The sequence below is a fragment of the Humulus lupulus genome, unplaced genomic scaffold, assembly GCF_963169125.1.
Source record: "Humulus lupulus unplaced genomic scaffold, drHumLupu1.1 SCAFFOLD_43, whole genome shotgun sequence".
In the NCBI taxonomy this organism is placed as follows: domain Eukaryota; kingdom Viridiplantae; phylum Streptophyta; class Magnoliopsida; order Rosales; family Cannabaceae; genus Humulus; species Humulus lupulus.
In genome coordinates, this window is record NW_026908654.1 from 1 (window position 1) to 63,693 (window position 63,693).

Below are 63,693 nucleotides of genomic sequence, written 5' to 3' on the forward strand. Positions count from 1 at the left end.
ATGAGCTGCCTAAATTTTTTTATAAATGGTCTTGAATACTAAAATAAAAAAAATAATACACTTCAAAACAAAACATCAATTTTCTCCTCTATCTCTCTTAAATATACTTTGTCTTATTTATATATATATATTTGGATCATGGATCACCCTAAATAGTGGTAGTAATTAGTTTTTTTAAAAAAAATATTTATTACAAAAAAAAAAAACAATAATAACAACAACCGGGTCGGGTCGGGTCGGGTTGTGATCCGACCCGCTTCAATTGCTAGCGAGTCGGGTCGGATCTCGACCCACCCCGTTATTGCCTCAGTTATATTCGAATCAAGTGCACCCTATCGGGTTGGGGCTCCAACTCGCCCCGATCCGCCGAGTTTTTTTGCCATCCCTAATTCAAATACTATAAAATATTATTATAACTATATTAATATAAGACTACATATATAATAACTATATTAATATAAACTCAAATTCAAATGTTATAAAATATCATTATTATAATAATAATATAAAATAAAAGAATAGATATTTAATACTTATATAATATAAATTTAAATATTATAAAATATATCATTATAATAATATATAATAAAATATTTTCACATTACAAAATCAGCTGAAAATATTGATAATAAAACCGAAAATCAATATGGAGATATGCTACTAATTTTTCTTTAAACAATTAAAATATTTTGTCTAAATTAAAGTTTAGCCAAAAAAGGATTTTACAAAAATGTCATTGAATTTAACGAAATTAATATGTTGGTTTTTAGTCATTTGTCTAATAAATGATTAAATAATTAACACCCAAAAAATTTAGAAATTATATTCATTAAAAAAGAAGTTACAAGATTTGTTTCCATATTACAAGTCATCATCCTTATCATCATCATCAACTACAACATGATCATCATCGCTATCACTCTCAACAAGTAAATGTTCTTCTTCATCATCTCCACTTTCAGATAAACCATTTCATCAGATTCATCATCATCAACAACAAAGTTATTAGAGGTTGTCCCACCTAACTCATTAAAATCTCGTACTTCAGTTGGATTGACATCATCACGGTTATATTGAACATTTCCTAATATTGGAAGCTCTACCTACAACTGAAATCTGGAAGAATTATCTTCTTGCAATATTGGTATATCATTGGCAATATCAATCTCATCGACATCTATGTTTGACAAATCCCACACATTCCTTGGAATATAAGTGTTTACCAGTCTCCAATCATCCCCGTTATTATCATCTTTTAGATAATATACCAATTTTTCTTGAGATGCAAGTATGAAAGGATCATCCTTGTAAGATTCATCATTTACGTACATGCTTGTGAAAATTGGATCTTCTATTGTTCGGCTTATGTCAAACCATTTACACTTAAGAAGTATGACGCTGCAACCCATCATGTACGAAAATTCAATTATTTCATCCAACATCTCATAGTAAGTGACATCATCCACACTTGGGACCATAATACCACTATTCTGTGTTTTCAGCTTTAGATCCCGACTATGAACAATATATTTCACCCCATTCACAATTATACCTGGATAGGAAAAGGCAGTAGAACTTGCTTTGGTTGCAAGAGCGTATATTTCAATTTGTTGAAATACTAACCCGAGTTTTGAACCACTCAAGAAACTCAACTTCTTGTTTATGTTGCAGATTCAAACCACCTTCTCTTTCCAGCTCATATATATGCTCATTCATATAATTCTTGATTTCTATATAATTGTTCAAGATGTACCATTTGACTTTTCTCTTCAACCATGACTCCATCAAAGTAACTGTTCTTTTGCCAAAAGGATGACCAATGACCTTAAACATGACAATCGTGTGATTTGAGCCCTTAAATCTTACCATCAAGAATGTTCACATTCTTCGATAAGTTTGCCACAAAACTATTCAGAAATTTAAGTGATTTCACAAAATGACAAAATTGACGCTGCTCCCCGACACTAAGTGTGAAAGACGTAGGGGGTTTCTTCCAGTTGTTCCCATCATTATAAAAATGAAGATTACTCCTAATTTTCATATCAGCTAGATCAAGTCTTGCCTTATCAGTATCTTTCGATTTTTCATCGATACTTAACAAAGTATCCAAAACACTATCACATACATTCTTCTCAATATGCATTACCCCACTTACCGACTCTCCGTGGTAATACCATACTAAGTAGGATGGTTGGATGCCAGTGTTGATAAATGCATTCTGATTGCATTAGTGGTGTGGAAACGAGCATTCTCACATTTCTTGCACGGACAACGACTTAGGCCCCGATAATCAACGTGATTCTTAGCTACTTCAACAAACTAAGTGACACCATTTTTATATTCAGCTGATAGTCAATTCCGTGTACTTAACCAGCTTCAGTCAAGTGGCATCCTCTATACAAACAATTTCCAAAGTATCACTTAATACTAACTTAAGTTTTAATTTATAATTTATTCAACAATTAATTAGTAATTTTATACATGACAATTTAAATTAATAATTATTAAAAATTTAATTAATGATTTTATAAATAATTGATAATTATTTAATAATTACTAATTTATTTAAAATTGGTCTCTAGTTCATAATTTAATAAATCAAAAATTATATTCTCTATGCCGATATCCCTATTATTGATGGTTGTGGTCAACAACCATCAATCATAAGGATATCGGGACAAAGATAACAAAGTAATTTATAATAAACTACTAATTTATTTGATTAATAATTTAATTAATGATTTTATAAATAATTAATAATTATTTAATTAAATTTCATGAAAAATTCGACAGCATAACGATTAAAAATGATCATTTCCAAAATTTTAAAATTCTGCACTCAGAAATTAATTAAAATAATTTAAAAAACAAATTTTTTATTTTAGTTTAATTTAATAATTTTCAAAATTAAGAATTTAGTAGTCATATTGAATTTTTTGTTGACCGAAATTGACTTTAGGGCCTATTTTTAACTCTTTCAAAAATAAGGAGTCTAAAAATTAATTATCTAATATATAAAATCCAAAACACACGTTATAAAATAACATAAAACCTTATATATAATGAAAATAATAAATTAAATACATGATTGATAGAAGAGGCCATCATTTATCTTCTTAAAATTATGGTTGACTATCATTGACGACTAATAAATATGGATGTCCAAATTAATATTAAACTATAACAGTACAAGTCAAAATGGTGTTATCACTATTTTATCTCATATTTATGCATCACATTCATATATGATGTCCAAGAAACCGAGGTTTGTTGCAAAAATAAATTACCATGGAATTTTGATTTCGACTTTACATATAACAATGTTCCAACGAACTTGAACATACATATTATAATCATACAATTCATTAAAAAAAAAAAAAACACCTTCCAAATTAACTAACTCAAGACCTAGCGTGCGCATTGCATTTGCTTGATAATTAAAATCTCCATGATAACACATCATATAGCTAGTAATTTAACAGATGCTTTTAATGTATTTTTCTGCCAAACCAACGGTTCCCTTGCGAAATGACCAGATCGTCTCAAAAGTTGAAATTATTGTGAAAATGAGTACAAAAACTCCTACGACAGTAGAACTGCCCGTCCAAATATCCTTAAAGTAAACCCTTTTGAGTGTTGCCTTCGCACGGTTGTACCATCGGTTATAAAATTGGTTAAGTTGAATATATTCATCGTAGTAGATGAAATTGTGAAGTGGCATATTCTGGCAAAGCTTGTTGATCATGTGAGCTGCGTCCTTATTACTACCAAGAAAGTTTCTAATGACTTGCTTTGAAACCAAAAGCTCAACATCCTCCTCACAGTCTATGAGATCATCCATGAACGAAATGTAGTTGCAGATGGGAGTCATGCAATCAGGATCGGGCTGGCACTGCTCCATTGCGATTACGTTTCGCAAAATGCACTCTGTGTTATCATGTATGGTGAACACCGGAAGTTGAAGCTTGAGAGAACTAAAACATGGTATGATATTACACCAGCCTTGGTACAAAATCTCAACCTTATCTAGTGATGTTAAGTCTTTTTCCAGTGGTGGGGCAAAATCAACGCCGGCGCTTTCTAGCTTCTTTGCATTAATGAGATCTAGGAGAGGTTTGTTCTCATTCTTAAAAACATGTTTCGGGAGCCAAGACCTTCTGTACAAGTCAGTGAAGTGTTTTATGTAATTTTGATCCTCTAAGTTTTTAAGAGATATCTCAAAGAATATTGTGGAAAGCTCAAGACAAGTCTTTTCGATATTAGGGTTTGAAAAAGCATATAACTTTTCAAGAAAAGAGAATGGAATTTGATTCTCAAGCATTATCAGGTCTAGATTTATCGTATAAGAAATTAATGGACCTCTGAGTATGTAATCTTCGGATTTTTGTTTTTGATAGCTTAAGATGAAGAGCTCAATTATAAAGCAGGCATCTATGAGGATAATATTTACAAACTTATCGAAACCAAGTTCCATGGCACCAGCATATTGAGATTGTATATCTTCAAAATTCTTTCCAATGAAGTTTAAGAGGTCCTCTTTGCTCCTTCTTGTACGTATAAGAAACTTCTTGAAATAGTGATCCTCCTTGTGAGATTGCATTCCCTTCAAGCAATTTTGGTTATAGTGAAAAGGGCCAATGGAAACTAATTGAGGAGTGTAAGCTTTTACATCTAAGTCACGGAGCATTTTTGGGACTCTAAAGATTACAGAATCATTGGACCAGTTGTCAAATTCTTGAACATTAACTACCAACTCCTGTCAATTTAGTTTAAGGGGAAGATAATAGAATTATTAGTATATAAAAATTATTTTTATTTTATTTATTCATATATGTGAGAATTCTAATTTTGGAGTCCAATTTTTGTTCATGTGGCTTATAAGGCCTTGCCTCAGCTGGACATCCCCAAATGTGAAAGTGTTTTAGACTAGGCTTTCGACCTGTCCAAAGCTCATAAGGTGTTTGGTACTATATTCAAAATATAAGCTGCTGTCTTTAATGCTTCTCCCCAGAGGGACTCAGGTAAGGTAGAATGAGCAATCATACTTCTTACCATATCCTTATGAGTCCTATTGCGTCTTTCAGCAACACCATTCATGCTAGGTGATCCTGGCATGGTGTACTGTGGGACAATACCGCATTCCTCTAGGAATTTAGCAAACGGTCCTGGACGTTGTTCGCTTGAGCCATCATATCTACTGTAGTACTCACCACCACGATCAGATCTGACATTTTTAATCCTTTTGTTGAGTTAATTCTCAACTTCAGCTTTATAAGCTTTAAACACATCCAGAGACTGGGACTTTTCATGAATGAGATATAGGTACCCATAACGTGAGTAATCGTTTATGAATGATATGAAATATTGTTGACCATTCCATGATGCTGTAGGGAATGGCCCACAAATATCTGTATGAATATATTCTAAGACGTCTGAAGATCTGTTGGCACCTAATCTCTTAGTTTTGGTCTGTTTTCCCTTGATACAATCGACATAAACATCAAAGTCTGTAAAGTCAAGAGATTCTAAAATGCCATCAGACATAAGGCGCTCAACTCTACCTTTTGAGATATGACCTAAGCGCTTATGTCATAATGACGCTGAATTGTCCTTATTTAATTTGTGTTTAGTACCACGTGATTCCACATGCAAGGTTTCATTATAGGATGCAATTGTTTCTAGCAAATAAATGTTGTCATAAGTATTCAAGTAACCAGTTCCAACAACATTTGAATTTAAAGACAAATTAAACTGATTGTTTCCAAAAGAACAAGAATATCCAAATTTGTCCAACAAAGAAATAGAAATTAAATTCTGTCTAAAAGACGGTACAACAAAAGTATTTTTCAAATCCAAATAAAAAACAGTTCCTAACAACAACCTAAAATGCCCAATTGCTTCCACTTCCACCGATTTTCCATCTCCCACGAAGATGTGTCTTTCACCATCACTTGGCTTTCGGGAGCTCAGGCAACCCTGCATAGAAACACTTATGCGAGTAGTAGCACCAGAATCTATCCACCAAGTGTTCCTAGGTACTGAAGCTAAATTAATCTCAGAACAGACCAAAGGAAGAATCATACATTTCTTTGCATGCCATGCGTGATACTTGGCACAATCTTTCTTCACATGTCCAGGCTTGTTGCAAAAGTAACAACCTTCTGAAGTGAGGGTCGGAGTGTAAGAGAAGACCGAGGAATATACAATACGCTCTCGTGCTTCGTCGATCGTCGGGACAAGAGGCCCAATCGGCATCCGTATAACATCGAAGATGAAAGTGAGGGTCGGAGTGCAAGAGAAGACCGAGATGAGCCGTACCTTTGAGATAGCGAAGAATACGTTTGGCAGCTTGAAGATGAGTATCGGTGGGAGCGTGCATGAATTGACAAAGCTTGTTAACTGAGTATGCAATGTCAGGTCGAGAAAATGTACAATATTGAAGAGCACCAACAAGGCTGCGAAACTCAGTACCGTTTGAGAGAGGAGTACCATCATAGAGAGAAAGAGGACCAAGGGTAAGTGGAGTGGCCACAGGTTTCGAATCCAGCAAACCTGTTTTGGTGAGAAGATCTTGAATGTATTTAGCTTGGGAGAGATGAAGGCTGGACGAGGACCGGGACACTTGAATGCCGAGAAAAAAATGCAGGGGACCGAGATCTTTGACATCAAACTGAGTGTGGAGAGAGGCCATGAGACGAGAAATAATGTATGAACAAGAGCCCGTAACAATGATGTCGTCAACATAGACCAAAACTATAAGCATGGCAGTAGCCAATGCGTAGAGAAACATAAAACAGTCGGCCTTAGATGCAATGAAATCCCAAGCAAGAAGAGCAGTACTGAGTTTGAGAAACCATGCCCGAGGTGATTGTTTGAGCCCATATATGGATTTAGAAAGTTTACACACATGTGTGGGAGCAGTGGCATCGATATAACCTTGGGGTTGTTGCATGTAAACAGTCTCAGTCAAGTCCCCATGTAGAAAAGCATTTTGAATGTCCAATATTTGAATAGGCCAAGAAAGAGATACCGCAATGGAGAGAACCAGCCGAATGGTAGTGGGTTTGATGATAGGACTAAAGGTCTCATGAAAGTCAAGTCCCGGAGTTTGATCATATCCTTTGGCAACCAAACGAGCCTTGTAACGACTAACCGAACCATTAGGATTGAGCTTGATACGATAAACCCACTTACAACCAATTATCTTACAATGCGGAGGGGGAGGAACTAAGATCCAAGTGCCTTGAGAACGAAGAGCATACATTTCAGTGTCCATGGCATTGTTCCAATTAGGATCACGGCTAGCCTCACGAAAATTAGATGGCTCAACAGGGGTACCTGAAATAACACCAAAATATAACCGCGATTTAAGCGTGTCAGACTTGGCACGGGTAACCATCGGGTGTAAGTTAGACTTAGCAACAGTAGGCTCACGAGGGCCTTGCAACATTACCTGCAATAGAATGTTTGGGGGTGAAGAAGAGGTAGATGAAGAAGAGACAGAAGCGGGAGAGATAGGGGAAGATGAGGAACAAATTGGTTGAGGTGAGAAATCAGGAGGTCGAGTAGGTGAAGGAGTTGGGGCCGAAGGAGATGGAGGTGTGGGAGAGGGGTTGGGGAAGGAAGGGTGTGAACTAGGAAAGGGAAGGCAATGTACAACATGATATGGGCGAGTAGGAGGAGAGACAGAGGGTGTGGGAGTGGCAAAAGGGAAGTGGTCTTCATTGAAGACGACATGACGATCAATATAGAGACGACCGGAAGTAGGATTAAGATATAGATAGCCTTTGTGTTGGCTGCTATACCCAAGAAAAATGCAGGAGGCAGAACAAAGTTCCAATTTGTGGCGATTATAAGGCCGAAGAAAGGGAAAACATTGACAACCAAAGACCCAGAAGTGAGCTTGAATCGGCGTGACAAAAGAATTGTAAGCTGGACCCAAACCATTGAGCAAGTAGATGAGGTGATCTTGGTAAGAAGCGGGGTCACCAGCGGAGGCTAAGATGTTGCAGAGAGAGGTTATGTTCTGCAAATAAGCAAATGCAATCAGACCATCTTTCTTGATGTTCTACAGTGTGGTGCAATGCTCTGAAACACGAGCAAAAGAAGCTGCTGTGTAGATCCGTTCGAGTGAGGACCAGATCTTGGCGGCGGTGGAGAAGGCTACAATCTGACCCAGCATCCCGTCGGAAAGAGAAGCATAGATCCATCTCATGATCAATCGATTATAACGGTGCCAAGACGCAAATTCAGGGTTGGGTTTGGATGGGTCGTCGGGTAGGTGTGAGGGCGGACAAACGGAGCTGCCGTCAATGAAGCTTTCCAAACCATTGGCAATGGTGATATTGAGCATTTGCATTTTCTAGATCTGGTAATTTGTTTCATCAAGCTTGATTGTTATTGTTTGGCTCACGGAAGGAAAATTGTGTGGCAACTGTGAGGAAGGAAAAGAAAAAGGGGTATTGTTTTGTGGTGGTACAGTTTGTTGTGGATGTTCAGGCATGTGAGTAGAGCCTGTACTAATTTCTGAGGCCATTGGAGGAGCCGTTACGGCTCTGATACCATGTCAGAAGTTGTAGGGCCAAAATGTGTATATTCCTCACAAAATAGTACTGAGACCATTACAATGTATATATAGGTACAAAGGACCACAAGGACAGCTGTCCAAAGGTAAAAATAGCAGAATATTAAGTATATAGTGTATTATGGTTTATTAACTTGAGTACTGGACACGTGGAATGCCGTGATTGGCGTCTGTTTAGGTTTCGAGGATTGCATTAATGGCCTGGCCAACTTTTTGCCACCGTTTCGTCTTTCGAAACACTATCCTCGGATCTTGCACTAGCTTGATCGGGCAGTCCACGTTGATTTATGCCTTTTACGTATAAATAAGGTTGGAAATTTGTAGGATTCACCACCTTTCATTCGAAATCTTTCCACCTTTTCTATCTTCTGTACTTCCAACCCTTCTTCTTTCTCAGAGGAATCCAAAAACTGTCTGTTGCAAAAAAAAAAAACCTCAGAAACCCAGTCGCTCAGGAGTCTTCTAGGAACTCTCCCCTGCAAAGTTTACCTCCCTTAACTGAAAAACATACTGTAAGTCTTTTGGGTTTTTTCGAAACTTTTCTTTTACTGGTTTCTGTTTGTTTATATATATATATATATGCATACCATGCATATCTGCACTTCTTCGTAGTCCATATTAGATTATTCCCCAAATTTTTTTGGCACACAGGCTTCGGCTTAGTTTTTACTGAGTAGGTCTTAAAAATACCTTTAGAACTGTGATATCCATAAAACTGGGTAACTTCTGGGCAATTTACGGGGGATTTTAGGAAATACCCATTCAGGATATAGAAGATGAAATATTTCTAAGGCCAACATATGATTCTGACTATGGGGCCAGCCATGAGACAATCTTTAAATAAATATTGTGTCTTTTAGCATTTGGCAAAGGAATCTTATCCCTTATCTTTATGTTTTACTTTATGCTTTTGTCATTCAGCCATTATGCTTTTGTGAGGGAATCTTATCCCCTATCTTGTTTAAATGAATCTTATCTCTTATCCCGTCCCAACCATGGTTGGTTTTGACTAGGGTGGGTTAAATTTGTATGCATGGCTATATAAGGTCATCATCTCTCTTTGTAGAAGGCAGAGAATTACAAAGCAATAAAAATATTAGAGTGTTTATTGTCAAAAATGTTCTTCTAAATCATTCCTTCAGAGATTTCTGAAGTAGAGATAGTATGCAATATGGATCATATCTGAAGACAATTACTGTTATAAGTTTTTAGATTTAATTGATCTAGCAATCTATCATTTATGATCGTAAGTCACGCAATTTGGAGTGTATAAGTCGTGCAGATCCGTGTGAGAAATTGCTAGGTTTATATTTTTGACTATGGTACAGCAACCCCTTATCAAATTAAAACATCAAATACTTTTAATTCAAGCTTTTAAAAAATTTATTGAACAGGAAATAACTAGCGCAATGTATAGAGATAACTCCATTAAGGAAAAATTATTGTATTGATACTATAGCGCAAAGCCTCATTAAAAACCCTTACCGGGAAAAAAGAGTACAATGCATTACATATATATATATATAATTATCTAAAACAGAATATAGTATTAGGACAATTCTTCTATAGGGACTTCACTTTAAGCCCAATTGGTAGGGCTCTCAGTGTTCTCGACCTTCGAACAGTTTTTGATGCGATTTTTTTTTATGATCGTGTATATTGTAGCTATTTAGAGCATCATCGCGATTTTTAGAAAATTATGAATAATTTACAATACAAAAAACTAGGTTCAAACATGTTGTTGCACGTGTGACTAATTTTTTTTATGCGCGTGGAAAGCAACATGTTTGAACCTAGTTTTCAGTATTGTAAACTATTCGGAATTTTTTGAAAATTTGCAGGATGCTCTAACCAACTACAATATACATGGTCATAAAAAAATTGCGTCGAAAACCGTTCACGAGTCGAGAACAGTGATGAGCCTCACCGGTAGGACTTAAGTGAAGCCCCTATAGGAGAATTCTTGATACAATGCTACTCATTAACTAGCTAATAACTTATTGGAAAAAACTAATGCATAATTATTTACACACAAAAAGATATAAAATTATGGTTGAGTGTAGGGGTTGATGATGAGAGAATCAATCAAATCTTTGAGCAAGGTCCCATGTGTAAAACCATCTCCTTCTCTATACATCTCATGGTGCGCACGTACAAAGCTAAAAACTCTCATTAGGAGTGGCATTGGTATAGTGGTCGGATTGAGAAGCTCTTCATTGAGATCCTTCCATGAATCATTAACTTGTTGGTTAAGTTTCTCTATAGCTTCTTCTCCAGTTACACTATATTGTTTCATGTAACACTCCACAGCTGAAGCCACTATATGTCCTGATTTCCTTTGTTCCGACTATATATAACATATATATAAATACAATAATTATAATTATAGATAATTAACATTAATTAATTTGTGTGTGTTATTATATATATATATATATATATATATATAAGGTAAGACTTCGGTGCAGCAGCCAGGGCACAATTCGAGCACTTAAATAATTTTTTTTTATGACAGTGTACATTGTTGTCATTTAAGATAACCTGCAAATTTTCAAAAAAATTATAACAGTTTACAGTACTGAAAACAATTTTCAAACAGTTAAATTTTATACGCGCATACAAAAAACAGATATGGGTGCAATAATCTTGTTTTCGAAATTTTTTGAAAATTTGTAAGATGTCTTAAATGACAATAATGTACACGGTTATAAAAAAAATATTGTTTAAGTGTACGAACTATGCCCTGGCTGCACCGAAGTGCAGCCTTATATATATATATATATATACATGTGTTATACCTTGTGATAGGCGATATCATTCATAACTCTTCCAACTATTGACATAGTCCGTACAATCTTAGGCAGAGGATCAGAAAATATCCAATCCATAGAATCTTTTGTTACAGCATCTCCTGTTCCGATAAAGGCCATTACTATGAGCACAAAAGATCCGGCACTGTTAAACCCAACTGGAATATATTCGTCTAACGTTGGTATGTGTTTCTGGTGTAACCATTTGGCTTCGTGAAAATAAGCTCTAACTTGAATTTGCAACTGAAAAATATAAAAGAAAAAATCACTAAATTATTCCACAAATAAAGCAAGCAAACTATTAATAAGTTAATTTCTACGTTAATCAGGTTTTTACCCCCTTCTTAGCATAGCTCAAGCAATATGATCTGTCCTTAGTAAATTCTTCAACTTCACTGTAAAACCCCAAAAGTTTCTTGTAACATAGTTTCATGTACTCTGGCAGTTGGTCAATGACACATATATCCCACCTGATCATATTGTAGGAATTGATAAAGCACTAGTTTTAATGTATATAATTATCACGTAATTAAATAAAGCTCATTAATTTATATATGTATAAACACATATACCTTTCTATTGCTTCAGTAAAAAGCTCTAGTTCTTCAAGTGTACCAAAGCTATCATAAATATCATCAATTATTGTGAGTAAAGCAATTAACTTGCTCGTCATCAACCTGATTTGCGAAGTTTCAGCCTCAAAAAACACTCCCAAAGTCCAAATGTAGCTCTCCACTATTCTATCTCTTGAAAAAGATTGCTTACTTTTATAATCAAACTCATTCCACCACCTTATAATCAATCAAACTATTAGGTAAAGTCAAACATGTATATATATATATGACAATTATTTTATAGGGAATTTCACTTTAAGACCTACTGCTGGCGCGATTTTTTTTTATGACTGTGTATATATTGTAGCTATTTAGAGCATCTTCTAAATTTTCAGAAAATTCCGAATAGTTTACAATACCGAAAATTAGATTCAAACATGTTGCTTTCCACGCGCATAAAAAAATTAGTCACGTGTGCAGCAACATATTTGAACTTAGTATTCGGTACTGCAAACTATTCAAAATTTTCTGAAAATTTGCAGGATGCTCTAAATAGCTACAATATACACGATCATAAAAAAAATCGTGTTGAAAACTGTTCATGGGTCAAGAACACTGAGAGCCCCATCGGTAGGGTTTAAAATGAAGTCCCTATAGGAGAATTCCCTTATATATATATATCGTAGGAATCGATAATAATAGAAAAAATAAAAACAAAAAAAACAAAACCTAACCTCGTAATAAAACTTAATTCCTTCTGATACAGATTTTGGAGCAAGTTAAAATCTAGTATTCCTAGTGTTAAAAGATGCTCATTATGAGAAGCTTGTTGATGGTAAACTGAGATGAAATGTCTTGCCTCTCTTCTTTCTAAGCTCTTTCTAATAGGGTGTTTTAAGGCATAATTCACTTGGTCTAAGAGAGGAGAGCTTAATTGGGAGGTTTTAGCAATGGATCCAAGATGAGTAGTTGTGAAGATCAGTGCTTCATCTAGTATTTCCTCTCCATGAACTCTCAGTTGTGCAGCTTCATACAAGCTTAACAATCCTCGAATATCACTCGAAAGTGACTCCTTAAATTTCTCGTTCTTGTACTTGTTGAATACGTCTGCTTGTTTATTGAACACCAAATAATAACCAAATAATTTTCGTTAAAATTAACATAAAAAAAATAAAAAACCGTTAAAATCAAGAATTTATGTTTTCTACCACTTATTATATAGAAGAGATATATGTGTATGGATGTAGTATGTACTTGTATACTTATGTATACTTACCGCATGGAATATTATAACCTTGTTGTCTAAGCAACCGAAAGCGCAGAGCATCAACATAAAGGTTATCATCATGATGATGGTCGTGAAGATTGTTATGCAATCGTTCCAAAACTTCATCAATTTCTTTTTCAAAATAGTAAGACAATCCCAATCGTTGAATAGCATCAATAAATTCGAGTTTCTCCAAAGGATTTTCAAATGGATCAAGATGAATGATATTATTCTTCACTTGTTTCTTCAGTTCAATAATCTTCTCACTTTCTTTGCTATTTTCCATAATTTCCTGGAAATAAAAAAAATTAAAAAAAAACAACAGTTGAAGAAATAGATATAAATCACCGAAGACTATATAATCAATCTAAACTAAACAACTTATTTGTAAAAATAATAATAATAAATACCATTAGGGAGTCATTTGAAGCACATGACATGAAATAATCTCCCCAAATGCTTGGGCTAAATTTGGCTGAATTAGGGCGTTTTTCATCCCTTGTAGTGTCGTGGAAAGACATTTTTTTTTAATTTCTTCAATATTAAGAAATAATTAGTCTTAAGAAATAATTAGTGTATCTAATTTCAAGGACTAGCTAGAGCGCTCAAGCTGAGGATGGAGTGAGGCTGAGAGCCATTGCGCACGCGCTGAGATGTAAAGAAAGCTATAAAGTTGTAAGAAAGAAACAAGAGAGTTTGCCGAGTGAATCGAGATGAGAAAGATGTGATATAATCCAAAGGAATTTATATAGCTGTGGGACTAGCTTATTAATTAGTACCTAGCTTGGCTCTTAATCTGACGTAACTTGAGCTGACGTTGGATGGACCTCTTCTACCAATATTGGTAGTTTTAAAGATATAATCTCGACCTCTTCCTGTGGCTGGTCATATAATAAGTTTTGTGTAGGTCTAGGTGTTAATTACTATATTCATATTTGGATTTAGGGATTTAATTTTTTTTTTTTTATTTAGTATTTCAATATCTGAGTTTGGGCCCATGCATTTATCGAAGTCCTTTTCTTATCAATAAATAATTATAGCCGACTAACTACCTGTAAATATGTGACCCCACTATCCATGCAAAACACTTGTTCACTTGGAGACAAAAAACCTCGTTAAATATAAGATTTAACCCTAAATCTTTGATCATGGTACTCTAAAGCAAGTAATATATAAGAGCGTTTCTTCTAAAATTAATGAACGTAATCGTTTTATATAATTAATTGAATATAATTTAACTAGTTGTTGTGTAATATATCTCTTCTATATAAAAAGTGTTTAGATGACGAAAATTATTATTTTTAATAGTTTGTTTTGTTAATTTTAATTAAATATTCTAAATATTTAATGGAATATACACTACAACATTAAAAAGTATTAGCGGCAGTAAAGTCTACCGCTAATACTATTGGGGTCCACCGCTAATTTGAATTAGCGGTGGGGTTCCGCCGCTACTACCTCACCACTAATTGTTGGACGCTAATAATACTTATTCGTTACTGACTGACACACCCGCCGCTAATAATATTATTAGCGGTGAATATTAGCGGCGAAGCCCGACACTAATAAATGTGTTAGGGGCGCGATTATTAGCCGCGGGGTCCGCCGCTAATAATTTTTTTATTATACTATTTATTATTAATTTAAAATAAATTATTATTTATTAAATTTAAATATTTTTAAAACTAATTCATACTAATTTTTTATAAAATAATCAATTGATTAATTTAAACATAACTAACATTAAAATTAATATCGTTATTGTCATTACAAATAAATGCATCGTTAATTTAATCAAAATACATAAACTAATAACTAAATATAATCATTAAGGTCAATTTGGTAATTATCCTCATCTTCAACATTTTGCTGTGGCGGTGGCTATGTCTGCAGTGAAGGAATATAAGGTTGCTGTGAAGATCGTCCAAGTGTGAGGTCCCCAAACTGATCCCGAGACTGTGGCTATATCGAGGTGGATAAAAAAGGTTGCTCCTGTTGCTGCGACTTGCCCCCAAACTCACCATATCTAAGAAATGGTTGCTGCTGCGAGGAACCTCCAAGTTCACCATACTGAGAAAATGGTTGTTGTTGCAACGAACCTCCAACCTCACCATACCTAACATTCAGTTGCATCGATCCTCCTTGAAAGTCTGTAACATTAAAATATAGTGGAGGAGACTGGGAATAGCGTCCAAACATGTACTGCTTTTGATACTGCGGAGGTTGTTGCGACAACAGATATGATGGATACTATGGAGGAGGTTGGAACTGTTACTTTGACAGTGTATAAAGGTTGTCACGACCGGAGCCCTAGGCCGTGGCAGATTTGTAATGTCCATAACTTGGGTGGTCAAAGGTCAAACTTTGACCCTCGTTGAAAAATAATCTTTATAAATGATCATTTAAGTTATATTAAATCATACTATAATTATAAGTTAAAATAATGAAATAACTCATATAATTATATATAAAAATATTAGTGATAAAAGTATGATAATTTATCATTATACATAAAACAATAATATTCCCACAGTTATGCAATCACCAAATAGTTAAATTTAATAAGTCATAAACACCCAAAATAAGACTTAGCATCCACCATTCCTCATCCCTAACTATTTCATAGCTCATTTAGATATACCGATCATTAGATTCGAAGTCGAATACATACAATGTTCAAAAGATAAGAGAATGACACGAAATAGAAATAGGCTAAACACATTGGTTCCACCGGTAATTCATCTTTTCCACGTTCGCGTCACTAGGTTCCTGGAATGGGAGAGATATGGGTGAGCTTATAAAGCCCAGTAGGAAAACAACTAATAACATAGGACCCAAAAGTTTAATACAACTCCTGCATGGTTAGCTTTAAAAACAAAACATACATCATCATGTATAAACCAAAATAGAGAAACCACAAATAATCATAAGAGCATAGCTACAAGTGCACATCACACTGTCCACTAGATCCCTAGTTCCCGTTACCCACCATAGAAAATCTGACATCCTAAACCGGGTAGCCGGACCTGATAACCACCATAAGGGGGAGGCTCAGAACACTTCCTGTATACAGATGCTAGGTCTTTACACCTACATGTGAGTGGACACCTGATCTACCTATGATGACACAGAGACTAGGTCGTGAAACAACAACGTGCACCAATCATGATCACTATGCCTCTCATTGGTATAACCAAATGCAGGTAAGCATGAAAAGAAAGAAACATATTCCCTTTATATTTTAGAAAATTGGGTAGCATAACAGCTGCATTTGAATAAAACCCAAAAATCATAATCTGCATAAATAAGTGAACAAAAATATATTTGGCACCCAGTGCCCTCAGAACAGATCAGAAAACATGCAGATTAAGTTTTCAATTTTTCAAACATTTATAAATATCAAAATTGGAATATGGTTAATGCAATTCAATACGAGTAAAATAAGTCCAATAGTCTAGTTGAGTCCCTACCTCTTTAGAATTTATTCCGAGCCCAAAGCGACGCTCCAAAGCTTAACGATGATCATAGAATGATTTAGTCCGATCTTAATATCACGTTTTTCCTACGTGCACCAAATGAGCAAACGATTATCATCATATCATTCCTTATTCAAAATCGTGTCCAATGATATATAATATGACCATATTTAAAATTTCAAGTTCCGAACCTCACCCAAGCGGTGCACAATAGCGGTTGGTGGCGGTACCGGAAACGTCGATGAATATATACTTGACATATATCAAAACGATCCTCTCGATGAGTATATCACGAAAGTACAGCTCCTTTTCCCAAATGACCTCCGGTGTCGCCGGAAAATGCTTCCAAAGGGCAGAGATACCCAAAATCTTGTCGGAGAAAAACGGCGAGTTGACCGGAATGACTTAGTGGGTTTTGTTCCTCTCTTCATGCTAGTTCTAAAGGTACCAACCACTTGCTGAGTGGTGGTCGGAGTTGGCCGGAAAACACAGTCAAAGTTTACGCACTACAACAAAATAGATGTTTTATGACTTTAATTGGGAGACATTGGAAGTCTACAATGTCTCTCACTTAGTGAGACGTTGTTGCTAGGGTCATTGTAGGTATATATCCCACGTCTCCCATTGGGAGACGTGCCTCACTTCCCACGTCTCCCACTGGGAGAGGTGGAAAGTCAAACGTTGACTTTCCACCTCTCCCATTGGGAGACGTGGGAAGTGACTCACCTCTCCCAATGGGAGACGTGGGAAGTCCCTAGGAGACATCCCACGTCTCCCATTGGGAGAGGTGAGTGACTTCCCACGTCTCCCAATGGGAGACATTGAAAGTCTCCCACCTCTCCCAATGGGAGACATTGAAAGTCTCTCACATTTAAAAAAAATAAATTAAATAAATTTATAATTAATATTATTTTAATTTGATTTAATAATTAATTAAATTGAAATAATATTAATTTAAATTTAAATTATTTTAATCTAAATTTAAATTAATTTAATAATCAATTAAATTGAAAGAAAAAAATATATTTGTTAGATATATACAAGAAATACAATATTTGTTAGAAATATTCAAAATGAACAAATATTGCATTATGTATGAAGAAAGAGTTAAAAAATTTAAAAAAAAAAACCTATCAACGAGGTCGGTAACTTTGGATTATCGGCAACATATATGTCGCCCATTCTTGTCGCAACTCATCAATTTGTGCCTCTGTATATGATGTGCTTGTTAGCTGCAAGAAATATAAAGTAAAATATATTAATTAATTATTTGATTACATTTATAGTTTAAAAAATAATTTGTAAATTTTAATTAATAATACCGTTCTCAAGTAATGCCCAGGACTCGCATGCTCAATCAAATCCTTCAACATCCTCATTAAGTAGTATCCACATGCCACATTGTCCGGTTGGTGTGGACACTAATTATTTAAAAATATGAGTAATTTATTATTAAATTGAAACTTTTTAAAAAAATGCATACATATTATTCTACTTAATTATTATAAATGTTCAAACATTTATGCTAAAGTTACTTACCTGAGGTTGCTTAATGCATAGAGTATAAGGGATCTCGACATCAGGAAGATTCATAGAGAAAAAAAGATTGAAAGCGCTGACGATCACTGATACAATCTCCTCACGGTTATTTAGCTCTAAATTCACCGGATCACAACAATAAACATGATATGCATATGGTGCCAAAATAAGCAACATCCAATGTTCATTGTATAAGAAAAACAAAAAAATTATAGCTCAAATGTTAAACAAAGAAATTATTGATATGGGTCGGAAAAATGACAAGTTTTTAAACTTACCCATGGTTCCAAGGGACAAGCATAACTTGTTCTTTTGATTTTACGTCATTGCAACGTCTGAACAGATTCTGAACACGATCGTCGAATGAACTCCCTTGAGTGGCGACGATATTAGGATTGACAAATAAAAACTTACTTTGGCGACCTTGTTGTACCACATATCTGTAAATGAACCTAATACAAAAATATGAAAAATTGTTATATGAATGAATAAATCAAATTAGAAAATTAAATGAACAAACTTATTTGTCAGATATATACCTCATGTAGCTGACGAGTACTGCTTGTCCAATCTTCTCCTCTCGAGCAAACTGAAGTATGTCATCCTTAAATATATAACAGTGAGACATATCCTGATCAAAAACTTCAGACTCTATGCCTAGATTGACACACTCGCCATCATCCCAATGAGATACGATATTCTGTAATCGTTCCAATGGAGTTTGGGCCAATTGTGTTGGAGGAGTTTGTTGTCGTCTTCTTTCTCGAGGTTGTTGTGTTGATGGAGCTCTTGGTCGTTGTGATCTGGTCCTACTTGTAGAGGGAGTCTGTATACAATTATATCAACAATTAAAAAAATTACAAACAAATATAGAATTGTAAAGATAATTATGTAAAAACATGGCATCACCTCATGAGTTACATCTTCAGATATAATGACAAAATCCTTAGGCCACGCTATTGGCGTCCCAATGGCCTGAGCAACTATGTACATGTCCAAATCAGGATATGCAAAAGGGAGAGGACAAGTTGGCTTAAGAACACTCGTAATCATAACTTGGAAGTTGTTGCCTGCCTCTCTTTCAATGAGTGTACCTGATGCAACAATGTTTGAAACCGAACCAATTGCTAATTGGCATGCTCGGCCCTGCATAAGAAACATATTATATACAAATAATCATGTTGAAGCAGTAAAGAAATTTATTTGGTTTCAGAATATTCAAGAAAGTTTAATTACCTCTTGCAAAAGCGGTTGTAGTGCAACAATGTGGTGTTCTGCTTGAGGCACTACTGGGTCCGGAGTATAGTAGGACGCCTGCGCTGGTGGCACTGGTGGGTCGGGCACATAGTATGATGATGGCGCTGGTGGGACTCCAACGTTAGATCCTGACCCGCTCTGTTGGGCCAATAATTTTCTCAAGAGCTCATCTTGTTGTTGAAGGCGCTCTTCTAGGCGTTGTGCTTGTTGACGATGCTCTTCTTCTTGTTTTCGAAATCTTTCTTCAAATTCCTTTCTAATGTCGTCATTCGAAGAAGAGGCTTTTGATTTATTTTTCGTTGAGGTAGGTGTTGGAGTATTCCAATATACTGAGCGGGACACACCGTGTCCTCCAGCCCTAACACGTCCTCGAGGCTCAGGAGTGCCCAACGCCCTCGTCAGCACATCATCAGGGCCATCAGGTGCCCATTTACCCTCAGCTTGGAGTTGCCGGTAATGATCCTATGAAATAATATTCACAGAAAGTTATATATATAAGCTAATAATTTGACATATCAACATTATTAAATATGAGCACTTACAATATTTTTTTGAATCTCAGAGGCCTCTCCAATTAGCTCTCCTTTTGCATTCCGACGACCCATGCTCCATAAGTCTGCCCTATCAAGTTCAGTCAGACTTTTCCCACTTTGTTCCATTAACATCTCTTCAATACGCACATAGCCTCCTCTAGAGAGGTTGTGATTGTATTTATTCAGTGCTCGATAATTTTGCATCTCCTCTCTCTTTCTTTGCCACTCGGGAGTTAATCTTGAGTTCACAAACGTTAACCATTCATCCGGAGTTATGACATTCTCAAATCCAAATGGCAAAGCTGGCGGGAACTCATTTGAGTATTTTTTCAAAGCGTCGTAAACGTGTACCCTAGTAAGATTAGTCTTCCAATTTCGGAAGTACTTTCCCGCATCCTTCAACATCTGTTGCTTTTGTTTGGGGTCCAAATCATAAGTTTTCTGCAAGTTTGAAAGTAATAAGAAGCATATTATCAAAATAATATATATTTTAAAAACATTAAATGAAATATAATTAATAAAAATATACCTTCATTGTGTCCCATATTTTATTTTTATCCACCACACTAACATCTTTCCAACTGTTAATGTTGATGGACACAGTTGCTCGAACAACTGATCCAAGCTGTGATGAAACATTACTTCTAGATCCACCCACTAGTTGACCATACTCATTGTATTCAACAGGAGTAAGATGTCCTTCACTCCTTTTTTTGGTGTTTCTAGACATCCATGTACGTCCTCTCACAGATTTATTTTCTTGCTCCACTGACTGAGAATTAGGGCGTTGCTCTCCCTCATCAGAACTACCACCAAAAGGATCAGCCTCCATCTGTGAAACATAAATATCATTATTATAACAATTTTGGACACTCATAATCAAAAGATGAAACACATTGTGATAACAACTAAGAATTTCACATATCATAAACATATGAAACCTATTAAATGGTACCTCAAGACCCATTATCATCAACCCACAATCCTTCACCATTTTCACGGAAACAAATACAATCATCATCAACTTCGTCATTATCTTCTATTGCGGTGAATGTGACAAGTTCTTCTCCGAGAGGTATATCATGTAAATCACCATCTTTAATGTTCCATTCTCTTGTTTGCGTTGGAAGAACAATTGACCATTGGTTGTCTGAAGGATCATTCACATAAAATACTTGTTTCGCTTGTGAAGCTAATATAAATCGATCAGATTTGTGCCCAATTCGATTTAGATTAACTAATGTGAAACCAAAATCTTCATATATTATGCCGCTGTCACTTTTCACCCAATCACAAAAGAAAACAGGTACTCGAGTTGTGATATAATCTAACTCCCAAATTTCATTAACTACTCCATAAAAAGTCATATCACATTCAACTGGATTTTTATCTTTTGCACTAGAGACTTGCACAGTTTTAGCAACAAGGCTAACACCACTGTTTTGTGTGTTTCTGTTGTTATCGCGCTCCCTAGTGTTAAATAGAGTACCGTTAATCATGTATGATGAAAACTTGATGACATTAACTGAAGGTCCTCGAGAAATCCACTTAACAATGTCTGAAACCTTATTTGATGTGTTTTGTAATTCTGACACAACTTATCAAATCAACATACCAAAAACAACAAAAAATGTCACCTTGTAATTTAGTACTAATTAATGACAACTTTCAATAATCAACACAATTTACCTTTTGTTCTATCCAACTACTAAAAGTTCGATAATGTTCGTCTTGTAACCATTTTGAGTTCCTTGACTTGGATGGAAATTTGGTCTTTATCCAATTAAAATGTTCCCTTCAATTATAAATATGTTGTTAAACAATTGAATATACGAAATTACACAACTTAAACTTAATGTATTATATGAATATAACTCACTCGATATAAGGTTGAATTTCATTTATATTCTGCAACACAAGACGATGCGCTTCATCTAGAAGATCTCGACTTACTGTGCATACAACGCTACCACGACGACTCTGAATCTCAACATTTTCAACATCATTTAACCCAATTTTCTATACACCAGTCATGTATTCAGAACAAAATTCAACTGCCTCTTCTGCAATATAACATTTGACGATGCATCCTTCCGGCCGACTTTTATTCCTAACATACCCCTTAAGAATCTTCATATATCACTCAAATGGATACATCCATCTTAAATAAACTGGACCACAATATCTTAGTTCTCTAACCAAGTGAGCTGTCAAATGGATCATTATATCAAAAAATGCCGGCGGGAAATATTTCTCCAACTCACACAATACCTCAACAATTTCATCTCTTAACTTAGGTAACTTTAGCGGATCAATCACCTTACAACACAGTGACTTGAAAAACAAGCATAACCTTGTGATTACATCTCGAACTCTCCTAGGCAACACAGATCGAATGGCCACTGGTAGCAAATGTTGCATTAGAATATGACAATCGTGAGATTTCATGCCAGTCAGAATACAACTTTTCATGTCTACCAATGACCTTATATTTGAGGAATATCCGTCTGGAACTTTTATATTAAACAAACATCTGCAAATTTCCATTCTTTCCTCTTTAGTAAGAGTGTAAGCTGCAGGAGGTAAATATGTTCGTCTCTTATCTGGTTTTGGAGTCAATTCATCCCTTATACCCATTGCAACCAAGTCTTGTCTAGCCTTAATTCCATCCTTAGTTTTCCTAGGAATATTCAACAAAGTGCCAATCAAACTATCACATACATTTTTCTCTATGTGCATAACATCTAAATTATGACGTATAAGTAAGAAAGGCCAATATTCAAGTTCAAAGAAAACAGATTTCTTTTTATAACACCCTTTTGGCTCTTCCACAACCTTGGCCTTGCGACTACGTTTCATCTTTGTAGGTGTACGAACTTTCGGCTTCCCTAACTTGAACACAATTTTAGACATCTTCTCAAGTACTTGGATCCCATTCAATGGCTCAGGAGCCTCTTCAAACTCTTGTTTACCATTGAATGCCTTCTTCCAAGTCCGAAGTTTATGCGTATTAGGCAAGAACTTCCTATGTCCCATATAACATATTTTCCGAGAGTGTTTCAAGTATTCAGAACATGTTTTTTCTTGACAAACGGGGCAAGCTTTATATCCTTTCACACTAAACCCAGATAAATTTCCATAAGCAGGAAAGTCATTAATTGTCCACAATAAGATCGCTCTAAGATTATATTCTTCCTGCCTATATGCATCATAAACCTTAACCCCTTCATCCCACAAAGTTTTCAAGTCATCTATAAGAGGAGCTAGATAGACGTCAATATCATTACCAGGTTGTTTAGGTCCTGATATCAACAAGGTCAAAATCGTAAACTTTCTCTTCATACACAACCATGGGGGTAGATTGTAAATAACAAGCATAACATGCCAACAACTATACTTACTGCTAAGGGATGCGTGTGGATTAAACCCATCAGTCGAAAGACCTAGACGAATATTACGAGATTCATTTCCAAAAGAATGCCACTTCAAATCAACTCTCTTCCAAGCAAGGGTGTCAGCTGGATGTCTTAATTTACCATCCTTTATTCTTTCATTAGCATGCCACGACAAACTTTTAGCATGTTCGGCATTTCTAAACAATCGGATGAAACGAGGAATTGGCGGAAGGTACCACAAAACTTTGGCAGGTACTCCTTCCTTGACATCGTCACCATTTCTTTTCTTTTGCCATCGTGACTCACCACAAGTAGGACACGATTTTGCGTCTGCAAAACTATTTCAATACAATATGCAATCATTAGGACATGCATGAATTTTTTCGTACTGCATGCCTAATGAGCATAATGTCTTCTTTGCCTCATAAAATGAAATTGGAATTTCATTAACTTCAGGCAATAACTCCTTCAAGAAATCAAATAACTCAGTAATGCTTTTATCACTCCAGCCATGTTTAGCTTTTAGATTGTACAACCTAAGAAGCGCAGATAATTTTGTAAATCTTGTACAACCAGGGTAAATTGGTTTCTCGGCATCATTAAGGAGTGTCTCAAACTTATTTGGGTCTACTCCTGATCCATAATGTGCGTCGTCAATCATTTCATCTAATGGATCCCAGTTCTCCTCCACTATATTCCTCCTCACTCCTTTTGGTCTACTTGGCAGAGTTGGAGCAATCAGAGCTATCTCCCCATGGTAATACCAAATTGTGTAACTCTTGTCGATCCCATTGAAATATAAGTGTTCTTTAATCTTTTTAAGATCCATCTTTTTAACATTTCCACACTTAAGACATGGACAATAAGTAAAATTTGGGTCTTTCACATTTTCCGAACAAAACCTTAAGAACAAATCGACCCCGTTCCTATATTCCGCAGATAACCTATTCGCTGACATCCACTGTTTATCCATATATTCTCCTATGTCTATGGAAAAGAAAAGAAAAACACTAAATAAGCACGTGATAAAGTTGTATGTCTATATAAAACTAATTTTTTATTATCCTAGATAAAATCGGGCAGCATTTCCCCTATAATAGTGACCTAACCATCTGCATGTGAATATCAAAACAAACAATTCAAACAACATACAATAAGTTTCTTCCTTATAGAATGTCTATATAAAACTAATTGTTTATTATCCTAGATAAAATTGGGCAGCATTTCCCCTATAATAGTGACCTAACCATCTGCATGTGAATAGCAAAACAAACAATTCAAACAACACACAATAAGTTTATTCCTTATAGCTCCGCAGCACACAGTAAAATTTATCAGAACCTACTTCACTAATACATACAAGTTCTAAACCTTCCGTTATCACCGCAGCACACAATTTTAATCTCAGAATCTACTTCACTATGGATGAATATTTAAGATATTCAAACTCCTCTAACATTTGTTTAATAATATTAAAAGTAGAAGTAAGAGAATATATATGTACCTCTTGCAATCTTTAATCCAAAAGCTAGCAAAGTTACTTCACTTAGTAATCAAATTCGCTATTAAATCCACAAACCAATAAAATTAAATTAATAAATAATAAATAAAACATCACTAAATATCTAGCAATATATAACGTATTATTGTAATTTTAGAAACTTAATTACCTCAAATGTGTTATTGATATTGGAATTTTGATGCAAAATACTCTCTAAAATCTCACCACAAAAATCACAACCTATGAAATTAAATTAATTAATATGTTAAACATTACTAAACAAATATCACTAAATATCTAATAATAGTAAATGATATTGGTAAACAAATAAAAAAAATCCCAATGTGCTGCTAATTATAACCTCAACAAAAAATCAATATAAAATTTCATAACCTAAAAACTTAATAATAAACAAAAACATAAAAATTTTCATATATTTCTATTTTATAAATTATTTAATAAATTTATTTTAACATAACTATATATATAACAAAATAGTTACAATTTAAAAAAAAATTCAAATATATATCTAAATTTCGAAATAAAAAATGATAAAAATTTAAAAAAATTATGAACATATATACTCTAATGAAAGATATACAATGTGATAGGTTAAATTAAAAAAAAAACTAAAAAATCATAAATCCCTAAAAACTTCCATTGAAAAACCACAAAAACATACAATGTATATAAAAAAAATGCATAAAAATGTAAAACTAACACAAAATCATGTATATTACTCATCCTAATGCAAAACCTATGATTTTTTTGCAAAATAATTAACTAAAAATCAATAAAATAAAATAAAAACATACCTTAGAACCCTAAAAAAACGCAGCCCCCAATTCCTCCTCTGGTTTGCATGCTCTCGGGTTGGTGATGATATGTGAGGAAGACAAGCTTTTGGTCATATATGAAGGGAGCACATCCAACGTCTCCTAGTGGGAGACGTTGGATGTGCTCCCATGCATATCCAACGTCTCCCACTGGGAGACGTGCCACGTGTCCCACGTCTCCCAATGGGAGACGTTGGATGTACCCATAAACACTACCCAACCTATTTCCAACATCTTCCACTATTTTTAATGTCTTACAATTGTAGCCATTAATATACACTTTCAATGTCTTACACCATTAGACATTTAAAATCCCTTCTAATTTTTAATGTCTTACACCAATGGTGTAAGACATTGTAGGGAGTCATTAAAAGTATAATTTGTTGTAGTGACGGACCAAAACTTTGACTAACTATTCCAAACAACTTACGAGGTTGGGTCTTAGTGGTGGTGGTGTGTTGCCGTGGAGAGAAGAGAGAAAGAAGAGAAGAGAAGAGAGAGAGGGCAGTCGGGGAAAGAGAAAGAAAAGAAAAAAAAGAAGAGTCAATTGACTCTTTTCACTTAAGTGGATCCCACCCATTAAAATATATATATATATTTTCAGTCTTTACGATGGGTGGTGTTACTCTAAGAAGACCCACCACTTATAAAACTAAATTATTTTTGTATTTCTAATTAATAGAATTGTTTTAGCAAAATGGTTTATTTTTGGACAAGACTATAATGATAGAAATAATAATATTTTGCAACCACTTAAATAACCTTCTATTAATCAGTAATATAATAAAAATAAAAATAATATAAAATCATGACTATTGTTTATAAAATATGTCACCAAATATATCAATTTTTGTTGTGATAGTACTAAAATCATCATATTTTTAAAATTAATTTAAATTCGTCATACATAATATTGTATTTGAATATTGCAATTGTAAGTTAGGTTCATTATAATAATTTAATCCTATATAGATAAACAAAACATGCTAATATATTTTTCTGAAAATAAGAAACTGCCTTTCTAATTATACATAGAGAGAGAGAAGTTTATGTGGAATAGAATAGTTTGAGAAATATAATACATTCGAATTATTAAAAAGAAACAATTTAAATGGGTCTGTTTATTATTGTGATTGTGGTTTGACTTCATACCAATAATAAGACACTTATATATATTATTGTAATAAGTGTCTAGATAACGGAAATTTTTTGTTTTAACGGTTTTTTATATTTTAATGTAAACTTTAACGAAATATTCTTATATTTAACAGAATATTCTTATATTTAATGGTAGTTTATAAATATCACGTAAACTTAAATAAAATAAAATAAAATAAATAATTAAAAAAATTAAAATAGAATATTTTTTTAGATATTTTACAATGATAATTGCTTAAAAATAATAAATAGTTAAATAATTTAAAATATAATATTTTTTTAAATATTTTACAATGATAATTATTTAAAAATAATAAAATCATAGGTTTTATTATTTTTTAAAAGGGATAGAGTAAAAAAAAAGACATAATTAAGAAAAAAAAATATATGTTGGGGATAGTTAGTGTGTAGCATTACTCTTTTTGTAATACTTTTTTAAGTTGACTCACTACTTTTTTAACAATGTAAAGATATGCCTAAATTGATAAATTGTCTTGATACTCGTACTTTTATCGATGCTTAATTAAGAGAGTATATAGTTAATATATAATAAACCTATAAATACAGCATTGTTTACCATATATATAAAAAGTTAGGAATTTGGCTTAATGAGAAGGTATAATTTGGTATGTTCAGTATATAATCTCCTTGATTAAACAGATTATCTATAATAGGATTTCTTATACAAGTTTAATAAGAGTGAAAGCTGATGAGTTAGTTTGGTTTCATAAATTGTTTGAAATGTAATTGTTGCTCTCAGGAGCCTTCCATTTTTTGTATTCGTTGGTTTATTGCAATACATTGACTTACTCATAAAAAAAAATAAACCTATAAATATGGAGATGATAATTACAAAACTGTTTCTCATGCGCATTTTTATTTTACCATTCTTAATTAATAACAACAATAAAGTTTTGTAATTATTCTTTTATCCTTATCTTAATTTGTTGGAGTAAAAAAAATATTAATTAAAATGCTTTAATTCAAACATTTAATTGATGGTTTGTGAAGTGATTGAAAACGGAGAAAGATGTCCTTTCAAAATTTAATAGATAGTAATAAATGATACACTCGACATTTCATTCTAATTATTTTAATTTAATAACTATTATTAAATATTACTACCTAATGAGTCACTTCTTGTCATGTTGAGTAACTCAAGGTATCAAATATTAAAATTCTACTAAAAAATCCAAAATACAGTAAAATAAACTAAATCCAAAGTTGATTAGAAATCTTTAATTCTCAAGTATAAAAGATTAAAAATATTCAAAGCCCTCGATCTTTTAGGGAAAGAGACATGAATTTGGCACAAAAGATATCAAATCAATTAACCTAAAACTTCCCAGAAATGACCCTTGCACTCGAGACATTAGCTACAAACATCATACAAAATTAAAAAGACCCACAATAACGATAATTAAACAAAAAAACACAAAGGATCGACAATATTGAATAAGATACACAAATATGTTCGACTATTATGCATATATATATATATATATGGTATAATTATAATCTTATATAATAACTCTGGAGTAACATATCATACTAAATTAATTAAGTCTTTCCTAATATTATAACTTACACTTATATAACTAAAAAAACAAAACTTATCTAAAAAAACAGGATCACTTAGTGCAGATTCTGTCCTTGCTTCTTTGGCCTTCAACAATCTCAAGGACCACATGCGAGTTATAAGAGACTCATATCTCATATTCATTTGATTGGGTCATCCAAAAACGTACCTCAAGAGTTCTCATCCCCGGAAATAGATCTCCACGGGTAGTCTAGAACATCATCAACATTGGTGGAGCTAGGCTTAAGAAGGTTTGATGGGATTCGAACCCTTAACCCAAACAAAGAAGGATGCCAACGAAAGCATTCTTATCACAACACCACATGACATGAGGTTTAGTTCAAATATGATAGTTTTAAGTAATTAGGTCCCATGCATTTACTTTTTCGAAAGGTCTTCATCATCAATGTTCGAGAGCCATAATTCATATTATCATCAATCCAATGTTTTTATTTCTAATGAATGAATTTTAGAGGTATTTTACACCTTGTGTGTGTATTTTTCTATGAAACGAAATTTATTATATTTTATTGGTTTGCTTACTGTTACAAGCGCATTGGCTAATTGGTCAATCAAACATTTTATTTTTATTTTATTTGTCATATATGGAGAAGAAAGAAGACCAAGCCCATTTGATGCCAAGAACAAATTTCATTGGTAATGCTCTAGAACAAAACATTGTCAGCATTGCTAACTTTATTGGAAATAGGTATCAAATATGAACATACTGTTTTGAACTCTGTGTTCGATACTATAAACTAGTCGAAATTTCTCAAAACCTGACACTACAAAAAAGTTGTTATACTGAGACAAGAACATGTTCTCGGTATAGACATTTCAGATGCGTGAGACCTTTTCGCAGTTCTGGAATAGGGTAATTTCCTATATCGGGAACATGTTCTCGGTATAGGGTTTATAAATATTCCCAGCTACGCGAACCCCCTTCTTCTTCTTCTTCTTCTTCTCTTTCCTACTGTTTTCAGACGTCGTTCCCTCTGCCTCTCTCCGCCGAAATCCCCCATTTTCTTCTAAAAAATTTAGTTTTTAAGTCCAAAAATCTCCAAAAGTGAAGGGGTTTCTCTCTATTTATTAAATGTAAGGTTTATTTCTTCATTTATATATATATTTATTAAATGGTAATGTATTTTTGTAATTTTTGTTTGAAGGCGTGGGTGCGGTTTTTGTTGAACTACAGAGAAAGATTGCAAGGAATTGAAGGTCTTGGTAAGTTGTTTTTAATTTTTCTGTTTTGTTTGAATTTTTTTTTCAATTTTTGAATAATTTATGTCTTTTATATAAATAAAATAATGTTAGTTTTAATAAAAATCTGAAATTATATTAGGGTGAATGTATTTATTTTTAGGTTTTAAAAATATTTATTAGTAAAAATGAATTAGAAAATTGTTAGATGATTAATTAATATTTTTTTTATTAAAATAGATTTTATGTTGTTTTGGTGAAAATTATGTGTATTAAACATATTAGTAAACATATTAAATATTTGAGTGTTAATTTGGAATTTTCGGTGCTAATGTTAGTATGTTGTTGTTGTTAGTTTTAATTTTTTTGGTTATGTTAGTAATAAAAAATCAGATTTTATGAATATTGATGATTTGTTGTTGTTAATCTTTAGTAGAATTTTGATATTTTGATTAGAAAATTGAATAATTAATAACATTTAGACTAATAATTATAAATTATATAGTCGTTTACAATGTATTTGTATTGCTCTCTACATGATCTGGGACTGGATATTTTTTATGTGTTATTTGCAGGTTTTTAAATTTTGGGATAGATGACAATACAGTCGTTGTGTTGCCGAATTTTACATAGAATTATAAAATTTAGAGATTTTGTGAATATTAGTAAAAGCACTAAATGAAATTTTTAATAGGTTTAGTAAAAAAAAATCATAAAGTAATTAAATAACTTTTAACCAAATCCTAGAAATTGTGTGAAAATTAATTAAATTATTCAATAAAGTAAAGGCATAAAATTTAATCTAATAAATCATTGATTAACATTTATAATTTTCACTATTTTTTGTAATTAATTAAAATTAAAATTAATATTTTAAGTTAGAAAAAAATATGTCAAAATTAAATAATTTTAATAATATTTACACTAAAATATATATTACAGTTAAATATCATAAAACAACATAATTAGATATCTTAGACCCATTCGGAGAGGGTGAGTCATTGAAGATTCTAAATTTGCCTCTCTCTGAATTAGGACACACACAAATTGATTGTAAGTTTGATGATTAGTATTCAGTGCAGTGCTACACTCATACAATGTCGATCGACAGGAGCTGGATTAATTTAACAGATCGATTATCTGATGAGTATGAGGCTGGTGTGACGGATTTTCTCCAGAGAGCTCGGCAGTGCGTTGACTCAAGGGGATTGGTGATATGTCCTTCGATCTGATCTTTTAACTGTCGACATTCATCAGTTGTATGTCCGATATCTCGGTGGAATCTATAGTACTTACTAGAGTCTCTTTTTACCTTTTGGTTCCTCATGGGGCTAGGTCATCTAAATGAGACCTGATTTTCATTAGCCAGGTAGATATTCTCCCAAGAGTCATTGAGCTCGGTATGCATTTTGTATACAGAGAAGTATCTTTCCCCTTTCTTCTTCTTTCCTCTATCCGCCTCGGAGTTATTCCCTTCATTTTTCTTTCTCTTAGAAGGGTTGTCCCCGGGGGTTTTGAAGTTGTGGGGTTCGCCGAGGTCGAGGCAGAGTTTGTGTTTGTTGTTGTAGTTATGGGCTGAGAGGTCATATTCAATGCTGACCTCGCCTCCTCTACATTAATAAAACTCTGATCTCTTCGATTAAATTCGGTTAAGGACCTGACAAATTTTCTTTGTAAGTCTTTCCAAAAAGGACTTCTTGGCATCACTCCGCCTCGAACGGCCATTAAATTACCACTATCGTCGACATCTTGAGCTCGAGCTTCTTCTAGGTTAAACCTTGTGAGGTAACCTTTTAGTGACTCATTTGGCTATTGTCGGACATTGGTTAAAGCTGAAGCCTCGGGCCTAATGTCGACCATGGCTTTAAATTGTTTCTTGAAATCTCTCGAAAATACATCACAAGATGTGATCAAACGTCTTTTGAACTTTTCGAACCAGTTTTTTGCTGGTCCCGTGAGAGTGGCTGGGAACAACATACCCTAAGCTCATAGTCCACATTACTGGCTCACATAATTGTGTTGAACGTGCTCAGATGACTGTAGGGATCATAATTTTCGTCAAATGGCGGGACATGAGAAATCCTAAACCCTTTAGGAAAGGGGGTGTTGGAGATATGCGGGGCAAACGACTCGAGTTCTTCATCCCTTTCCCGACTACGCTCATTTTGCAAGAGCCTGAATACTCTCTCCAAGTGTCCAATCCTCTCTTGGACTGGATCTATAGGAGGCCTGGCTTGGACCTAAGGGGGCTAATTATCGTTGATGACAACTTCAACTCCCTATCTTGGTGCAGGATTGTAAATTGGCTGCTGGGCGTTCAGGTGATCTCGCAGATTTGGGTTTGGGGGATTATCACGCCCCCAATAATGGTTAAAATGTTCTTGTAGATCCGGGTGATCTCCTCGATTCCCGGCATTTCTTATCTCCATGTTATATATACTCACGGACCTAGTGTAATCTAAGCTTTCACTGACATGACTCGTTGCTCAATTATTACGAGATGGGTTTCCTGCCGGTCTCCTGCGGTAAGCTGACGAACCCTGCGGTCTTGAGGAACCTCTTCATTTCCATGTCTACGTCCAGCCCACCTATCCTTATCTTGGTGGACAGGTCGTGGAACCCTTTGGACTGGCGAGGGATGCCTTATCGACGATGGTGGATGCCTTATTGGAGAAGGTGGCTACCTCTCATTGTGGGGTCTAAATGGTCCCGAATTCGCCCGATCAGGTTCTGGGACATTCTGCGTGGCACCAGGATTTGGAGTCCAAGCCACTGAGGGGTTGGGTTATTCCCCATTCCCATTTGTGCCTCTACAGGCGGGTCGGTAGCACCCTCAGGCTAGTTACATTCACACACAGCTGACGTGTTTGGATGCTGGATCCGTGTGTCTTTGAGACCATTTGCCCATTACGAGCTTGTCACGCTGGTTTACGCACGCTCCCAACAAGTTACTGTTGACGAAGCAATTATGTTCGAGCTTACCCTTTCGAGCTCGAACCATCTTGCCTGAGGTCAAGAGATGCATCAAAAAACTTATACAAGTACTGAACCCTTGATATCATGAGTTGCGAGTCCAACTTATAAGCTCGGAACACTTTCGAGGCTTTACACTCCTCGAGCTTTCGAAGTCGTCATTCAATGCAAGACCTCTCCTTAATAGTGGATCGAATGATAGCCGTGTTTATTTCGAGCTTACATCTAAAGAGCCTGGATTTCGAGATCATGATTCTCATGCTCGAAATTTGGGTGTAACAAATAATAAGAAGGAATGTAATTATTCTTTTATCCTTATCTTAATTACTTGGAGAAAAAAAAATGTTGATTAGATTTTGGCTGAGATGACATGGTACAATCAATGCTTTAATTCCAACAAGACGTGGAACGTACACTCAAGTGTGTCAATGTGAAGTGATCGGATGATGAAGAAAGATGTTATAGTCTTCGTCAATTAAATGCTGATCTGCCAGCTACCATGAAAACAATTTATGGTAGCGATAGCCAATGTTAGTATGTCAAATAGGGTGTCACTACAAAAATTGTCTTTTAGCTACAAAAATATTAGTAGCTAATAATATATTTTTGATAGCTAGTTGGTAGTTAAATCTTCTTTCGCTAAAAGTTTTTGTTACCAAAAATTTTGGTAGCAAATATTTTTTATTGGTTACTAAATATTTAGTAGGAAAATATATAATATTTTGAAGTAAAATAATTAACTTTTGTGTCTACTAATTTTTTTTTTGCTATTATAATTTGGTAGCAAATTAATTTATTTTTCTTAATAAAATGATTAGCAGTAATGTTATTTCGCAAGTAAAATTTGATAGGTACATATTTTAAATTATTAGCTAATAAAATAACTTCCACTAGATTTTTGCTTGATAATTTGTATTAAGAAACTAACGGATTATATTTGTTTAAACATTATAATATATAAAAATAATAAATGCTCATAGAAAATATTAAAACTAAATATAAATTTAAGATAAATATATATTGCTAAGTGCTTTGATTATTGATGCAAAAATTACAAGATACAAATTATAAATAGGATGAAGATGCCACTACAAGAAACGACATTTTTGCCGGCGTAATTCCGAAAAAGACTTTCACCAGCGCATTTGGTGAATTGCGCTGGCAAAAGTCATTGTTTTTGCCGGCGCAATTCACCAAATGCGCCGGCAAAAGTTTAACAATTAATTATGAAGGGACTTTTGCCGGCGCAATTCACCTAACGCGCCGGAAATAGTGAACGTGGATTTATTGATGTGCACGTTTTCAAGGAGGTAGGTGGCCATACTTTTGCCGACGCATTTCGTTGCGCCGGCAAAAGTATGCTTATTAAAACGGCGTCGTTTTGAACTAGGGTTTCTCTGATACACTTTTTTCGGTGCAACGAAACGCGCCGGCAAAAGCCATAACATTATATCACAGCCGCCCGAGTCTTCTTCTCCATTTTTTTTTTCAGTTTCTCTCATTTCTCTCATTTCTTCCCTCTCTTCTCTCATTTTTTTTTTCAGACACTCTTCTTCAACGGCTCCATCTCTCTCAAGGGTAAGTTGTTTTATTTTTTTGTCTGTTTTGCCCCTAAATTTTCTTCTCATTTCATTTTTTTCTTAGTTTTAGGACGCCGCCGCCGACGGGACCACTCCGCCACACCTTGCCGACCGGACCACCGCGCCACCATCGGACCACCACGCTACACAGGTATACCGATATATATATTTATATATGTTATATATTATATATATAAACTGATATATATTATATATAAACTGATATATATATTATATATTATATATAATTTGATATATATATTATATAATCTGATATATATTATATATTTAAACTAATATATATATATTTAAACCGAAAAATATATATGGTTATATTTATATTTATGTTTTTTTTTTCTGTTTTGTATTTTTTTATTTTGTATTTTTTATTTATTTATTTATGTTTATATATGATTTAATTTTTGTTTTTTTTTTAATTTGATTTTCTGTTTTAAATTTTAGAAAAAGAGGTACAAGAAAAAATCAAATTTTATGTTGTGCATGATAATATAGTAAAAATCATTACATTAGATGATCTAATATAATCTCATAATTAGAAATTAATTTAATTAGTATTCGATTAATCTTAAGATTATGAGATTAGATTTGGTATTATAATAAGATTAAATTTTAGCAATTAAAAATCAAATTTTAAAATATTTTAGAACTTTTAAGTAAATATGCGCTTATGTTGTGCATGCTCTGGGAATATTCTGTATATTGATCTAGTAATATTATGTATATTTTTGTGTGTAGTTTGCAGGTTTTATAAAATTTTGGGATAGTTTAAACTATAGCTGTTATGCTGCCCAAATTTTGTTAATCTTAGGAAAATTAACATTAATTACAAAAAATATAGCCGTTAACATTAATTTTTATTTTAATGCTTTATATGTATTTCTTTCTCTTAATAACAACTATATTTAAGTTACTTTTATAATATATGTTTTTTGTATTTATTAATTTTTTTTGTAAAATTTAAAAATCAGATTTGAATATGTATTTTTTATTTTATTTTAATGTGTTATATGTATTTGTTTAATTTTGCTTGTTAATATTTATTATATTGTATTTTGTGATATATGTATTTTAGTTAAAGTATGAACTTAAAAAAAACCAGATTAATAATGTATGTTTATATTTTTAAATTGTTTTATATTAAATGTGATATTTTTGTAAATATGTATTTAATAATTTTTTTTGTATTAATAAAAAAATTAGTTTTGGTATATGTTTTTTTGTGGTTAAATATTTGTATATATGTAAATTGATGTATTTGTTAATGTATATATATGTTTTGTATGATCTGGGAATATTCTGGGTATATATGTGTTTAATTTGTAGGTTTTTCAATTTTTGGGATAGTTTGAAATATTGTCGTTATGCTGTCCAAATTTTGTTAGAGTTAGTAAAATTAATAAAATTTTAATAATTAATTAAATAAAAATTTAAGTATAATTAAAAATTCATCAAAAAAATAATTTTTAACTATAATTTAAATAAAATAAAATTACCAATCATAATAATTGATTTTAACATTAATATTAGATGTTTTGTAATTGAAAAAAGTTAAAAATATAAATGATTTAATAAAATATAATTAAGTAAAATATAAATATAATAAAATTGTTATTGATTAAGTAAATAATCCAATACAAATTGAAGAATTTAATAAAAAATTACAAAATGAAATTATGTATAATTAAATTAATTTTAAAATAAAAGTAATAAATAAGTAAATATTAAAGTTGACTAGTCAAATGACACTACATGATTTGTCCACATTGTTATTATTCTTAAAATAATTTTCAACTTATTTTTCAATTTAACAAAAAATAAAATTTACATTTTTTTAATAAAAAAATCAAACTTTTTTTCAATTTAAGATTAAGTATGAAAAATACATATTTTTTAAATTTAATTTTTTATTGTTAATATCCTCAAATTTTTTAATTTATTATTATTATTATAATTAAAATCTTCCTATTTATCATTTTGTCTACTTTTTTTCAATTAAAGATTAAGTAATTTTGTTTAAAATCCAAGCAATAATTTAAGATTAAATATTTTTTTTACTTAATCTTAAATAATTGATTAAAAGCAACAAATTTGATATTTTTTTTGAAAAAATGAGAAAAAATTATTTTTTGTTACTTTTAAATTGAAAAACAATAAATTGGATTTTTTTTAAAAAATGAAAAATATAAAATGATTTTTTTTATGAAAAATTATTTATAATAATAATAATAATGTGTATCAATCATGTGGTGCCACATGTCATTTAAGTTTTAGTAAGTTGTAAGTTTTAGTAATTTAGCCGCAAATATCCCTATAAATAATTATTTTTGCCAGAGATAGGATATTATTATCAGTTAGTGATAATTAGGGAGACAAACAGTCATGAAATACTTTGACTATCATTTCCCTCATTTTAAGACAATTATTAATATTTTCTTAATTATTTCGCTTAAAGATGGCGAGCGACAGGAGCTGGATGAGTGCGAGGAATCGTTGGTCTATGGAGTATAGAAATGGTGTTAAGGAGTTCTTCGATATCGCCAAAAATCAGTTGAACGATCGGGGTTTGGTTCGCTGTCCGTGCAAGAAATGTGGGAATGTTAAGTTCCAGCCTATAAAAGCAATTTCGATGCATTTATTCAATAATGGCATCGTACAGTCCTACAAAGTGTGGCATTACCATGGAGAGGCGCTGCTGTCGCCACCAGCTGTGGTACGAGATCATGATAGAGATGAGATAGCGGATATCCTGGAGGATGTTTATGCTGAAGATGACGTTCCCGCTGGAAACTATAATGATCCTCCCCAAGATGATCCTCAACATCGCTACAAGTATGACAATTTATTTAAGGAGATGTCAAGTGAACTGTACCCGGGTTGCCGAAAGTATTCAGCGTTGAACTTCTTGGTGAAGCTGATACATCTGAAAGTTATTAACAAGTGCAGCAATCATTACTTTGATGGTTTGCTGGAATTGTTAGTCGACGCTATGCCTGACGGAACAATTTTACCTAAGTCTAACTATGAGGCGAAGGCAAAGTTGCAGAGTATTGGATTGGGATATGAGTCCATCGATGCTTGCAAGCATGACTGTGCACTGTTTTGGAAGGAGAATGCGAATTTAGAATTCTGTCCGGTTTGTGGTGAGTGTCGCTGGCAAGATAATTGTGGGAACGAGAAGAAAGTGGCCCATAAGGTCATGCGGTACTTTCCGTTGACGCCGAGATTGAAAAGGCTGTACAGTTCCAGATATACTGCAGAGGATATGAGATGGCACTATTCTAAAAGGCCAAGGGAAGATGGTGTGATGAGGCACCCCGCTGACAGTAAGGCGTGGAAGCACCTTGATGAGTTGTACCCATCTTTCGCAGCCGAACCTCGAAATGTTAGGCTTGGGTTGGCTACAGATGGTTTCAATCCTTTTGGGAACATGAGTAACTCTTACAGCATGTGGCCTGTGATACTTGTCCCATACAACTTGCCGCCGTGGAAGTGCATGAAACCACAGTCATTAATGTTGTCTATTCTAATTCCAGGTCCTTCTTCACCTGGAAAAGATATCGATGTCTATATGAGACCTTTGCTTGACGAGTTGAATGAGTTATGGGTGAATGGTGTCGAGACACGAGATGCATATAATAGTACATTGTTCAATATGCGTGCAGCAATCTTGTGGACCATTAACGACTACCCAGCTTATGCTATGATGTCTGGGTGGAGCACAAAAGGGTACAAGGCGTGTCCCACATGCAATGAAGAAACTCCCTCTGTAGGGATTAGAAGTAAAATTGCATACATTGGCCATAGGAGGTTTCTTGATATGGATCATGAATGGAGGAGCAAACGAGCACTATTCGACGGTAACAAAGAACTTAGGCCGCCACCGAAAGATTACTCCGGTGATGATGTGTTGAAGCAATTAGAGAATTTGCTGATTAGACATTCTGGGAAACACAAAGAATTTGGTGGTGTGAAACGCAAAATGGCTCCGATTGAACTTAATTGGTCGAAGAAGATAATATTTTTCGAGCTTGATTATTGGAAGGAGTTATTGTTGAGGCATAACTTGGACGTAATGCACATTGAGAAGAATGTTTGCGACAATGTCTTGGGAACTTTGTTGAACTTAGAGGGAAAATCTAAAGACACTAACAAGGCAAGACTTGATCTAGCAGACATGAAAATTAGGGAAAAACTCAACCTCCACAAAGAGGGAGACAAGTGGAAGAAACCGCACGCCAGTTACACCCTCAGTGTCCCGGAGCGTCGAGTTTTCTGTGAATTTGTGAAGTCAGTTGAATTCCCGGACGGTTTTGCTGCAAACCTTTCAAAGAATGTCAATGTCAACGATGGCAAGATAACTGGGCTGAAATCACACGATTGCCATGTGTTGTTCCAGCAGTTGTTGCCCGCCGCAATTAGGTCGTTTTTGGTTCTTGAAGTTCGGAAGCCAATTATTGAGTTGTGCGGTTTTTTCAAAAAACTTCGTGCACGGACTATGAATGTGAAAGACCTTGAGAAGATGGAGACATACATTATCACCATTTTATGCAAGTTGGAAATGATATTTCCTCCAGAATTTTTCGACATTATTGTGCATTTGGTTTTGCATCTTCCGAAAGAGGCAATTCTTGGCGGTCCCGTGCACTTTAGGTGGATGTATCCCATTCGATGGCAGTTTATAAACAGTATGTAAAAAATCGTGCACGTCCAGAAGGTTCAATCGCAGAAGCTTACGTGGTGAACGAGGCCTTAACCTTTTTCTCAATGTACCTTCGGGGGGTTGAGACTCGATTCAATCGACCTGAGAGGAATGAAAATCGCATTGAATCCCAAACAAATCGGGAATATTCTATTTAGAAGGCTGTTGGTCGTCCATTTGGTAAGAAATCAAGTATGCTCCTCAATCCGTAGTTAAAGCAAAAGGCTGAGTGGTATATCTTGAACAATTGTGTCGAAATTAAGGAGTACCTTAGGTGTGTTTTCTAGTCTTTTTTCAATAATGATGTTTGGTTTATATACCGAGTAAATGCCAAAATCATAATATTGTTGTCCATTTGTAGTGAGCATATGGATGAATTAAGAAGACGGGGGGCTCGAATCTTGAAGTTCAACAAGAAACTGATTTTCCTCAGTGGTTCATAGAAAGAGTATGTATATTAGTCAATTCTTTTCCGAAACCCCACTTAATCAATCCAAAACTAATTTTCAATGTTAATGTTTGTTGACGCCGTTTTTCATCAACAGTGAAAGAAGAGCACGTAAACAATAATTAGTAATGGCCAATAAAAATATGATAATACAAACACGATTTTTTACGTGGTTCAGCAGTTAAATCTGCCTAGTCCACGAGTCTTTCTTATTAAGACTTAAGAATATCTCTGAAAATCCTTCAAGGATGAATTCTCCAGAGTTTTCCTTAAGCTCACAAAAGTTCGGTCTCCCACAATGGTACACGACCTCTCTATTTATAGAGAAGATTGCAGAATACTATCCCACATATTTCGGGTAGTTACTCTATATTTGCAAATAGATTAAATGGCATTAAATGCCTGCAATCCGATGTAAAAGGAAACGTCCCCTGAAGATCAGGGGGCGTATAACTAATCAAATAATATCCCCTGATTGTAGGGGATTTTCAATAATAAATGTAGACCGCGTCTTGTTCTTGATGACTCATTAAGATATTCAAAGTTATTATCCTATATCACCAAGGCCATATTCTCCCAGGTTTCTTTCTGACTTTTGAGTTATAACATATCCTGAGGCCACATAGCTTCGAGCTCGTACGCGCATCAGACTCGGAGCCCTGATCCGAGGTCATCCCAAAGAACAGATGCACCTCAGGGCCTATCCTTCGAGCTCGTGAGGATTTCGAGGCTACCATCTTCGAAGTCGTCTCTGTTTTGTAGGCTCGTTGTTTAGATTTCGAACATATTCCAGACTTTACGAGTTCACTCATTATGAATCCAGCTTTCGAGGTCACAATCCTCATGGCTCGAAATCTGGGTATAACATCTTGCCCCCTCAAAAGTATCTGTTCGAATCCTATGAGAAGGAAACTTTTGAACTACCTTCTTCGAGAACCGTATCGTCACATACTTGAGAATGGACACGTGTCAGTTGGGTATTGCTTATTCAGGGTACTCGAGTACCTTGGAAATCTGCCCACGATCATTCGCCTACCACCTTTTCGGTACCATCATGTCATCAATCCCTGACCATTGGATTTTATGAAGATTCTGGACAATGGCTCAAATTAATCATTTTTATCACTTTTTTCCCTCTATATATATAAGGTATTCCTCTTATTTTACACGCATCAGAAACAAAAGAGAAAGGACAAAACCAGAGGCCATCCCAGAGAACTTCTTGCTTGTGCATGTTCTCTCAGCCGACTATTTCTAAGACCTTGGACCATTAGATCTACTATACATAGCTACTATTTACTTTATTTACTTTATTTTATTGAAGGTAGTAAATATAATTATTATTACTTTTATTATTAAAACTGTAATGACCCAACTATTTCTAAGACCTTGGACCATTAGATCTACTATACATAGCTACTATTTTGGGAAAGATACATAAGAAATAATATAACTTTATTAAATCTCAAAATATTGTATCAACTACATAATAATAGAAAATATGGCATGGGTACCCATTGTTTAAAATAAAAACATAAACTTCAATTCAATTGTTTTAAAAAAAAAACTAAATGCGGAAAAACATGATCTAAAAGACTAGAAATAAATAACTTCATCCTTGATCGACACGCAGTCCACACATTTCATCCATCCTCAACACACAAGCCAAGCTACCAAGAATCCTTCCACCTTCCATATTCATTTTCCTGCATCACACTAAAAATAAAGGAATGAGCCTAATACCCAGCAATGAAAACCTACTAAAAACATACATCATATATCATTGAGATTTTGATATAGAAGAATGATTAAATTATGGAAGAGGTGAAGAAGTAGCAAACTGACATGAAGAACATGCGAATGGCCAATGCAAATAACTGAGTTATATTTGTATTGACATTTCTAAATATACGGTATATGTGTAAATAATTATTTATATGTGATTTTTGTAAATAAAAAACCATAAATTATGTATTTTTTTATGGGCCCATTGGGCTAGGCTAGGGTCCAAAACAAATGATAAAAATAAGTGATAAATTTATAAACAGGTATAAGAGAAACCAATTAGGTATAAGAGAAGAGTAGCAATAGCAAACCGTGACATGTTTATATAATATGTTTTAGTACTGAAAATTTTACAGGTGTCTCATTCTTCTATATATACATATCCATCTAATCTGCATATATAACCAAATTAACCAATAAATAAGTATTATTGGTTAATATAAGTGGAACAGAACAACTTTTGATGGTTTATAAAATAATGTCAATACAAAACTTAGAAAATTTCACAAATTCTAACAACAAATCAGAGCAAAGAAAATTTCCTCAAATTCTTTCTATGAAAAAAGGCCATAAGAGGAACAGAAGGCTAATAATAAGGTTTAGGATTAGAATTGGGATGGGGTTGGGCCCAAAATAAATAAAAGAATAAGTGTTAAATTTGTAAACAAGTTTATTTTTTGTCATTTTCCCAATTTTTTGTCAGTTTCTCACTGATATTAAGATAACAGAAATTTTGTTCTGAAATTTTTGTTAAGCTATAATCTTCTAGTTCATTATTGCCGTGGAATAATTGAACCTCAATTATAAGCAAGAAATGGCATTTTTTATTAGTCGTCTCGTCTTCAGAAAATTCTGCCATTTTAATATAAATAATGAATCTGATATTGTTTTGCTACTGAAAATAACGAGGAGATGGTATGGGCATCATGGAATTAATTAATGGAAGGTACGTATGGGCATCTAGAAATAAATAATGGGAATCTATATTTAAAATTGACTAAAAATAGATATTTATTAATTATATTAATATGAATTTAAATATTATAAAATATCATTATTATAATAATATATAATACAATACTAAATATTTAATACTTATGTTGACGCTATTTTTCGTCAACTTAGATAAGAAGAGCACTAAACACTGAATTAAAAAAACTAATCAAAGAACACATGAGATTTTACATGGTTCAGCAGTTAAAATCTGCCTAGTCCACAAGTCAATATTATTAAGGTGGAATTCTCTTAAAGCTTTTACAAAGCAATTTTCGCAGAGTATTTTCAGTACCAAATTGTCTGTGTTTACAAATGAACCGTTTTTTGTGAAATTAATAAAAGTAATAATTTTATATAATTAATTGATTATACTTGGTTGTTGTGTACTGTTTATACAAAGAGTAATGATATGTGCACACAAATTACATACAAACACTACATATATTTTTGTGACAAATCACTTCAAATAATCATATTTATTTATGAAGAGTATAACTAAGTAAAAATAATTTGTCACGTAGTATATCTGTGTAATTAATTTGTTTGGACACATATTATTATTGTTATATAAATATCATAAAATATCATTGTTGACGCTGTTTTTCATCAACTTAGAAAATAAGAGCAATTAAACAAAAATATACCAGAGGAAAATGAAAGATATAGACAGAATCTTTTACGTGGTTCAGCAGTTAAAATCTGCCTAGTCCACGAATCATATTATTAACTCTTTGGAATCCCCTGGAAGCTTTCACGAAGCAATTGTCTAGAGTTTTATCTCCAAATCTCAATATTAGGGTCATTTACAAATGAATTATCCCACTCTATATATATAAGGGTTTTCTAAATTGCATCCCACATATTTCGGGAAGATGTTCTATAAATCAAATAAAATAATGTCATTAAATGCAATAGTTACTATATACACGGTAATATGTGTGTATTTATATATATCATTGTAACTAGGATTGTTTATGTAACTTGGAATAAATAGGATAAATGCTTTGATCAGGCTTAGAAGATGCTCACAAGAAGAAAACTATACTGAAGTTGCTCACAACTATTTTATTATAAAGTGTATTTTTATAATATTTTTTATTAAAAATAATTATGAGTTGAACCATTAAAATTGCGACATGTGTTGGCTTACTTTGCACATAACGAGTATGATAGAATGTGTATCAATAGAATTGCACAATTTAGTCTTTTAGATATATAAATTTGTAGCCAAATAGTCCAATTATTATTATGATATAGAGTAACACGTATAAGAATAGTTTTGAGACCAAATTAATTGTATTCTAATTGAAATGTTATAACTAAATAGAGGTATTGGTACAAAAATAATTTCAAACACCTAAAATTATCAACTTTAACAACTCTCTAATAACTATTACATATATAAAACTAATTCAAGTAATTCAAATGTGTAATAAATCTTTGATTCTCTCCTTTGAGAACAAATAAATATAATTATATATATTTATTTGAATGTATGCATAATTATTACTATATAAAGATATTTTTTTTAATATGGGACTTAAAAATGTATAATTAATTACATTTTAGAAATTATTATTATTTATAATGGGCCAAATTGACCAAATTATTTTATAATAAAATAGAATAATATGCATTAAATTATAATTTCTCAAAAATGCTTTTTCTTCCAATCAAACAGATAAATAATTAATAATATATGATAAGCATGAAATGACCAAAAAAAATCTTGTTTATTCATTTCTTCAATTTGTTTATGAGCACACATCACACTAATTTAGGCAAGCATAGAATGACCTAAATACCGAGACCTAAAATATCAAAATAACTAAGCAATATAACTAATTTAGTAGTAACAACTAGTTAAAGAGAAAATGACAAGTAGTTGATTTTATTGGCCGAACGAAGGCTTCTCTCTTGAAACGACCATATTGACTCAATAGTAGAAACTATTGTAAAAATGAGTACAAAAACACCAACAACAGTGGAGCTGCCAGTCCAAAGATCCTTAAAGTAAACCCTTATGAGAGTTGCCTTAGCACGGTTATACCAACGCTCGTAAAATTCGTTAAGTTCATCGCACTGCTCAGCATAGATGAAATTTTCTAAGTACATATTTTTGCCAATTTTGTTGATCATCTCTGCCACTTCCATGTTACTCCCAAGACTATGTTTAATGACCTTTTTCTCGACCAAAAAATCAACGTCCTGCTCAGTGTCTACGAGTGCACTCATTAGATACATGTAGCTGCATATAAGGGTGGCACAGTTCGGACCAGGCTGGTACTGCTCCATTGCCATTACGTTTCGAAGAATGTATTCTGTGTCATCATGTATGGCGAACAAAGGAAGATGAAGCTCGAGCGAGCCAAGGCATGGTATGAACTTACAGCGCCGTCCCATTCGAAAAACCTCGACATTCAACAGTGGTGTCGAGTCTTTCTGTGGTGGCGGCGGGGCAAAGTTCACACCAGCTTTGTCTAGCTTCGTCGCGGTGTAAAGATGCTTGAGTTTGCCAGGACTAAAATCTTCTTTTGGGAGCCAAGACCTTCTGTGCAAGTCAGTGAAGTGTTTGATGCTGTTTTCGTCTAATAATAATAAGTTGCTTGAAGGGATTTGAAGACCAAAGAAATTCATGGAAAGCTCAAGAAATGTTGTGGGAGTGGATTTGGAGAAAGCATAAAGCTTGTTAAGAGTAGAGAATGGAATCTGATTCTCGAGCATGATCAAGTCCATCTTTATTCTATTGAAAAGCAACGGAGTTCTCATTATGAAATCTTCTTTATGATCATAGCACGAAAAGAGCTCAAATATGAAACAAGCATCTACGAGAATAATGTTTACAAACTCATTGAGATCAAGTTCTATGGGACCAGCATAGTTAGACTTTACCATGTCTTCGAAATTTTCAAGAATGAAGTTTGAGAGTTCCTCTTTGCTCTTCTTAGTGCGTTCGAGAAACTTTTTGAGATAATGTTTCTCCTTCTGAGATTGCATTCCCTTCAAGCTTTTATGGCCATGGTGAAAAGGACCAATGGAAACTAGATGAGGAGTGTAAGCTTTTTCATCTAAGTGTCTTAGTATATTTGGGACTCTAAAGATTATGGGACCATTGGACCAGTTGTCAAATTCTTGAATTTCGATGGTAACTATATTATGTCACTATATTGGTGACATAATATAGTGAGGTAAGATAAGAATTTTGACTATTATATTTTCTTTAAGGAAAACGAATAATGCAAGCTAGCAATATTCTCTTAATTAAAGGTATATTCTCCATATAAGAAGATAAAGCAAAAGAGGAGGTTCCTCAGTCCACTATGCAAAAAAGTCTTATTACCATTTAAAGCATATTTTCCAATATTATAAGAGCCATTAAGTTTAAAGCATATAGAATTCCCTTCATATCTTGATTATTAGCAAACTATTTTTCTGCCATCATGTAATAATTTTCAATGTACTTCGAGTGAACTATGAAGAGTTCAAAGGAATATATATGAGTCTTTCTGATCCAAATTTCGACAACTTGCTTAATGCTTACACCTCCATAATAAAAGCATCAATAATATTATTAATAACTGTAGTGCTCTATTATATATATATGTTACAAAAGCTATTGGTTTCGATGCCCCTCCAAAAAAAGAACAATGTTAGTGGGAATAAAGTTCTTTATAACTTTCCAAATTAAGTATCAAATTTTGGGTGTGCCACGAGAATTTCTATAGAAATTTTTAACATGTTCTTCATAGCCATTTCTTCTAAGATCTCATTCATTTGTCTATCCCCTAAAAAATCAACTTCCCTCGAGTTCAGATATTTATCTCTTGCCTTATACAAAATTCCAAACAGTAGTTTGTATCCTAAATTGATGGCAAATCCCTCGTTAATCTGTGCCCTACTGAATTTATCTTTGTCAATCTAGTCGAAATAACTTACTCTCCTACCCTCGTGCTTTTTATTACCAAATGGTGTAAAGATTTGGTAGTAAAGGTGAAGGAATAAAGTAAAATGTTGGTATTTCTCGTTTCAGTAAGGGGCAGAGTACACAGCTTATTATAAAGTCCCTATCGTGGGGACCAATACAAGGGAGAAGAGACAGCTGTCCATACACTAGAAACGTCTATAGCCAATCACAACAGAATATTGTTGAAATATTAAATTTGATTTATTATGGTTAGTTTCTAGAATTTTCATGAATTTAGAGGTTTTAGAGTTTTCATGTATCTACTAGAGTTTTGAGTGTCTTAATGTATTTACTAGAGTTTCTAGAATATTCATGTATTTATTAGAGGTTGTTGAGTCTTTAACATTTTATTACTCTCATTTCTTAGTTGATAGATGAGAATTATCTAGAATAATATCTTAGCTAATAATTTAATTGTGTTTCTAGAAAAGTTCATAAAGTCCTATAAATGGATATGTAGTCCCACCATTTTGTATCAAGCCAAATACACAAGTTGAGTTCTATAAAAAGACATCTTCCATCATAATATTATCTCTCGTATTAACTTTAGTTTTCAACTAACTCTTAAAATCTATCTCAAATTCATCTTAATTTTCAACAAATATAACTAAAATACATTATTATAGTGCTAAACTTGATTATATTATGGTTTAACATCCCTCTCAAACTCATTGGGCTGGGAAGCACAGTGAATTTGGTCCTTAATTCATGAAAACGAGCTGAAACAAGAGGCTTCGTAAGGCAGTCTGCGAGTTGGTTTGAAGGAGTGAAAATAAGCTGCAATGTACGTACCTCGATGGACACGTTCACGAACGAAATGGTAATCTATTTCGACATGTTTAGTCCGAGTATGGAGAACCGGATTCATATCACCATACTATAACATATCCCAACAATAAAAACGAAAGCCCACTACTGTGGTAATTAGCATTTTGAACTCAATAAATAGTAATTTTACTATAATATTATTAGTCCCCGTGACATCTCTTCATGATTATTCAGTACAATTACTACATTGTACTTATGAGACATATAAATACATGTAATACAACACTTCTTTTTTCGATGAAGAGAGAAGAAACACATGATAACAACTTCAGTAGACTGAAACACGCCATTGGTTGTTCATCTTCAACATGGCAAGAATTTCATCCCAATCTTTGCCATTACTACTGGCAGTGTTGTTCAAAGCAGTTTCAATCGGTGTCACCATTTTCTTAGTCCCACTCAAGTATATGTAGGCTCCCTTCATCAACAACTCAAACACCTCACTAGCGTACTCTGCAACAATGTCCTGAACATATTCTTCTCCACTGGTCAACGCTATGTCATACCGAAAGTTTTCTGGGTAGTTCTTTTCATATTGCTCAAATTCATCTCTGTAGAGTACACTGTCGTTGTTAGACACTCCATAGAATAGCCATGCATACCCAGAGAATTTGTATGTTGGAATATCTTCGTTGAAAAAACGACGGAGATGGGCTCTAAATGGAGCAATACCAGTCGTAGTAGCGATAAATATGTGAGTTGCCTTAGGGTTATTACGATCTCCCAAAAGCATTGCCTCGCCAGAGGGACCTAGCTAGGGTTTAAGATTTCATCATTAGTGATCATCATATATATATATATATATATGTGTATAGTTGAGGCTTTGACATGTATATAATATGTAATTATTACCTGTAAATTGAAATTTATCTCCAGGCTTTGATTTGCACAAAACTTCACTAGTGCTACCAACGACAAGACTCACACATAAGCTTGCTGTTATACCATTAAACGTATCTCCATATCTTGAAGAAGCTGCGGAAAAGTATCTAATGTTTGACGAATTTCCAATATCGAAAGGATTTTTGGGCTGCCAACACAAATTAGATTGATAATTATGAATATATATAAAGAAAAGTACAGTGATTAGATGAGAAATGGGGTGAAAAAATAAATATATTTTTTTAATCTCATTATGCAAAATTTGTTCTTTTTTTTTTGTAATAATTTTTCGTAGAATGAAGTCACAAGATGTCTAATGGGTAAACATAAGATGTTGACCAAATTTTGATTGAAAGACTGTAAAAAATTACCAAAAAGATACTATTATCTAAAATAACTAAAAATATAATTATTTTATAAAAAAAAACAATAAAAATTTGTTGCTTAGTACGTTAAGTTACTCAACATCACATAATAGTGTGTGGTGGAACACTGCTTATTAAATTATAAAAAATAAAATTGGATTTTAAACTTCATCACACATAAGTTTTATCCTCATCTTGTGTTTGGCCCCTTCAAATAGTTTATAACATTAATCAAAACCCGCCCAAATTTCGTGCCATGAGAGGATAAATTCTGTTCCTTCTACAGAGTCCAACTAATAACTAAATATTAATTAGGGATGTAAATGAGGATGGTTGGTCCGGTCCGACCCCGCTAAAGATCTGCCTCAACTCGCTAAGCTCTCACCCCGACTACAAATAAATGTACCATTTAGTGACAATTTTTTAGTTACAATTAATATATATTTTGTGTGACTAAATTGAACTTTTAGTCCCAACAAAAAATTATTTATGACTACAAAATCATACTTAATCACAAAATCACAAGTTGTCACTATTAATATAATACTTTTAGCCACACACTTTTTAGTAATGACAAAAAAATTTATGCGGGTCAGGTCAGACCTGTCCTAAATGTGATGGAGCAGGTCAGACTTGACCCAATAAGGTTTTTTTTCTTTTTTCTTTATTAGATGAAAATTTAATTTTTTTATTAAAAAATATTACAATATAAAAATAAATGGCAAAAAAATTGGACAAATCTATCATACTGGACAGAAATGAGCTATCCAATTTTTTATAAATGGTTTTACATACTAAAATAAAATAAAATTTAATATACCTCAAAGTCAAACATTAATTTTCCTGTTTCTATCTCTCTTAAATATACTTTATCTTATTATATATATATATATATATAGTATTGGATTGTGTATTACCTAAACAAGGGTAGTAATTGATTTTTTTTTAAATTCTTTAATTACAAAAAAAAAAAAAAAAAAGACAAAAAGCGGTTGGGTAGTGATCCGCCCCACTTCAATTACTAGCGGGTCAGAACGAATATCAACCAGCTTCATTTTGGCCCGCTTATATCCCGATCAGAGGTTGCCTTGTCAGGACAGGGCTTCGACCCGCCCCAATTCATCGGAATTTTTTGGCCATCCATTATTGATCGAACTACGGTCATCAATCATTTAAATATATATATATATATTTATATGAAATCGAAAACTAAGTACATATATATAAATCCGACAAGCAAAAACTATGTAACATATATATCCCTTACCGCGGGCATTACACCGAAAACTTGTCCCTCCCAGTGAGGAAGAAAGCGACCATGATCAAACACGATGTGGTAAATCTCTGTAGAAGCGTTTTCACCGGTAATCTTCTCGACAGAGAGAACGGTGGCTGTATGAGGTGCATCAGCCGTGTATAGATTCGTGGGAGGCCTCAAGGCGTGTTCGAGCACTAAAGGAGTCACAGGAACCTTGCCACCATGCCCTACATCAACTACTCCTTTTGTGAGCTTCTGCGGTCCATTATTGTTCGTGTCCAAGATGTTGAAAGGCAACGCCGAAGCTTCCACCTTCTTAAACGAGCTTGCATAACTAGTCTGCAACAAAATGAACAATCCAAACTTGAAGAAGAAAGATGTTTTCAGCTTACCCTGCATGAATGAAAATCATGAGTGAGATGAGACTTGGTCAGACAAAGTGAAATAATCTAAGGAAAGAATAGAAAGTAATGTGGAAGACCAACCTGAGAGAGTGTGGAAGACATGGTTGAGATTGAATGGAGAGAGGCAATAATTGAGTGAGTTGAAAAGTAGCTGTATTCTATAAATACATATATATGCTGTGGCAGTGATACATTAGAATAATGTAAGATTTTTTGCACGTTTTTATTTCTCTTTTCTGTTTACCTAACTTATTGTATATAATTGTTTGAGAAAAATATATCAAATAAAAAGTGTGTGGAGCTACATTCAACAATACATAAGAGTATGAGTTATTCTAATTATCACAAATTAATTTTGAGATGGAATATAATGCATCTTACCATATATTTCATTCTACTTTTAGACTACTTTTCACATCCTAACATAGTATCAAGAGCTAAAGAAAACTCTAACGAGTAAATATCTCATCCAAATCCCAAAATGGTCCAAAAAAAGAGTCAAAAGTGTTACTTGTGATTCGGGGATAGTGAGCCAAAAAAAGTTGTGATCGAGCCGTTCAAGATTGGTAAGCAAAATCTTGAGGGAGATGTTAGAAAAAAAATGTCTCACATGGAAAGTGTGTGAACATGTTCAACAATACATAAAAACATGAGTTACATTACTTATCACCAATTAATTTTGAGATGTAATCTCATGCATCTTATATGATGCGATATTGATAAGATTTTGCACGTTTTTATTTTTCCTTTCTGTTTACCTAACTTGTACATAATATATGGCTCTACGATGTTTTGCCTTTTTCTTCATTAATAAAATTTATATTGAAAATGAAATTTGTTCTTGCATTCAAGTTCTTGAGGTCTACAGTTTGGGCCTATACAACTAAACTTTAATTTTAGTCACAACATACTACGAAAAAAATCTATGTTATCAGTTCAAAAATACTTTAGGTAACGCTTGAATCTAAGTTGATTTGGCATTTATTAATTGGTAGATGAACTGATTAAGCTGCTTTTTCATCATAATTGTTTTTCAAATCAACTTATTAAGCTAAGAATTTGGAGATGTCCTAGCTAGGTTAGTTTACATATAAAGTAATATAATAATACGTGCACTTAAAATATATATTTAAATATTATATATAATGATGTAGCAGCTTAATCTAGCAAATCATATTTATTAAAATTGAAATCTACTATTTAAAAAACAGTAATATGTCACAATATATAATATTTAAGTATATATTTTAGATGAAAATATCATTTCTCTTATATATCACTACTACAAAAAAGGTTTTTTAGGACTAGCATTGCGAGTCCTAAAATTTTTTTTAGGACTCGCGGGGCGCGAGTCCTCTATTTGAGAGCCTTAAAAACTAAGGTTTTTTAGGACTCGCAACGCGAGTCCTAAAAAATCTGTGCGAGTCCTAAAAAATCTGGTTGATTGTCTTTAATTAAGTTTTTAGGACTCACAAAGCGAGTCCTAAAAGAATGTTTTTAGGACTCGCAATGCGAGTCCTAAAAAATCTGGTTGAGTGCCTTTAATTAAGTTTTTAGGACTCGCGCTACAATTTTAATTTTGATTTAAAAATATATATCCATTTGAGTGTCGAATATGTATCAAAAGAATTTTGAAAAGAATATACTAAAAAAATGGCAAATTTTTTTTACAAAAAAGACTTTTTAGGACTTGCAGACAACAATTATAATTCAAACTTATAAATAAGTAGACAGACACAACAATTATAAATATATATAATAGAAGGTATAGATAGTACTATTTCATAAAATGTTATTCATCCAGTACATAGAGGTATTTCAAAACAGTAGCAAACTACACCAAAATCAGCAACAAAATAGACCATAAATCTACCATATTAATCCATTAAAGAAGCATCACCTCGAGAAGAAGACTACAAGCAGCAAATGGAGAGCTGATTCCGTCTCCTTCGGTCACTTAAAAGCCCGATCCTTGGATGGGCTTTGTTCGTCTTGATACCCTGAGTTCACCCATGGTACCCTTCGCCTGAGACGATGTCAGAGGAGGCCAGAAATTGGCCTTGAAGCCACGGCGGTGACGTACGAGCCTGGAGGCTTCTGCTCGCGGCGGAGAACGGCAACGAAGGGCTCGTGAGGCTGGAGTTTCGGCGGTGTCTGGTACTCTTGATCCGGTGCCTACACGGCGGCGACCATCGGAGGGCAGCCATTCGGCCTAGCAGAGAGCATGCGAGAGAGAGGGGGAGAAAGGAAAGTGGATCGGGTAGGGAGGGAGGGAGAAAATGATTTTTCACTTATATATATATTTATTTTATAAATAAAAATCTGATTATATTATTCAAATAAAAAAAATATGATTATAAAACTCTAATTTTATACTACTAATAAATAAAATATTTAAGGGCTTGTTTTGGGAGTCCTTAATATATTTTTAGGAGTCCTAAAAAAGTATTAAGCACTCCCAAAGAAAGACCTTAAATTTATTAAGCAAGACACTTTTTTTTTAGCCCAGATTTTTTAGGACTCGCAGATTCTTTTAGGACACTCATTGCGAGTCTTAAAAGAGTATTAAGGACTCCCAAAGCAAGTCCTTAAAAACATTAAGTAAAACACTTATTTTTATAGCCCAGATTTTTTTAGGACTCGCATTTTCTTTTAGGACACTCATTGCGAGTCCTAAATTGCGTTTTTTTAGGACTCTCAATGAGTGTCCTAAAAATTTCATAAATATTTTTAAGGACTTGCATTTATGTGCATGTCCTAAAAAAGTGTCCCGTAAATGGTATTTTGTAGTAGTGTATATATATACAACACATATTATGTGACTCAGATTGTGGTCCCTTACTACGATTTAAATCATTGAAAATCTGTGGCCACTTATGGGACCATAATTTGACTTTCATGTGCTATTATCAATCATGAAGGTCTCTCTCTTCCCCACTACAAAACCCAATTTATTTTCACTTATTAAGTCATTAAATTGGCCACGTTAACGAAAGCGAAATCTTGGACATTCTTAACAACCAATACAAGTAGAAATGCATTTATTATAAATAGCGTTTGAGTTTTGAGCTATTTTAAGTTTAAATTGGCAATTTGAATTAATAGAATAGGTATTACATTCATTTTTTCACATTAATTTGACTAATCATATCTTAGTAATACTTCAATACATTACTGTATTTAAGTATAGTAATTGATAGAGGTTTTTCTACTTTAGTATTTTATTAGATTTATTTCAAAGGGGCAATATTAATATCATATAATTAAGCTAGTTTAAGTGTGTTGAGGAATTTTTCAACTTCTCATTCTACTCATGTTTGTTTAAGTGTTTTTTAGCTATAGAAATATTATTATTTTAGTAACGTATATATTTCTTATTTGGTTATTATTTTCACACTTCAAATGTAAATGATTAAATTTAAAAATTAACCAAAGGGAAAATCATTTGGTTTGGTTAGATTTTTTTTTTATTTTGCCTGATGTTTTCTTTTCCTCCGATATTGAATAAATCTCTTATTTATATTTGTTTTGATGTACAGGTTTCTTTTTTGTTTGCTGGCGGGAAATGTTGGTTCAAGGTTGCAGACTTCTAGTTTCTTTTTTCAAAAAGTTTTATTGTCTAATTTTTCGGAGGCATTTCTTTCTTACGTCATCCATTAGTACGGTTCATAGATTGACTTAACATGTCTTTAGGCTAGATGATAAACTTTTTAGGTTGTTAGTTTTCTTTCCACCTAATTGTACCTTCTATCTGATTAGTGAAAGTCTTTTGGACAACAAAAATGCTAGGCTTCCCTATGCGAAATGCAAAATAGTTACTTCATTCTAACTTAAAAATAACAACTCCTTCAATCGCTTCAAAAAACTCTTATTTTCGATCACAATAAAATTTGTAATTAAAAGTAAAAAGTTATGATTAAGAAAACATTTATCTTATTTATGTTATCATTAAAAAGTTTGTGATAAAAAGTATTATTCACAAAAATTATAATTTATTGTCACTAAATACATATTTAAAAAATACTATCATTATACATAATAGTTATGACTTATTATATGAGTGATAACTACCACTGGTGGTCCCTTTAGCTTTGTAACTAAAGGGCTTTGGTTCAAACCAAACCCAAAGCAAAAATTGTACATTTTATGTTCATATAAATTTGTACCCCAAATAGTTGATGGTCCCACGTGTGGTGGTGGTTATGGTGCTGATGTCTTCCTTTTTTGTGGCGAAGTTCGAAACTCCTTCTCTCATAAGCGTACATGTATGTTATATGATGAGCTGTGTTGGGTTAGAGATTGTAAATATAATTATAAAATTCATTAATATGTTCTGAACTGTAATGATGCACACAATATTATAACATGTAATGATTATAAAAAAAAATTATATTAGTGACAATTCTTGACTTCATATTACTTTTTATTCACAAGCAATATATTGTTTTGATTCAAAAAAATATTTAATCATAAAAAATTACATTGTTGTAAAAAAAACTATTTTTTTTTATTTTGGCAGTGAGTCAACCACTTAAATCCCGATCACCAAGAAAAATTGAAGCATCCATGAACATAGATAGACTACTCAATAAAATTATTTTCAAAAGTAACATTTAGTCATGACTAAAAAATATCTTACTCAAAAATAGTAGATAATTTTTAATTCAATTCATCATAATACATCACCTTTTGTTATAACATAATTTTCTTTTAAATCTTGTTCCTAATCCTGAAATTTCATGGTTAAATAAATTATCTGAAATTTTTAGTTTAAAAATTGTAAGGAGTGTATCAATGTAAATAAAGCCATTTTTTATTTTAAAATTAAAATATGATTAATATTTTAAATTGAGGTACTTGTATAATTTTTGCATATACGATTGATTGAATTTTCCGAGTCACTGAGTTTGATAATGTGAGATTAGGTGACCTAATTAAGATGTCATTTCAACTAATCCATATTTTAGATAACTTATTATACATACATAGAAAAAATATGTTGTGCGTGCGTACGAAACGTCCGCACCTGTGCAGTTCTTTTTCCTGAATTGTGATTGGTTGAAAGTATGAAGTAGTTAATTAAGAAGGTGTGGATGCATGTATTCTACATTATTTCTCATAACTCTTTCCAAGAAAAAGCACGTGTGGCATACCATTTTTCTATTAGTGGGCCATCTTTTGACAGCTAGAACTATTTATTTTATATTTTTTTTTCGCGCATCTAACTCATTCACAGTCATCAGATCAAGAAATCAATATTTTTTTTCTTTTTTCACATCGACGTTTTCCTTTTACTCAGTTCAATCTTACTATGTTCTATCTATCTGCTATAACCCATGATTGTTAGGAGGCTATACTAGAGGTGGGTCACCGTCTCCATCCACCGCTGCCTTTCTCCTACCGTATTTCGAGGTGGTCCGTCCATGGTGGTGAAGGGTTTGTGACTGTGATGGAGTAGACGATCTCAAGCTTGCCTACAGTTTTGCCAAAAAAAAAGTGCTTACTTGGAATATCTAAGTCAAACAAACAATATTCCACCATACAATTATTTGTCAGTAACTTCCCACGATGGAATCAAATGAAGAAATAACTTTACTTTAGCATTCAAAATCATCGACTGATACATTAAATATATATACACATATACACTATTTCTCTCTGTCTCACGCCCTCATCATTTTTTTATTGTCTTTTTCTTTTCTTTTCCCTCGAGCTTGCCTCGAGCTTTCCTGTAGATCTAAATGGTGCTCAAACTCTTAGAAAGTACTGAACATGAGGTATATACGTGCATGGCTTGTGGTTTTGGGTTGGGTTTATATGTGTGAGTATATATACATTATTATATATGTGTATGTAATTATATATATATATATATCTTGGGTGAGATCTAGAGATCCTTTTGAAGTAAGTTTCATTACTACATAATTTGGTCATACGTGAGTTTTATTAATTGTATAGAGATGAGAAATACTTAATTCTTGCCAAAAAATGATAATAATTATAATAAAAATGTCTGAAAATATGTGTAAGTAAAGGGAGTGAAAGGAATGTGTATTTGTATTGTGACTAACTTAAAAATAATTCATGTGAGTGAGTGATGGGCTCGTACGCCTAAGAGTCAAAATATTTTTTTTTGTTGGTGGGCATATATATATTGTCAATGTTGGTTTGGATTCTAGAGTGTACATATATGTAATATACTTTGTTGCTATTGTTATAAATTTTTTAACCACATATACGTGTAGTGAAATAATAATTAAATTGATGAAATATTAGATTCTGATTTTTTTATGATATTTATTACAAAAATATAATATTTTTTGGGGAGATTTTTTAACCACATATACATGTAGTGAAATAATAATTAAATTGATGAAATATTGGATTCTGATTTTTTTATGATATTTATTACAAAAATAGAATATTTGTTGGGGAGCAAAGACGATGTACCCATATCAAAATTAAGAAACTTTAGATCAAGATATATATATATATATATATTTATATATATATATCACTGGTTTGGCCTATATATATAGATATAGCTTGATTGTATATATAGAAAGAATATAATGTTATTATAGGCATGTATATGTATTTACACATATATACATATATATATATATAGATTGATTATATATTTATACATGTGTTGTAAATACATAAAACAAGACTCACACAATCTCAACGATCAAATCAAAATTATAAACTAAATAAGTAGATTATGTATATATGAATATAAATATAATAAAGGAGGGAGACCTTTTCTAAGTTTTGAATGTGAGAGGAGATGAGATGGGGGATATGAGGCCTCTTGGCGATGCTCTATAAGTGGCGGAGAGAACGTGAGCAACGTGGAGGTAGAGTCAATTCTGCATGGCACCGACGGTAGTAGCTCGACAGATTTTGTTTGTTATTTATTTTAAGTTATGTAACTAATAGTATATATGTTAATTATTTACAGGTTGAGTCTCCCTCTTCTTCGACGTGAATTTCGTAGCACCACTGAGAGGCTCGGTTTTCTCCTCCAACGACAAAGCCACCAACAGGACAACTCCACAGTCACCACGACTCTGGCTTCCGTTCGACGAGAGCCACCACCCACCACCCCTTGGCCTTTCCACTTCGATGAGCACCATTGTGCATGCAGCCACACGGTTTGATGGAGAACTTCTCGTCACACGGTATCGGCTTGAGTTCGTGGTAGGCTCGGGAGCTTTGGAGAGACTAAACCAGAGCGTCGGGCAACAAAGCATCACCTTACCTCTGCAATTGAGTCGATGATTTATCGAAGTCTTTGCTGTGTTGAAGTGCTTGTCGTCTCGTCTAAAGACTTTTTGCTAAATACACATGAGAAAAAAGAATTATAAATTAATATAATTGGAAATAAATTAAAACAAAAAATATACAGTACATGCATCTCCACCATACAAAATAATACCTAATGCTTTGAAGCAATCACAACAACAACAAAAAAACAGCCGCACATATGCGACCCTTTCGTACACCCGCACCAAAGCCATACCCATACATACATATGCATAAATGAGCATGCAAAGACATTATTACTTCTTGGACAAATTAACTCTTCATGTCAACATCACCTCAAAAAAAGTCTTTTTCTTTTCTATCGGTATTTTATTCCAACGTGCTAATTTATTAATATAAAATAAAATAATATAATGTATATTTTTTGGGGAATATAATAATGTAGAATATATTTTTTAGTGTAATTTTTAGTATCGTAAGTAAATTGGAAAAAAAAATATAATATTAAAATTCTCTTCATGTCAACACTAGCCGGGATTATAGGTTTGTGAAAAAGGTTCATAGTACATCTGGCGTAGTTGACCTGGGAAATTACTTACAGCATTAACACCCTCGGTCTCTCCCTCAAATAGAGTAGATCAAGTATCAGTAACATGCTCCACAACTTGACATATTCCACATGGACACACCTGTTGGCCTAAAGCAAGTTGTTGTACCACTAATATTAATTGAGCCAGTTGATGACCAAGATGGTTTTCGTTGGAATTACTCAGCTCATTAACTATCTTTGGTGGTGGATTAGGATCTTGGAAAATGCCAAACTGTTGTGAGTTGGCAGCCATATTAAAAATCAAGCTCCTGGCTGCAGCAGGAGTCTTATCAACTAGTGCACCCTCACTAGCTGCATCAATCATACTCCTATTCATAAAAGTACTGGATTAGGAGTTGTTCATTTATCTGATGATGAGGGCACCTAGCACATAATCGCTTAAACCTCTCCCAATATTCATACAATGACTCCGCTGTATATTACCTCAGATCTCTTTCCTGATGATTCCTACTTTAGATGCTGGAAAATATCATTCCAAGAACATAGTCTTCGTACCATTCCAGGTTTCAAAAGTACCGGGTGGAAAATAGTACATCCACTTTTTAGCTTCATCCTTCAGGGAGAAAGGAAACGCTCGTAGCTTAATATGTTCTTCAGTCACTGCAACAGGTTTCATACTAGAACAGACAATATGAAACTCCTTCAAATGTTTATTCGGGTCCTCACCGGCCAACCCATGGAAAGAGGTAAATAAGTGAATGAGGCCCGACTTCAACTCAAAGTTGACATTTAAAGGTGGATATTGAATGCAAAGCAGTTGTTGGTCAAGATCTGGCACTGCCAACTCATTCAACGTCCTTTGCTGGGCCATTGTTCTATAAGATCAAACTGAATCGTCAGAATTAGATTTGTTGTCAGATAATAATGGCTCTTTAACAGACTCTACACGTTGATAATGATGCTGAAAGAGTGGATTATCAGTGATAGTTATGGTATTGTGTGACACGAACGATGCCTCGAGATAATCTTTGATTTTTTGTAATTGATCTTGTGTATCTTCTTCACCAGACATATACACCTGACAATTCCACGGTAAAACTAATTAGTTTCAAACAAATAAAACTTCACTAGTGCTACCAACGACAAGACTCACACATAAGCTTGCTGTTATACCATTAAACGTATCTCCATATCTTGAAGAAGCTGCGGAAAAGTATCTAATGTTTGACGAATTTCCAATATCGAAAGGATTTTTGGGCTGCCAACACAAATTAGATTTATAATTATGAATATATATAAAGAAAAGTACTGTGATTAGATGAGAAATTGGGTGAAAAAAAAAAATATTTTTTTTAACCTCATGATGCAAAATTTGTTTTTTTTTTTAATAATTTTTCGTGGGATGACGTCACAAGATGTCTAATGGGTAAACATAAGATGTTGACCAAATTTTGATTGGAAGACGGTAAAAAATTACCAAAAAGATACTATTATCTAAAATAACTAAAAATATAATTATTTTATAAAAAAAACAATAAAAATATGTTGCTTAGTACGTTAAGTTAGTCAACATCACATAATAATGTGTGGTGGAACACTGCTTATTAAATTATACAAAATAAAATTGGATTTTAAACTTCATCACATATAAGTTTTACCTCATCTTTTGTTAAGCCCCTTCAAATACTTTATAACATTAATCAAAACCCGCCCAAATTTCGTGCCATGAGAGAATAAATTCTGTTCCTTCCAGAGAGTCCAACTAATAACTAAATATTAACTAGGGATGTAAATGGGGAGGGTCCGTCTGGCCCGCTAAAGATGTGCCCCAACCCGTTAAGCTCTCGTCCTGACTTGCCCCCACTACAAATAAATGTATCATTTAGTGACAACTTTTTAGTCACAATATATATTTTGTGACTAAATGAAACTTTTAATCACAAATTGTGATTTTTGTGACTAAAAATATATTTAATGACAACAAATTGTGATTTTTGTGACTAATAGTTTGTCATAGACTTTTTAGTGATGACTAAGGTAAAATTATTATTTTTAAGTCAAAATTCTTTTACTAGACACAAAATTTATTGTGACTAAAACTAAGATTTTTTTATAGTGCTCGTTCAGGTTTTTTATGCGGGTCAAGTCAGACCTGCCATGAATGTGATAGAGCGGGTCAGACCTGACCTAATAAGGTTTTTTTTTTCTTTAATAGATGAAAAATTAATTTATTTTATTAAAAAAATGTTATAATATAAAAATAAATGGCAAAAAAAATATGTCATATTAGACAAATGAGTTGCCCAATATTTTATAAATAATCTTGCATACTAAAATAAAATAAAATTTAATATACATCAAAGTCGACATTAATTTTCTCGTCTATTTCTTTTAAATATATATATATATATTTGGATTATAGATTATCGTAAGTAAATAATGATAGTAATTAATTTTTTGAAAAAAATCTTTAATTACTAAAAAAAAAAATTAGTTGGGTCGTGATCCGACCCGCTTCCATAGCTAGAGGTCAGGTCGGATCTCGACCCACTCCATTTTCACCCTGTTTATATCAAAATCAGTGGTTGCCCCGTCAGGTCAGGCCTCCCATCCCCCCAATTCACCGGGCTTTTTTGCCATCCATTATTGATCGAACTACGGTCATCAATCATTTAAATATATAAAACTATGTAGCATATCCTTACCGCGGGCATTACACCGAAAACTTGTCCCTCCCAGTGAGGAAGAAAGCGACCATGATCAAACACGATGTGGTAAATCTCTGTAGAAGCGTTTTCACCGGTAATCTTCTCGACAGAGAGAACGGTGGCTGTATGAGGTGCATCAGCCGTGTATAGATTCGTGGGAGGCCTCAAGGCGTGTTCGAGCACTAAAGGAGTCACAGGAACCTTGCCACCATGCCCTACATCAACTACTCCTTTTGTGAGCTTCTGCGGTCCATTATTGTTCGTGTCCAAGATGTTGAAAGGCAACGCCGAAGCTTCCACCTTCTTAAACGAGCTTGCATAACTAGTCTGCAACAAAATGAACAATCCAAACTTGAAGAAGAAAGATGTTTTCAGCTTACCCTGCATGAATGAAAATCATGAGTGAGATGAGACTTGGTCAGACAAAGTGAAATAATCTAAGGAAAGAATAGAAAGTAATGTGGAAGACCAACCTGAGAGAGTGTGGAAGACATGGTTGAGATTGAATGGAGAGAGGCAATAATTGAGTGAGTTGAAAAGTAGCTGTATTCTATAAATACATATATATGCTGTGGCAGTGATACATTAGAATAATGTAAGATTTTTTGCACGTTTTTATTTCTCTTTTCTGTTTACCTAACTTATTGTATATAATTGTTTGAGAAAAATATATCAAATAAAAAGTGTGTGGAGCTACATTCAACAATACATAAGAGTATGAGTTATTCTAATTATCACAAATTAATTTTGAGATGGAATATAATGCATCTTACCATATATTTCATTCTACTTTTAGACTACTTTTCACATCCTAACATAGTATCAAGAGCTAAAGAAAACTCTAACGAGTAAATATCTCATCCAAATCCCAAAATGGTCCAAAAAAAGAGTCAAAAGTGTTACTTGTGATTCGGGGATAGTGAGCCAAAAAAAGTTGTGATCGAGCCGTTCAAGATTGGTAAGCAAAATCTTGAGGGAGATGTTAGAAAAAAAATGTCTCACATGGAAAGTGTGTGAACATGTTCAACAATACATAAAAACATGAGTTACATTACTTATCACCAATTAATTTTGAGATGTAATCTCATGCATCTTATATGATGCGATATTGATAAGATTTTGCACGTTTTTATTTTTCCTTTCTGTTTACCTAACTTGTACATAATATATGGCTCTACGATGTTTTGCCTTTTTCTTCATTAATAAAATTTATATTGAAAATGAAATTTGTTCTTGCATTCAAGTTCTTGAGGTCTACAGTTTGGGCCTATACAACTAAACTTTAATTTTAGTCACAACATACTACGAAAAAAATCTATGTTATCAGTTCAAAAATACTTTAGGTAACGCTTGAATCTAAGTTGATTTGGCATTTATTAATTGGTAGATGAACTGATTAAGCTGCTTTTTCATCATAATTGTTTTTCAAATCAACTTATTAAGCTAAGAATTTGGAGATGTCCTAGCTAGGTTAGTTTACATATAAAGTAATATAATAATACGTGCACTTAAAATATATATTTAAATATTATATATAATGATGTAGCAGCTTAATCTAGCAAATCATATTTATTAAAATTGAAATCTACTATTTAAAAAACAGTAATATGTCACAATATATAATATTTAAGTATATATTTTAGATGAAAATATCATTTCTCTTATATATCACTACTACAAAAAAGGTTTTTTAGGACTAGCATTGCGAGTCCTAAAATTTTTTTTAGGACTCGCGGGGCGCGAGTCCTCTATTTGAGAGCCTTAAAAACTAAGGTTTTTTAGGACTCGCAACGCGAGTCCTAAAAAATCTGTGCGAGTCCTAAAAAATCTGGTTGATTGTCTTTAATTAAGTTTTTAGGACTCACAAAGCGAGTCCTAAAAGAATGTTTTTAGGACTCGCAATGCGAGTCCTAAAAAATCTGGTTGAGTGCCTTTAATTAAGTTTTTAGGACTCGCGCTACAATTTTAATTTTGATTTAAAAATATATATCCATTTGAGTGTCGAATATGTATCAAAAGAATTTTGAAAAGAATATACTAAAAAAATGGCAAATTTTTTTTACAAAAAAGACTTTTTAGGACTTGCAGACAACAATTATAATTCAAACTTATAAATAAGTAGACAGACACAACAATTATAAATATATATAATAGAAGGTATAGATAGTACTATTTCATAAAATGTTATTCATCCAGTACATAGAGGTATTTCAAAACAGTAGCAAACTACACCAAAATCAGCAACAAAATAGACCATAAATCTACCATATTAATCCATTAAAGAAGCATCACCTCGAGAAGAAGACTACAAGCAGCAAATGGAGAGCTGATTCCGTCTCCTTCGGTCACTTAAAAGCCCGATCCTTGGATGGGCTTTGTTCGTCTTGATACCCTGAGTTCACCCATGGTACCCTTCGCCTGAGACGATGTCAGAGGAGGCCAGAAATTGGCCTTGAAGCCACGGCGGTGACGTACGAGCCTGGAGGCTTCTGCTCGCGGCGGAGAACGGCAACGAAGGGCTCGTGAGGCTGGAGTTTCGGCGGTGTCTGGTACTCTTGATCCGGTGCCTACACGGCGGCGACCATCGGAGGGCAGCCATTCGGCCTAGCAGAGAGCATGCGAGAGAGAGGGGGAGAAAGGAAAGTGGATCGGGTAGGGAGGGAGGGAGAAAATGATTTTTCACTTATATATATATTTATTTTATAAATAAAAATCTGATTATATTATTCAAATAAAAAAAATATGATTATAAAACTCTAATTTTATACTACTAATAAATAAAATATTTAAGGGCTTGTTTTGGGAGTCCTTAATATATTTTTAGGAGTCCTAAAAAAGTATTAAGCACTCCCAAAGAAAGACCTTAAATTTATTAAGCAAGACACTTTTTTTTTAGCCCAGATTTTTTAGGACTCGCAGATTCTTTTAGGACACTCATTGCGAGTCTTAAAAGAGTATTAAGGACTCCCAAAGCAAGTCCTTAAAAACATTAAGTAAAACACTTATTTTTATAGCCCAGATTTTTTTAGGACTCGCATTTTCTTTTAGGACACTCATTGCGAGTCCTAAATTGCGTTTTTTTAGGACTCTCAATGAGTGTCCTAAAAATTTCATAAATATTTTTAAGGACTTGCATTTATGTGCATGTCCTAAAAAAGTGTCCCGTAAATGGTATTTTGTAGTAGTGTATATATATACAACACATATTATGTGACTCAGATTGTGGTCCCTTACTACGATTTAAATCATTGAAAATCTGTGGCCACTTATGGGA

General features: G+C 33.3%; 5 protein-coding genes across 7 annotated transcripts; all 5 read right to left on the reverse strand.

The window, feature by feature from the left end:
• Window positions 1-10,157: 10,157 nt before the first annotated feature.
• LOC133810255 ((-)-germacrene D synthase-like) lies at window positions 10,158-13,913 on the reverse strand. Its single transcript, XM_062246024.1, has 7 exons — window positions 13,626-13,913; window positions 13,225-13,507; window positions 12,683-13,055; window positions 11,967-12,185; window positions 11,732-11,864; window positions 11,383-11,637; window positions 10,158-10,931 (listed from the first exon to the last, which is right to left on the reverse strand). Exons 1-7 carry the CDS (start codon window positions 13,734-13,736, stop codon window positions 10,632-10,634), a joined length of 1,674 nt encoding a protein of 557 aa, XP_062102008.1. The 5' UTR covers window positions 13,737-13,913; the 3' UTR covers window positions 10,158-10,631.
• On the reverse strand, window positions 13,821-20,332 carry LOC133810259 (uncharacterized). Its single transcript, XM_062246029.1, has 4 exons — window positions 20,030-20,332; window positions 19,467-19,949; window positions 19,264-19,376; window positions 13,821-13,863 (listed from the first exon to the last, which is right to left on the reverse strand). Exons 1-4 carry the CDS (start codon window positions 20,222-20,224, stop codon window positions 13,821-13,823), a joined length of 834 nt encoding a protein of 277 aa, XP_062102013.1. The 5' UTR covers window positions 20,225-20,332.
• Window positions 20,333-43,905: 23,573 nt separating this feature from the next.
• Window positions 43,906-47,023, reverse strand: LOC133810260 (UPF0481 protein At3g47200-like). The gene is made up of 2 exons (XM_062246030.1): window positions 46,948-47,023; window positions 43,906-45,340 (listed from the first exon to the last, which is right to left on the reverse strand). The coding sequence occupies exons 1-2, from the start codon at window positions 47,021-47,023 to the stop codon at window positions 44,055-44,057; spliced, it is 1,362 nt and encodes a 453-aa protein (XP_062102014.1). The 3' UTR covers window positions 43,906-44,054.
• A 56-nt stretch (window positions 47,024-47,079) lies between these two features.
• Window positions 47,080-50,038, reverse strand: LOC133810251 (ferredoxin--NADP reductase, embryo isozyme, chloroplastic-like). Its single transcript, XM_062246020.1, has 4 exons — window positions 49,974-50,038; window positions 49,498-49,881; window positions 47,836-48,013; window positions 47,080-47,733 (listed from the first exon to the last, which is right to left on the reverse strand). The coding sequence occupies exons 1-4, from the start codon at window positions 49,992-49,994 to the stop codon at window positions 47,252-47,254; spliced, it is 1,065 nt and encodes a 354-aa protein (XP_062102004.1). The 5' UTR covers window positions 49,995-50,038; the 3' UTR covers window positions 47,080-47,251.
• A 6,538-nt stretch (window positions 50,039-56,576) lies between these two features.
• On the reverse strand, window positions 56,577-60,957 carry LOC133810252 (ferredoxin--NADP reductase, root-type isozyme, chloroplastic-like). 3 transcript variants are annotated; one of them, XR_009881971.1, is made up of 5 exons: window positions 60,893-60,957; window positions 60,417-60,800; window positions 58,885-58,969; window positions 57,761-58,789; window positions 56,577-57,232 (listed from the first exon to the last, which is right to left on the reverse strand). XR_009881971.1 is itself a non-coding variant. In XM_062246022.1 (4 exons), exons 1-4 carry the CDS (start codon window positions 60,911-60,913, stop codon window positions 58,773-58,775), a joined length of 507 nt encoding a protein of 168 aa, XP_062102006.1. In that variant the 5' UTR covers window positions 60,914-60,957; the 3' UTR covers window positions 57,643-58,772. The 3 variants fall into 3 exon arrangements, 2 of the variants coding, with proteins under 2 accessions (XP_062102006.1, XP_062102005.1); XM_062246022.1 differs by lacking the exon at window positions 56,577-57,232 and having other exon boundaries at window positions 57,643-58,789; XM_062246021.1 differs by lacking the exons at window positions 56,577-57,232; window positions 57,761-58,789 and having other exon boundaries at window positions 58,798-58,969.
• Window positions 60,958-63,693: the final 2,736 nt, after the last annotated feature.

What these genes read in the sequence shown, in the direction of transcription:
- LOC133810255 (XM_062246024.1), bottom strand. Translation starts at nt 13,736, where the DNA reads ATGTCTTTCCACGACACTACAAGGGATGAAAAACGCCCTAATTCAGCC. An exon ending in AGGTTATAATATTCCATGCG is followed by an intron (nt 13,056 to 13,224) that starts GTAAGTATACAT and finishes ATAAACAAGCAG; the next exon opens with ACGTATTCAACAAGTACAAG. An exon ending in ATGATATCGCCTATCACAAG is followed by an intron (nt 10,932 to 11,382) that starts GTATAACACATG and finishes TGTTATATATAG; the next exon opens with TCGGAACAAAGGAAATCAGG.
- LOC133810259 (XM_062246029.1), bottom strand. Translation starts at nt 20,224, where the DNA reads ATGCAAAATTATCGAGCACTGAATAAATACAATCACAACCTCTCTAGA. An exon ending in CTGAGATTCAAAAAAATATT is followed by an intron (nt 19,950 to 20,029) that starts GTAAGTGCTCAT and finishes ATTATTTCATAG; the next exon opens with GATCATTACCGGCAACTCCA. An exon ending in TACAACCGCTTTTGCAAGAG is followed by an intron (nt 19,377 to 19,466) that starts GTAATTAAACTT and finishes TTTCTTATGCAG; the next exon opens with GGCCGAGCATGCCAATTAGC.
- LOC133810260 (XM_062246030.1), bottom strand. Translation starts at nt 47,023, where the DNA reads ATGAATCCGGTTCTCCATACTCGGACTAAACATGTCGAAATAGATTAC. An exon ending in TCGTGAACGTGTCCATCGAG is followed by an intron (nt 45,341 to 46,947) that starts GTACGTACATTG and finishes GACATAATATAG; the next exon opens with TTACCATCGAAATTCAAGAA.
- LOC133810251 (XM_062246020.1), bottom strand. Translation starts at nt 49,994, where the DNA reads ATGTCTTCCACACTCTCTCAG. An exon ending in TGTCTTCCACACTCTCTCAG is followed by an intron (nt 49,882 to 49,973) that starts GTTGGTCTTCCA and finishes TCATTCATGCAG; the next exon opens with GGTAAGCTGAAAACATCTTT. An exon ending in TTTTCGGTGTAATGCCCGCG is followed by an intron (nt 48,014 to 49,497) that starts GTAAGGGATATA and finishes TTGTGTTGGCAG; the next exon opens with CCCAAAAATCCTTTCGATAT.
- LOC133810252 (XM_062246021.1), bottom strand. Translation starts at nt 60,913, where the DNA reads ATGTCTTCCACACTCTCTCAG. An exon ending in TGTCTTCCACACTCTCTCAG is followed by an intron (nt 60,801 to 60,892) that starts GTTGGTCTTCCA and finishes TCATTCATGCAG; the next exon opens with GGTAAGCTGAAAACATCTTT. An exon ending in TTTTCGGTGTAATGCCCGCG is followed by an intron (nt 58,970 to 60,416) that starts GTAAGGATATGC and finishes TTGTGTTGGCAG; the next exon opens with CCCAAAAATCCTTTCGATAT.